Source organism: Macrobrachium rosenbergii, chromosome 58 (assembly GCF_040412425.1).
Source record: "Macrobrachium rosenbergii isolate ZJJX-2024 chromosome 58, ASM4041242v1, whole genome shotgun sequence".
NCBI lineage: Eukaryota > Metazoa > Arthropoda > Malacostraca > Decapoda > Palaemonidae > Macrobrachium > Macrobrachium rosenbergii.
In genome coordinates this window covers 19,717,199-19,788,556 of record NC_089798.1, presented here as the reverse complement: position 1 = coordinate 19,788,556, position 71,358 = coordinate 19,717,199, and the positions used below count along the sequence as shown (strand labels likewise).

Below are 71,358 nucleotides of genomic sequence, written 5' to 3'. Positions count from 1 at the left end.
TTTCTGTATGACAGGGGCCTCACTGACCTCAAGGACACGGCCAAGAAGACATGAGTCCTGGCAGAAAAGGCCAAGTCCCTCAACCCACCTTTGACTGCAGTTCAGCTCAACACGTGGTTGAAGTCCATGAGAACTAGGTTTGGGCGGTTGACCAGGACCTAGAGCGTCCAAACAGCAGTTAAGGACCTGACAGAGAGGGAAAGGTGGATTCTGACGACGTTCAGCTTCTTCGGGTACCACATTGTCTGTCAGAAGAAGCCGAAGATCCTTGGACTGAAACTGGTAATTGTTCTGCTTTGTATTGGTTTCATATGCTGTGTTTTTTCCTGATTATTTAATATCACAATGTAAAAATTTTCATTTCGTCGTGAAAGAGTTCAGTGCACAGGATTTTTTCGCTTCAAACTCCCACCGAATCTATGGGGTCTCACAGTATGGGGAACTTACTGGTTAAGGCACGTCATAAACACGACTGTTATTGCATATTTTGTTGAAATGCACGTACCATAGCAGTATGCAACATCATGTTTCGTCTTATTGTTTGTTCGAGTGATTTGTTGTGAGTTTGGGGTCTTTAAGCCCGGCTAGCTAAAAGTAAATTATCCCAATTAGCAACCGCCTGAACAGGGAGGTGAGACTCTCGTGCGATTATTTCGCCTTTGTCATCCAGAGATCCCATTAGGAATAGACATGAGTTTTTGAGTATTAACTAATATTTCTTTCTATTTTTTTAGGTGACTGAAAGCACCAAAACAGCCAAGAAGGCACTGATGGATCATATCCAGCTAAATGCCAGAGAGGCCTACTGGAATCTCCACCTGAAGAAGTTAGCGAAGGATTGTGCGGAGATTGACCCGTTCTTCTACATGTACACCCAAGCGGAGATCGGGTTTTTCGCGTAGAGACCACAGAAGGCAACGAAGGAAGGGAAGCAGAAAGTGACTATTGACCTTTTCCCACGCACCTAGCGTTCGTTTTGGGAAATGCAGCAAGATATGACGCCAGCCACATCTTTCATGCCTGCACCTTCAACATACTTTGCACCTCCTCCTCCTCCTCCTGCAACTTCAGCATCCTTTGTGCCTCTGCCTCCTGCAACTTCAACATCCTTCGTGCCTCTGCCTCCTGCAACTTCAACATCCTTCGTGCCTCAGCTTCCTGCAACTTCAACATCCCTCGTACCTCAGCCTGCTGTACCTTCAACATCCTTCATGCCTCAGCAGCCTCCTTCACAACCAGAACAACTTTACTGCCTGACGACAGCTCCAAGTACTTAAAATGTATTTTTGGTAATTCTAAGTAATAGTTCCGCACCTGTTTTTACCTTGGAAATTGGTTTTTCCTACACTTTTAGGGCTTCTGATGCTGGTGGTGCATTTGTTTGTTGTCGGCCAAATGGAATGTCCCTTCGCTGTGTTTAGTACTGGCCTGGGGGGGAGATGGTACCCATACATTAACAAGTTATTGTACTTGCCGGACAGGGCATGAAGCGTTCCAAACAGATGTACCCGTGCTCTGTCTTGTGAAGATCACGTATGGAAATCCTTGTTGGATGGCCTTCAGAGTTAATTACATTCGTACGACAAAAATTGAAGGTAAATCCATAATTAGCAACAAAAAAACTGTAGAAAAGTCAAGCTAGAAAGAAATCGCCGCTGCGGAGCTACTACTTAGATCTACGGTATTTTTGTTCCCATTTTTGTTTTTGTTATTGTTCACATAATAATAAAAAGAAAAGTTCTTGTAACTGTTCTCTAATAATGCTACTGTAAAATATTTTTGTGCCTTTTCTATATGATACTGTAAATTCCTCAACTTTAAAGTGTATTTTGGTTCCTTTTTTTTTTTTTTTGTCGTTGTTCACACAATAATAAAAAGGAAAATGATACTGCTTGTAACTATTCTCTAATAATGCTACTGTAATTTTTTTTGTACCTTTTATATATGATACTGTAAATTCTTCTGCTACTATAATTGTATATAATTTATGTATATTTTTATGATATAATAAATTGTGTAAAATGTTTATATTGTGTATATTCTGTATTTTCCTACAAGCAATCAGTTATTTCTGTAACAATACTTTTTCTTGAAATGTTGAACACAGTAATTTTTGGGTAACAATTAACTACAAACCATCTCCAATATTTACAAGGTTATTAAACTTGAGGTGAATGAAGGCTGATATTTTCCTAAGTTCAGATAAAGAAAAAATGAAACTGCCTAAGAGAAATGCAGTGCTAGTTAGGCTAGTAAAGTTAGGTCACCAATGTTTTCAACCTAGGCTAACCAATCTCAACAGTGATTTGACATTCTAATTTGTGTGTGTGCCTAACCTACAGTAGTAGCCTTGTGAGAGGGTGCAAAAGAAAGAGCAGGTAGACATTTACCGCTGGTTTATTGAGGAAGCAGCCTGCTTATAAAGCGGCATGCGGACATCAGTACAATGACATACAAAGACATACAAGTGACCCGAGGTCAATTATTCTCTATGCAAAACAGGACAGGTACATACAGATAACGAGACAAAAATAAAATGAATAGATTAGACACAAAAATGCTCTGACACATACACAACACATAAGGGCACAAATGAGTAGGTAATAAATGCATAATTACATAATAAAATATAGCTAGGTACTGTGACCTAGGGTCAGAAGAAAAAGGCACTGTAGAAAACGGGAGGTTCTTCAAAGAAAACCCGTTGAGCAGGGACTTTACAATAATCCTCCCCAAGACGTAGGTAACGTCTGATCAAAGCAGGTATCTGCTGGGCTGGTGGAGAGGGCCGCGGCTCCTCAATGTCAGCTGGGGGGTGCGTTGCGTGAGGGAGCAGTTGACTGCATTCCTGACTGGGTCCGGGGCCTTACAGGGGCGACCACGCGACTTTCTTGTGGGCGGGGTGGGCTGGGGGGGCGACGTCTCCTGCGGGGGGCTTTGAGGAGTGCCACCAACGTTCTCCTCCAAGAGTGCGGGCTTGAGGCGGTCTATCGACACCCAGTCGTCCTTCCCGTGGACGGCCAGCCAGAGCGCCTTTTTGTTTCTCTCCAGCACGAGGTAGGGGCCCCTATAGGGCCTGGTTAAGGGTGGGTGGACAGCGTCATTCCTGACAAAGACGTGGGTGGTGGAGGACAGACCGGGAGGCATGAACGGGGACGTCCCGTTGGTATACATCCGCTGGCAGGGGGCGAACTTTCCGACCCTGTCGCGGAGCCTCTGGGTTGTCAGGTTGTTCCGGTTCTCCGTGATGAGTTCGTCCGGGACTACGAGAGACTCCCCGTAGACTTTTTCTGCTGCGGACGGGTCGCCGCTGGCTCTGGGGCCGGTCCTCAGCCCAAGGAGGACCCAGGGCAGCTAGTACTTCCAATTCTCGGTGGTGCAGCGTGTCATGAGGGACGCCTTCAGGGACCTGTGGAACCTTTCCACCAATACGTTGGCTGTGGGGTTGTAAGCTGTGGTGCTGTGGTGAGTGGTCCCCAGCAGGCATGCCAGGGCTGTCCACAGCTCGGACGGGAAGGCTGGGCCCCTGTCCATTGTTATATGGTCCGGGACACCGAACCGGCTGATCCAGCTGGAGAGGAGGGCCTCGGCTCACGCACTGGCGGTGGCTTCTTCCATGGGCGTCGCTTCGGGCCACCTGGTGGAGCAGTCGACAACTGTCAAAAGGTACCTGGCCCCTCCTGATGGGGGAAGAGAACCCACTACGTCGATGTGGATGTGCCCGAAACGCCTTCCTGGCTGGGGGAAGTCACCCACCCCCAACTCAGTGTGGCTACCTACTTTGCTGGTCTGGCACTGGATGCACTGCCTCGCCCAGGTTGTCATGTCCTTCTGTATGCTGTGCCAGACGAACTTCTCTGCCAGCAGCTTGGCCGTCGTCCTGCCGGAGGGGTGGGACAGCCTGTGGAAGATGTCGAAGACTAGATGACGACGGGAGGCGGGCACCAGAGGGCAGGGGTGACCGGTGCTTACATTGCTCAGCAGTGTTGGCCCCCCAGGGGCGAGGGGCACATCCTTCCACTTGAGCGACGTGATGGCGGTGCGGTAAGCTGGAACCTCTGGGTCGGTGGCCTGTTCCCGGGCGAGGTCCTCATAGTTGATCCCAAGTTGCACCGCATTGAGTAGCCGTTTGTTGGCCGACTCGGTTGAGCTTCCGACTGTCGCTCGATGGGCCCGAATTCAATTCCCGCGGCCGGCTGATGAAGAGTTAGAGGAATTTATTTCTGGTGATAGAAATTCATTCCTCGCTATAATGTGGTTCGGATTCCACAATAAGCTGTAGGTCCCGTTACTAAGTAACCAATTGGTTCTTAGCCACGTAAAATAAGTCTAATCCTTCGGGCCAGCCCTAGGAGAGCTGTTAATCAGCTCAGTGGTCTGGTAAAACTAAGATATACTTAACTTTTTAACCGCATTGAGTTCGATTCTTGAGAGGGCTTCCGCTACAGGATTCTTCCTGCCGGGGAGGTACTTGATGGTGCAGGTGAACTCAGCGATGGCCGTGAGATGCCGTTGCTGCCTGGAGGACCATGCATCCCCCAGCTTTGTGAAGGCGTGGACCAGCGGCTGGTGGTCCGTCCAAATTGAGAAGGGTGTGCCCTCCAGGAGGAATTTGAAGTGGCGTACTGCCCGGTACACTGTGCAGAGTTCCCTGTCGAAGGTGCTATAGTGGGACTCGGTGGGGCTGAGCTTCCTGCTGAAGAAGGCAATGGGTTGAGGGGCGCTGTTGACGAACTGCTCCAGGACGGCCCCACAGGCGACATTGCTGGTGTCTGTTGTTAGCTGGAGGGGGCCGTTGGGGTCCTGGTGGGCCAAGGCGGTTGCCTTGGTGAGGACGGCCTTCGTCAGGAAGAAGGCCTGCTGCTGGTCGGGGCCCCACACTAAGGTCTTCGTATGGCCCTTCAGGATCTCTGTCAGGGGGACCATGGTGTGTGACCCCGGGGATGAACCTCCTGTAGTAGTTGATCATCCCGAGGAATTCTTGTACGCCCTTGACGGAGGTAGGGGTGGGGAACCTGGCGACGGCTTCGACCTTCGATGCGATTGGGTGGACGCCTCCCGGGGATACCTCGTGGCCCAGGAAGTCGACTCTGTCGACGCCGAAGGTACATTTGTCGAACCTGATGATGAGGCCGTTCCCCTGCAGGCACTGCAGGACCTTCCGGATGTGCTGTGGGTGTTCTTTGTGGGACGTGGAAAAAATTAGAATGTCATCGACGTAGCAGACGCAGAAGTTCAGGTCCCCCAGGATGCTGTCCATCAGTCTCTGGAAAGTTGCTCCTGCGTTCCTCAGGCCGAAGGTCGAGAAAGTGAAGATGTAGGACCCGAAGGGCATGATGATGGCAGTTTTGGGAATGTCTTCTGGAGCTACTGGTACCTGGAAGTAGGATTTTAAATGATCCAATTTTGAAAATATTTTGGCCCCGTGGAAAGAGGCCGCGAGATCTTGCATGTTTGGGAGAGGGTAGTGGTCTGGTTCTGTGGCGAGGTTGAGTCACCTATAGTCGCTGCAGGGTCTCCAGGAGCCATCCAATTTCTACACCATGTGAAGGGGAGAGGCCCACGGGCTGTAGGCCTTCCTACATATGCCCATACGCTCCATCTCGGCGAAAGCGTTCTTGGCCTCCTGAAGGTGCCGAGGGGGAAGCTTCCGGAGCTTTGCGTGCATCGGGGGCCCTTCGTCTTGATGTGGTGGTATATCCCGTGTTTGGCAGGGGCCCTGGGCACCTGACGCAGTTCGGGCTTGAATACCTCCGGGAATTCCTTCAGGAGGGAGGCGTATTGGTGTGGAGCGATGGAACAGACTGTAGGCGTGCTGGGGGCCCGGCGCCAGGGGAAGGGGCTGGCAGGACTTGGTGTCCAGCAGGCATTTGCGGCTGATGTCGACTGCCAGTCCGAAGTGGCCCAGGAAGTCTGCACCCAGGAGTGGGGTCCTCACGTCCGTGATGATAAAGTTCCACTTGTACCTCCGGCCCAGGATGGAGACCGACAGGAGCTTGGTGCCATAGGAGAGGATGGGGGACCCATTGGCGGCCGTCAGGGAGACAGCCGAGTCCAGCGGGCATTTGCGGTCCTCTCTGGAAGGCGGGAACACTGACTGCACGGCCTCAGTGTTGATCAGCATCATCCTACTGGAGACGGTGTTGCGGACGAGAAACCTACTGGTGCAGGGCTCCTGGGTGCTTCTGCTGCATGGCTGCCTGTGCTGGTGGCCGCCGCTTCGCCTGTTTTTTGGATGGGCGAAAAGGCAGGGAGGCCTCACAGTTCTGGGTGTCCTTGCTGAACCGCCGGTGGTAGTAGCAAGGCCCCGGCATTTCTTTCTTCTGGTGATGGGGTGGCCACCTCCTGGCGACGACGTTGACCTCCCCTGCCGTGGTTTCCTCCGGCTAGAGGCAGTTGATGGGGTCTGCGGGCGCGGATGTCCGCTCTGCTGCCCTTGTGGAGTCAGTCAGCTGCTGTGCCGTTTTAATCAGCTCCTTGACTCGTCCCAGGTAGGAGAAGGTCCTGGATGGCGTGCCACGTCTCCAGGAGGTTCGTGTCATGCCGGGGGTTGTTGACGAGGTCGAGGGCGCGGGCGGCTCTCTCGGAGGCCAACAGGGGGCAGGTCTCGACAAGAGAGGCCTTCAGTTTCTGGTAGGCGGCAGGGCTTGTGGCAGACATCACCCATGGGGCGACCTTCCTGTAAATCTCCTCCGGTAGGGTGTTGATCACAACGTCTGCCTGCAGCACTTCGTCGGTCAGGCCTGCCACCCTAAATTGCCCCTCAACCCTGTAGAGCCATGATGACGGGTTGGGGTGTGTGAACGGCGGCAGCTTTATAGCGAGGGCGGACTTCGGTTGGTCCATCAGGGGGGACATCGCGCGAGGAGCGGGTACCGGCGTGGAGGAAAGCGCAGGCTTTGGCGTGGGGGAGGGCACGATTGGGTTTTGTGCGAGGGAGTTACCATACTCCGCAAAGTTCACGGTTATTTGAATGTGGGAGGGAATGTCTGCATCCATGTTCGCTTCTGCACTCTCACTTGGAGTGTAAGTTAACACTCGTGTCAATACACGCTTGGGAGCGTGCCGTGTGGGTCCGCTAATGACGCTGGTGATCTGCTGACGAGGGTTGGTACGCCCGAACGCTCTGTTATAGCGCTGTAGTTAGTCCGTTAGGGGCATTGGGTAGTTCATCGGGCCAAAATTAAGTTGCAGTTTGGGTCCATTAATGGCTCCTGGAACCACTCCGGGGTCACCACTGTGAGAGGGTGCAAAAGAAAGAGCAGGTAGACATTTACTGCTGGTTTATTGAGGAAGCACCCCACTTATAAAGTGGCGTGCGGACATCAGTACAAAGACATACAGGTGACCCGAGGTCAATTATTCTCTATGCAAAACAGGACAGGTACATACAGATAACATGACAAAAATAAAATCAATAGATTAGACACAAAAATGCACTGACACATACACAACACATAAGGGCACAAATGAGTAGGTAATAAATGCATAATTACATAATAAAATGCAGCTAGGTACTGCGACCTAGGGTCAGAAGAAAAAGGCACCGTAGAAAATGGGAGGTTCTTCAAAGAAAACCCGTTGAGCGAGGACTTTACAACCTGACCATGTCTACTGAAGGTATTTGAACTTCCCCAACTAACAATATTGTGTATGCCTGTGACTTACAGGGCATTAAAGCACCTAATTTCAATTGGGAGGCCTGAGAGTTAGCACAGCAATTCAAGTTTACAAGTTGAATGTGGTGAACTACCACTGTCTCTCCATAGAGAGTTAAAATATGACAGAATACAACACAAAAGTTAATATATTTGGTAATGTAATATATAATATAAATATTTTTGAATTTTAACTTTTATTCAAGAAGTTGACATAGCTTTTCAACATGATTTTCTTTTGTAAAAATAAGTCAGTGAGTTTGTTGCAATCAAATACAGTTTATTAGAACGTTCTGAAGTTTAATAAGTGAAAAGGCGTATTCTGTTTTGAGTAAAATATATATCCCATTCCAGATTTTCAGTATTCTTGATATACTTTGAGAATTTCACATACAGATAAATAAATTGACACAGAATACAACTTAGAAGAAAATATATTTGGTAATAATATAAATAGTTTTGAATTTCAACTTTTATTCTGGAAATTTACAAAATTTTTCAACATGGTTATCTGAAGTATGAAAAGGCATTTTCTACAGTTTTCTTAAATCATTGATTCCTGCCAAAGAACAGAGCCTGCAGGGGAGTTTACATAATCACTAAGGTAGCCACGTTGAGACTTGCCAGTTATGATTGCTGTCTGCCCGTTTGGGGGAGTCAGGCGTGGTAAACTTTGTTCAGACCTCCAGTTACCAGGTAGGACCTCATGTGTCACCGAGTCCTCTTTATCGCCCTCACTCCCTACCACGTCCCCTACCACATCCCCTGAGTGTCAAAAATCGATATCTGGATCTCTGGAATGGCGGAACGGATTCCGATGAAATTTGGCATAATTAGAGACCTTAGTGGGAAACCTCTAAAGTAAAAGTTTCATCCCGATCGGTAGAATATTTCCATAGTTATAAAGGGCCAAAGTCGGAGTTTTTGTGTACTCCAGGTGGCTGGGTTTTATTAACCGCTAGTTACTGTGGCAGTTGATATTTCATCTATCCATTAATTTCCAAAATGGCATATTACATAGCTTGTGTGTATTCCAGTTTTCTTTTTATCGAAGAAACAAAAATAACACCAGAAGTCACGCTGCTTGTTCCACTGAACAATGCTCGCTCAGCTCCAAGCTGAGAGGAATATCATAGTTTAATCGGAACCTGTGGGTCTCCGATATACTGGTCGGAAATGTGAAGAGGAAAACGTGCCTCAGACGAGGAAGGTAGGTCTCCTTCTACGAGGTTTTCACTGAGGATTTCAAACTGCTGGCCGAGACGCTTGAAACGCGTTTTCTGACACTGTGAAGTTACTTTTATTAGTCTAGGGCAGTGCCAATTGTCATGTTTGTCTTAGTTTTCTGCATGTTACTTTTATGCAAATATTTTCTTTATTTGTCTGGTACAGTCAAAATTTTACTTTTCTTCTCCTTCCGGTCACAACTTTGTCTGCTGCTTCCTTTCATATACTCGTAATCTGGATTTTGATTCTCTCTCAGCGTTTACTGTTTGAAAATAATGATTCATTTTTTCCGTATTGTCTTGAATGTGCATATATTCTTTTTATTGTTCGTTTCTTCTCAGAAGTTTTAGATTTTTGTTATTGGCCATAATGATAAGTGGGCATGAGGCTCCGAGACGGTATTTTTGTTTTAAAAACCAAGTAAATGGTTTCTTAAATGCTTCCTTTTTTCAGTTCATCTGAAAGCTTGCTAATGATCTTCCTGCATCTGATGAGCAAATATTCAGCAGAAAAGAATCAGGAGAAATATTTATGGCGGAGAAGAAGATAATCCCAAAATAACATTTCTCCATGAAGGAGCAGTTCTTATTTATAACATGAAAATAGTGAATAATTTATTCAACTGCTGTTGGAACCCCTCAGCATCGTAAGAAAAGTAATAAAAAGGGGAAAACGAAATAACACACAAGAAGGAACTGAGATGTTTCATGCACGATATTATCAGTAATACTACTTGGAATCCTCAGCAGAATTGCACCTGGAATCATTTTAAATTCTCAGGAAATCACTGAGAACAGTGCAAGAGGTTATCAATTGCAGCATCAAAAATAAGAAGTGATTGCGTTTCGAATCGTCTTAGATGATGCTGAAAGCAATCATCTTTGGTTCGGTGAAAAATATTCAGTGAATCATTCGGAAAGAACCAGAAATGATCTTTCTCTTAAAAACAATTCGAGGAAGTCTTCAAAGGTGACAGTTGGCCTTATTTAAAGAAGTCTGAGAAATGACCTGTGAGCCCATCCTGAATATTTGAAAATGGCCAGGGGTGGAGAAGATTCTTCAATATCAAAGTTAAAGTAAGGCATTGCTAGAGATACAGTGAGGAATTGTCAAATATGGTGCGGAATCATCTGTGATATTATAAGAAATTTTTTGAAGAATGGTATATGAAAATTCGTCTGGAAAAGTATGTTGACATTTCTGAGATACATATACAGTAAATTTTCCGGGTAGTGATTTTAGAATTATACAGCATATGCCGCCACCACAAAGGATTTCTATGGAATCTCCAGAGATATCATTCGAAATCATGTGGAAAGTTTGTAGAATCTTCTAATGTTGTTAGGAAAATGGTTAAGGATAGTATTGGCACCCCGCCCCCCACCCCCAACGAAAAGTACAAATAAACTCTATTAATCTTTCAGAAGCCAAAAAAGACATTAACAACGAGTACCTAACATTTGGGATGCTCAAAGTATTCGGGTCACTGAAAGGAAGTTACTCCTAATTTCTCTAAATCACCATTTCTCTCCTATTTTATTTTTACTTGCTAATTTAGAATAAGTTATGTCCCTGTGGGTTCAGTCAATGTGATTTCTATATACATTAATCAAGATCCAGTTTCATCATTTGAACTATCGGTCACAAGTTACTAACTATAATTTTCTTAAACAACAGTCATTTTTTTTTTTTACATTTAGTTTGCTATAAGCGAACCACTGCTTTTTTTAACCTGACCCTTTCGAATTTCGAAGATGATGACGCTGTACCTGGAACATAACGATCAAAATGACCATCCATTGATTAATAAAACAGGAAAAACGGCTCCTGGACAACTGAAGAGTTGATTGTGTTTGAGAGGGGAAACGTGTTCTAGACTTTGCAGAAAGTAAGCCAGATGAAAACCTGCCCCGAATTGGAAGGATACGATTGTACACGAGGCTCTTCAGAATGGCTCAGCATAAACAGTACTCTATAGTAGTTCAAAGCAAGCTGGAAGAATCTCTCAAGGTTGCCTCAGAAGGTGTTTATTAAACACAGAAGATGCCATACAAAATATACATGTATGTATCCTAACTCAAACTTATCAGAAGACAATTTGAAACAGAACTACGCAAGTTTTTTGTTTGCCATATCAGCCACTGTCCTTTACGCAACTATGAGCTCGGTTCCCGGGGTAACGAAAAACACAATGCTGCTTATTTGCACCAGGTTTTTATTATATTACTGTTATATGAAAGTGATACTTCATAAATGATAGGTATGTAAATCATGTAAAATGATTCGTGTCTATTAGTGTGATAACACAGCAGATTTTCTAAAGGCCGTTTGGAGAAAGGAATAGATTTTTTCTTATCATTAAATCCTGGAAGTTGAAGTCTTGACGTCAGCAACAAAAAACTAAAGTGTCACTGAAAGAGCAAGAAGCTGTTCAATTTAGTGAGCAATCTCATTTCTATTGACTGTACACTCGTGTACATTAAGAAAACAACTGGACTGAGGTGGTTTGATGTCCTCTCCATTCAGTAACGGACTCCCGGAACAGTGACAGATCCAAATCATTCCACAAGCTGTGATGGCACAGAGAGCGTTAAATCTCTTTTGCCTAGTAACACACTGATAATCTAGCTTGAAATATATGCTGTTATAACCTGATGGAAGTTCCAGGTAACTCCGGACAGGTATGTAAGAAAATATTCAATATCACTTCCTTAGGCTATGTCATCTTCAGAACAGTTCGAACCACAAAATTCTGTGAAATATATCATAGAGAGAGAGTCATGATGCACCTGAGTTAGTGGACAAGCATCAAAGAAGCCTCCTCATTGCAAGAGCTCCCTCAGCAACAATAACAGTGACCTTGCCAGTTCACAATGGTGCTGATGGGTATGCTCTTACAACCTATGGAATGGAGATGACAGTCATCCAGGGGAATCAGATATCCTTTCTATTCTGATAATGAAATAATGAAACCAACACCAAGAAGACAAAGCTAACCAGTATTTGGTCATTCCAGGAGGAAACAGATACCAAAATTATTTTCTACGTCAAGTATCTTGAAAGCAAAGGTTTCAAATACTTTAGTCAAGAATCCTGGATAATGACATTTCTCATCCTGATGGAGTACACAAAATCTTGCTAGAATGTCACACTTCATATGAAACAGGTGATGGTGTACACTCACTCAAGCTCGTGCACAACACTGCTGTTGATACATGCACCACTGCATGCAATAATGCAAAAGAATTATTATGAACATGAAAACATTATAGGTGAGCGTTTAACCTTATCAGAAGAGCTTGACCTAATATTGGAAGCTTTCACCTGGCCCATTTATGAACAGACTCATATGCGGTAATCAAGACAACAGACTGTACTGAAGAATTTTGGGTGCTACTTTGGCTTGTATTAATATAATTAATATAATTTGTCGACCACACAACATAGAAATGGGCGTATATAATACTTTGATCCCCGAGGGGGTAGTACTGAACACTGCGTCCCAAGGAGCCTCCGCCATGTTTAGTTTTAGCACCTCGGAGCAGGTGACGCATAGATAACAAGCCAAAGTAGCAGCGAATTTTGAGAGTGCATCAATTCCTCGAAGTAAAAGAACTCTCCATTAGAGCAAATGAAGACGGTAGATTGTTAAGTGGCCATATGGAAACAATAACAATCGCATGTTCGAGATCCTGGCATCCAGAACCCAGAGTAATACTGAATTAAATCAGCCGATGTAGAAAAGAAACGGTCAGTGTGGTACAAGGAATCATTCGAAACAACATTTAGAAATATCTTGAGATATCTCGAGAAATCATCCCCGATAGTCAAGAAATTGTCAAGGAAGAGGCGTGGAATGGTTTAAAATGGTGTTTGGAATCATCTAACCAGTCTGAGTAACCATCTAAATGAGTATTTAGAAATAGCCTACTCTTTATAGTTATGAAATTACCAAGGAAGATGGGTAGAATGATCCTCGATACCACTGAGATACCATTAAGGCTGTAGTGTGGAATTATTCAATCTTTTTTTAACACGACGTGTTTTATATAATCCGAGGTAATCCGAAAAAAAAAAAAACACTGAGACAGAAATAAATGACGAAGGGTGAAGTGTGAAACGATCAGAGGTAAGATTAGTCACCAAAGACGGTTCACGGAATTATCTGATTTCCTGTTAGATCTCGTTAAGAATGGAATGTGAAATACTTTTGAGATTACATAAACAACAATGAAGGGAGATAGACAGGTAGAATTTCTTGATATTTTATAAGAAATCGACAGGTTATTTGCGATAACTGAAAGACTACGTAAAAGCGTTATTTTTTTATACGAAAATCACGAGTGATGTGATACTGAATCGTTAGTTAGAGATAAATTGGAAATCTGCAGGGATGAAGTGGAAGCATCACGCAGTATTGATTGTACACATTTCGTAACCGAAGGTCGGAGCGCTACAGCTGCTCTACTGACAAATACTTCATTGGAAGTGACATCCCTTTGGGTTATGTGAGACTATATGGATTACAAGGTATGTGTGGAAAAGTTGATTCATATGTATGCATTATTAGTTATTGTTACCATTCTGTGTGGAATTTGTACGGCGACGACGGTAAATGGCTCTGCAAGTAATTGAAAATAAATTTACCTAAAAAATGATTAATAAGTGAAAATCTACATTTATGTATATGAGCAAAAACTGTATTTTGAAACAGTACAAGTAAAAAAAAAATTTATTTTTTTCAAAATACAGGTTTTGCTCATATACATAATCGTAGATTTTCACTTATGATTTCTGGTCTCATTACAGTGATGTACCATAGATAAAAAACGATTACATACATGTGTCAAATGGCAGCCCTGCACAACTGGAAATGACAGTAATGCCATAAATTTATGAACACAGTATATTTGTCACAATCTGGTGCAGGATCCGAACTGACTTTTGTAAGGGAAACATAGATCGTATTTAACACTTTTACCTCTTTTGACGCTCTTCTGTCGGTTCTCGCGCGGCCCAGCACATAAAAAAACAACACATCTGCTCAGTAATTGTCCCAATTTGCAAGCCGTAAGGTCATACCACAAAAGGAACAAGAAAGAAAGATGATATTTCCCAGCAAAGGCCGGAGATTACGGACAACATGAGTATCATAGGTGAGACTTCCCAAGGGAGCTGCAGGAATAATTGTGAGGCTGAGAATAACCAGGTATTTTTGTAAGACGCTCTGGAGTCGTCGTTTAAAATGTTTCCGAGAACAAATTAGATTTTCTTGATGCGTAGGCTTGATAAAGGGAAAATGTCTTCACGTCAGTGTAAAATCCAAGATAAGGTTAGTGTGGGTGTTGCCATTTACGCCTTAACCACTGAACTCTTGGAAATTAACGTGGAAATGCAATAGAAAGCGAACCATACCTGTTCCGGAAGATGACTCTTCAATCTTGACACGGCCTTTCAAATCTTTCCCCGCAAGGGATTCTGCAAGAGACTAGATTTGCCCGTTTCCTGTTCGTTTGCGAATATTCAACCTAAGAGCTTAGAGTTGAATTGCTGATAAGAATCGATATGATCAGCTGATTTATCTGCGTTTGTCATGTATATATTTTTATCTTTTTTCAGTTCATTGATAGCAACCATAAATCTTTTGGGGACGTTTGCGTCCCCAAAAGATTTATGGTTGCTATCAATGAACTGAAAAAGATAAAAATATACATATGACAAAAGCAGATAAATCAGGTGCTCTTGTCGTTTTAAACAAAAATGAATATATAGAAAAAATGGATAATCTCATGGGTGATGATAGCACATATAAAGATTTAAATAAGAACCCGTTAGACAATGTGAACAGTGGTTTCAATAGGAAAGTGAAAAACCTGTTAAAAGGTAACGAAAATCTTATAAAGAAGTTGTGTGTGACCCCTCCATCGCTACCGTACATGTACGGCACAATTAAAACCCATAAAACAAACTTTCCTGCCAGGCCAATTATCAGTTCAGTTGGTTCCGCATCTCCCAATCTAGCGAAGTACCTTGTGGATATTCTCAACCCACTGGTAGGTACTATCTCAAATGCTAATAGCACGAATAATGTGGACCTGATAAATAAACTAAATAGTGTACAGATTAATAGTGAATCCAGGCTTGTGAGTTTCGATGTAGTACCACTTTTCACAAAGGTGCCAATTGATGATCTGATGGAGTTTTTATCGGAATTATTAGAGAACACACAGCTGGATGTCCTATTTTCTAAAAGCACTTTAATTGAACTGATTAAATTATGTGTGAAAGAATGTAAATTTGAATTTAATGGTAAATTTTACTCACAAAATTTTGGTATGGCAACGGGAAACCCTCTATCCCCAGTGTTAAGTAACTTATATATGGAATTTTTTGAAAAGAAAATATTAAACAACATAATTCCATACAATGTAACATGGTTTAGTTATGTTGACGACATAATTTGTGTATGGCCAGGGAACGAAGATGTAAATAACTTTTTTGCCAAGTTAAATCAATTAATACCATCAATTAAATTCACTATGGAGATGGAAAATGATGGGTGCTTACCTTTTTTGGGTGTCCTCATACGAAGAAATAGTAATGGGTTTAAATATAGTGTGTATAGAAAACCCACTAATATTTCTTCCTATGTGCATTTCTATTCTGGACAAAGCAATAAGGTTAAAAAATCAGTGTTCTCATCTATGTTTTTAAGAGCATTACGGGTACTGTATGTAGCCCTGAATGTATTGATGAGGAAATAGATAAAATTAGGGATGCAGGCAAGAAATTGAAATATCCTGACAGTGTATTAAACAGTGCATTTCAAGCGGCAATAAAGACTATGTATCAAAACTAAAAAGAACCTTACAACACAAAAAATTTGCTTGTACTGCCTTATAATAATAATATGAAAAATATCCCCCCATCTTCTTAATAATTTTGGTGTTAATGTCGCATTTAAGAACAATAAAACAATGAAACATGTACTTATCAAGAACTCCCCTGACAGTACTGAAGGGTGTGTCTATAAAATTCCTTGTAAGTCTTATGACAACTTTTATATTGGCCAAACGGGTAAAGCACTGGAAAAGAGAATAGAACAGCATAAGCAATGTGTGAGATATGCACAAGGGAACAGTGGTATTTTTTGTACATGTTAGTGAGAACAATCATGCTATCAACTGGGAAGGGGCAAAAAGGATTGTACATTCTAATAACACACTGGAAAGAAATATCATTGAATCTAGATTTATAAAAGAAAGTTACAGCCATAATATGAATATCAGTCAAGGGATGTATAAACTTGATCCTTTAATATCAAAAGAAATTTGTAAATTGTTTAAATTTTAAGGTAGGCCGTAGAGATGTGTGAAAATAAGATTATCATATTTGTCAACACAGTACGGGGCAGCAGTGCTTATGACTTTTCCAAACTCTGCCTCCCTGACACCTGTCAGGTATGGATCTGTTGTCGCCTATGGTCGATATGTTTATCAGTATTGTCCCTTGAGAGTATGTTGTGATTTTTAGCCAAATGAGTTTTGAAGGCCACTCCTACCTTGACACCGGCCTCTGGGTGGATATGTAGTCTCTAACCGTTGTGTATGTTCGTCAGTACTGCTCCTGTAGTATATATATTTGTGACTTCTAATACTCTGTATCAGTCCTTCGTCAATGACTTGGAAATAAAGTCGAAACTGGTCAGGACCTACACCCGGCCTCTTATTTTTCACCTGTGGTAATGTGTGATATATATATATATATATATATATATATATATATATATATATATATATATATATATATATATATATATATATATATATATATATATATATATATATATATATATATATATATATATATATTGCTTGAAGTATTGATAAATACTTCTCTCCTCGCCCTGTTTCCTTTTGGAAGACAGTCTGAGACCAAGGGGACAAACCCTCTGCCCCTCCTTGTTGTTCCAGTTTAAAAAGGACAACAGATTAATCAGGGTCCAAAGCACTTTTCCATTACCCTCCTCCTGCACCTCGCTAAAGCGTCATTCTAAATTTACTTTTATGATCTCTGGCCGAAGATCTTCTATTCCAGATTAACACCTTGTCCCTGGGAGACAGAAGCAGAGGTCTAACGGCCTCCGCATACCAGTGAGCTCCCTCACCTGACATGCCCAAGGCACTGGAAGGCGGCAAGTTGAGGAGGGCATAAAAGGCCGAGACAGAGGTCAAGTAAGAGCAGGACCACTTAGTAGGTCCTGAGCGAGAGAGGCTCACGCAGGACACGTTAGAGGAAGTACATCATTTGTGGCTTCCCCCAAAAGCTCCTTTGTTCTGACCAGGAGCCTCCTTATCCAAGCCTCTCTGAGTGTAAATACGAATTCCTATTGGACAGAGGCTTTATTGAAGCTGATGTACAATTCCGCCACTCAGCATTGAAGGTAAAGTCTGGGTAGAAGGTTCTTCGGTCCATTCTTTGTTCTTTTTCTCATTTCCGTTCCGTTCCTTTCAATGTGCTAAGACCTGTTGATTCATTGTCGATATAAATCATCAGAATTTATCACTAAATTGCCTGATCATAATTTAACGCCACCCTCCTTGAGTCTTCGGCAATTTAATTTTGTACAGTTAGATTTTGTTCTACTTTATCGAAGAGCCTTCTACCCTTTCTCCACGTTTACAGAAGTCCGTCAATACCGCTGTATCTTCCGTCTGCTCCACTATGTCCACAGCCAACAATCAAGTCCTCAAGCATGTTATGGTTTTGCACCCCCAGTTATTGAACTCTTGTGTCAGTTAACAGTCCTAAGTATTGATTGCATCATTGTTTGGCACTCCAGTTAGCTAATTCTTGTGTCAGTTAATACCTTAAGTGCCAAGAGCCAGTGTGAGTGGCTTTGTGTAATTTACCCCTCTGATTAAATGTAAATACATGTAATTAATTGAGATCTAGAATTTCTCTACTGAGTCTTTTCTCAAATTGAAATTTCTTTTAAATTATCATTTTCTTGTTTTGTGAGTGTTGATCCCCAGTCAGAATCAGACGACGCCAAGGTAAGAGTAGTAGATCAATCAACATTATATATATATATATATATATATATATATATATATATATATATATATATATATATATATATATATATTCTTAAGATGCTTCACTATGGGGGTTGGATGAAGAAAAGGCAGTGCGGGAGTTGCTGCCACATCCGTGCTTTACCTGATGAATCGTGGAAGAACGTCTTTCCAAAAACCTTCCATAACATTAGCTGCTTCACGCGCCTTAACAGAAAGCCCATCAGCAGCCTATCGAGTCATCCTACTGTACTCTATCTCGAATTTCCTGAACATTAAGGCCCTTCCCTTCCAATACCTCTCTCATCCTTCTATCCAGCACTTTCTAGGTCCTTTTTTTTTCCTCCTTCTCCCTTCCAAATTACACATTCTTTCCACCAACACATCGTCCTTCATTTTTTCTGCATGACTAAATCACCGCAAGACACTCTGATTCATCCTTTCACCTACAATAACCTTTTATACCATTCTATGTATCATCACATTTCGCACATTTTCCGTTCTTCTTACGCCACACGTACCACAACAAACAGTTCACCTCGACAACAGCTTCAACAGTTTTTCTGTCATTCACATTAGGCATCTTCGCTCTTCGCCTCACTTCCATAAAGGCTTTCCGAGATACTGCAAGTCTCTGTCTCTCTTCTCCCATTCCCACATCATCCCTCATATTTATTTCCAAATCTGAACGTTAATCTCACTAAGTGGAATCTTAGCTTAGACTAAAAATTTCTGAATGTATGGCACTAAAAAACTTCAAGAGACAGCGAGAGTAGGAGACAAATTCACAAGAATGATCTGCTTCATGAGTAAAATATTATTTACACAAGGTCACAGTCAGAGCAAAGTAATATAATGACTACGGATGGTGGAGAGATACTAAGATGCACCCTCTCTCCACTGAAAGCACACCGAGATATAACCTTAATATTTCCCCAAACAGCTTGCTACATTTTTATGAGACAGTTTGAGCACATCTTAGGGTTTGTAAGAATGCCAATAAACGTCAATTTTACATATGCAGTATGTTTTATATAAAACATAAAACGACAAATTGCATTAAGTTTTAAGTCATATGAGGGCGTTCTTGATCCGTAGCTGGTCAAACCATCATGAATTATGTTACTCCAGCAATCAGTGGGCTGGACGTATGGTGAGTGACAGTGATGACATGGTGTCCAGTGCCCATAGTCTGAAATTGTTAAAAGGCTGGGGGTGGGGGGGTGATCTCCCATTTAGTGGCCCATCTTACAGTTAACCTGATGGAGGGCTGAAGTCTTCAGGCACCTTAAGCAGTCACTACCCGCTCCATACCCATGTCTTACCTAACGCCTCCTAATGACTTTTGAAGTCCTCTCTCGGTGTAGGCTAATCTCTCTCATTGCAATGAAAGTGTGATCCGGTAGGTGGGTAGTGCCGTCAGTACACCTCACGCAGTGCACTATGGGAATTATTAAATGGTGTTTGCAGAGTCAATAGGACCTCTAACTACATTCACATTTCAGCCTATTACTTTAACTCCATTCCCGCCTCCTTTCTTCATTCTTGCTGTCCAACACCTTTAGCCTAACTGTTGCTTCATAGCGCATCTGTGGGGTTTTCTATCAGTTCCATTTTTAGAACCTTTTACTTCATTTCCTTTATTTTATGGATCTCTTTATCTTGCTGCCCAACCACTCAACGATGAATGACCGAAAGCTCCCCAGTACTTGGTTTGACAGCCTAGATTTCATAAATCATCAGTCACAGTGAAAATGTCCAAGTGTTCCAGCAAAGGACCTTGACAGCGAAAGTTGATATAGAAAGGAGAAGAGAAAAAATGGGAAATTTCGATTTTTTCCAAAGTTCTTAATTTATAGTGACATTGTATGGTAGGAAAGTGTTTACAAGTGTATATTTTATTCTACTGTGTTCAGTGTTCACTCGTATAGTGAATAATTGTGAATTAGTATGCCTCATAGTTATAAACAAAGAAGAACAGGGATCACCTATGAGACGGTCATAGATATGGCAGGAACTGATGCGAACGCTGATTAAACTAATCCGAAAGAAGTACACAAAAGCAGTGCAAGTAATGGAGCCGCAAGGGGGAAAGCCTTGCGTACGCAGAGATGTGGACAGATTCCATATGAGGTCAGTAATCACGACTTCAGAGACCAAATCACTTTGAAGAGCGATCTTCGTTTATTTCCTGTTGGAAACTGGATTTGGAAATCTCTCCTTAATTGTTTTTTTTTATGAAATAATTGTTGACTGCAATGTCTTAATGGACTCTTTTAATTAGTATTTGGCTTTTTAATGTTTTTCGTTTTGAGTTTAAGAGTGACTGGAATGATTAGATGTGTTTTTGAAGCAGGCTTTCGATGAAATTATTTTTCTACTGTAAATTCTAGAGCTTGTCGAAGCTGAGGGGATTAAAAAGTGAATGAAAGGTAAAACGTCCTTGGTTTGGTAACGAAGAATAATTTATTATGTGCATTGTGTTTACTATAAGGGCCGTAGCCAGAGGGGTCAGGGGACTTGGCCAACTTCCCCCCACCCCTCACCTCCAGCACAAGGTCCACTTTTTGACCGAGAAATTATCTGGATTTATTTTCGCGCTTTTTAGACAAATATGAAAAAGTTTTATTCTTTTACTTTTTCATAATATTGAAGTTCAACTGCTAAGAGAGATTTTGCTGTGTCTTATCTCTTTTCATTTTTGTTCCGTTTTCTGTTTGACTTTATTATTGGAAGTTGATCAAACATCTTGGGCATTATGATGTCATGCTTGTCATAGTTTGATGTCTTTTTCTCATCAGGGAATTCAAAAAGTTATCAGTCAGTTACCCCTGTATGTATGAAAATTAATGTCCACGAAAATACACTGAACTTTAGTTAAAGTAAAGATCCAAATTAAATGGAAAACGACCTCCTCTAACAAGCCTGACTACGGGCCTGCCAGGAACAATTTTCTCTAGCGTTTTTATGTACTTGGAACCACTCCATAAGTCTTCTTCTTACCTATTCTTAAAGTAAAGAGAATATGGCCAGTAGTATAAGCAAAATGAAAAAATGGATGCACTTTTTGATTTTGCAATACGCGACTATTGGATTCTTCCCGTGTGGGTCTCATGGAAAACTTTGTGAGTGTATTTTACCCTGTACTTTGACGTGTGTGTGTGTGTGTGTTTGTGTGTGTGTGTGTGTGTGTGAGAGCAGGTTGGCAGAAGTATCTTACACAATATACATTGAAGACTTTCTGTGTATTGATTTATACCATCACCAGCCACTTCCTGACTCTCGCCTCATCTGGAAAGGTTCCCACAACAATATCGGGAAACGCAGTCGCTGAAGGTCATTTCCAGGAAAGTACAGTACACTACAGTACCCGGAAAAGGAAAATAAAATCCTGTTCAGACACTTCCTTTGAAAAATGTTGGCGGCTCTCTCTCTCTCTCTCCACAGGCAATATATATAGGTACCGGGAAAGGCCGCCGCAACAGCCATGTTGGGCTGGAATGACACAGCATTCACGGCCCTCACACACACTCAGCCTCTTTTGGAATGGAGGGAAATAAATATATATATATATATATATATATATATATATATATATATATATATATATATATATATAAATATACACACACACACACACACACACATATATATATATATATATATATATATATATATATATATATATATATATATATATATATATATATATATATAGTGTGGAAATAATAAACACATGAACATCATTTCACAGAAAAATAAATTTCTGACAGTATATATACACACACATGTATATATATATATATATATATATATATATATATATATATATATATATATATATATATATATATATATTATTTGTCACAAACATGCATGCGATTGTTTTATATTCTTCAGTATTAAGCCGTATACATATATATATATATATATATATATATATATATATGTATATATATAGTGTTATATTTACATATATATATAATATTATATATACATATATATATATGTATATATATACATATATATATATATATATATATATATATATATATATATATATATATATATATATATATATATATATATATATATATATATATATATATATATATATATTTATATATATATATAATACTGAAGAATAATATATATACAATCACATGCATGTTTGTATTTAAATACTGAATATATATATATATATATATATATATATATATATATATATATATATATATATATATATATATATATATATATATATATAAATACGTATATATATATGTGTGTGTGTGTGTATACTGTCAGAAATTTATTTTTCTGTGAAATGATGTTTATGTGTTTATTATTTCCACATTATATATATATTATTATTATATATATATATATATATATATATATATATATATATATATATATATATATATATATATATATATATATATATATATATTTCTATTGAAGTCAGTGGCATTGTTCACAGATACTATTTTCATATTAAGACTATGAATCAATTTATACTGCTTTTTCTCTTTTGGCAAGCTTCACCGAAATAAGCAAAATTTATTTGGGTTTCTTTCCATTTACTTTTTATTTTTCTAGTCGAATGACTGTTTCTTCGCCTCTCTTGGTGGCTTCATCAGGACTGGATTATAAATAGACATACACAGTTTTTATTGCTGCATGCGGACGTTTGAATTTCTAACATTACATCATTGGGGTGCTGAATTTCTATTGATTGGCAGGTCTTGTTCTCTCGCCTGCTGTCTGGTTGGCAGCATGGGTATTCCTGGTGCTCTGAAGGATGTGTCTTATGCCAAGGCTTGTATCCAACGGTGTGGGCAAGGGTGTGATTCCCTTCTCTGGCAAACAGTCTTGATTGTTGATCTGCTATTTGCAGTCTGTGGAACCGGGCTTTTCTATGTGCAATATCTGTGCTTTCTAATAATTCTTCTAATGTTGGCTTACGGTTGTGGTCGTCTACGTAGCGTTGAAATATTGCTCCTCGGTTGTAGTGAGCTTGCAATCTCTTACGTAGAATGGTAGTGGTGCGGACTGTGTAGTAACTGCTGAGGGGTCGACACGCCCCTTTGTTACATATAAGTTTATATACTACGTTAGTCAATTCCCACATCTCTCTACGGGTGTCCGTGCTACCTCGCATTACGAGGGTGCTGACTAGTTTTGGGTGGCAGTAGACATGTTTGGAAATACTCTTGTCAGGATTGGTAGGTGTTGTACCGATGTCAATTATTCTCTTCGTGGCCTTGACCTCATCCTTGAACTGGCTGTGATATGCTGCTTTATAATACAGTATGATGTTTCTCGGTGAGGTAGGCATCGTTACAGGTGTGCTGGCACACAAATCCAACTGTTTTCATATGCAACCTTCTATTAGATTGCTGTCATATTCATTATTAGTTAGGAGCTGCCTAACACGTTCGAGCTCTCGTGAATAGCTTTCCATGTGGAACAGTGCGTAATTGCAATTCTCACGTATGCGGTTTGCACATAGAGTATGTCAGTGTCAGGGCACACCCCACGGGTGTCAAGGCACCGACCCACATTAGGTGCCTTCTGGTACATTTACATCCAAGAAGGGAAGTCGGCCTTCGACATCATATTAAATAGTGGAGTTTAGGCTAGAGTTCCTCTCCAGGGCATATGGTAGGCACATGGCTCCGTCATTACCTATGGCAATGAAGATATCTATCTATGAGGCATATATCTTCGGTTTCAGCTGGGAATTGAAGGTTCTTTCCTCGACATCTGCCATGTATATATTGGCAAATAGGCTGTCAAAGGGGATCCTGTGACGACACCATCTACCTGTCGAAAGAGGTCACCCCCATGCGAGAGGAAGGGGGCCTCCTTGGTGCAGATTTGGAGAAGACGTCGAAGAGCATCTTCTGATATGTCAAGAGGCTTGGCATCCGAGTGATAGGCTCTCCTTTAAATAATATCGATGGTTTCGTCCACCAGTACATTCGTGAATTGAATTTCTATGCCCAGCCTTGCAATGGTAGAGTTCGTAGACATAGTATTCAAAATATCGATTAACTCTGCCGGGGAAACTACTGAGTGATGATGAGAGTTAACTTGGGCAATTACTGGGCGCAACAGGTTGCTGGCCTTTTAGGTCTTGACAGTGTCATAACAATACCCTGGCCCGTAGTCTCCAATAATCGTAGGCAGCTTCATTGTCTTGTTATCAGAATTTATCTTCTTGATTATCGTCTTCAGGTTTCTCTTCAGGCCTTTGGTAGGGACCTTACTTAGGAGTTGGAATTTCATAGGATCACTCAGGATGTTGTGCACTTAATATTTCAGTTGCTATATTAGATCCTGATCCCAAGAAGAAGTTAAATGGAGTGCTGATGGCTATTTTAATAAGATATGTCCCTAGAAAGGTCATCAAATTTAGGACAAATGACCAGCCATGGTTTGATGATACATGTAGACGAGCCTACCATGAAAAACAGGCCAAATTCAACGCATGAAGACAAAATCATTCAAATGAAAATGACACCATTTTTGTAGAGTCTCGCAGTGCTGTGAATAGAACTTACCATACAGCCGAGAGAAATTACAATAATTCCTTGAAGTGAAACTTGAAGGAATTACTCAGTCTCATCTGTGGTGGACCAAATTGGCATCATCTATCTTTGGGTCAGGCTCGTCTTCCATTCCACCACCACTAACAGATGGTGGTAGATTGGTTGCTGGCCCTAGGGAAAAGGATGAATTGCTTCATCGAGCTTTTGAAGCCAAGCAATCAGCTGAGGATGTCCCTCTCCCTGATACTTGTCATCCTGCACCTATTCTTACAAAATTTGCATTTCGCTCCAGGGATGTTACGAAAATTCTGGATAATCTTGATAGCTGGGGTGGAGAAGATTCTTCCCTTTGTTTTTTAAAAAGTTTCTAGTGTGTTGTCTCCCAAAATAAGTAGATTCTATAGATTTTTATGTCAACATAGTATCTTTGTGGATGAGCGCAGGCTTAGTAATACAGCACCTGTTCCAAATTTCAAGCCACTATATAAGTATGTGGAATGTAAAGGATTGTTCGCTGATTGTCAATATGCATACAGGAAGCAGTTACTGTAGATACCTGCGATGCTCTTTTAGACTTGACACGCCGTTTGCAAGGGAACCTTGATAAGGGTTTTGAGTGCAGAGTAATTCAAATAGATTTTAGTGTTACTTTCGATTTAGTAACTCACAAGGCACTTATTTATAAACTTCAGAATCTTGGAGTGGGTGGATATGTTTTAGGATTACTTCAAGATTTCCTTACAGGTAAGCAGCAGCGAGTTGCTGTGGATGGGATCTTTAGTGAAAAAAAGACCTGTTGTGTCTTGAGTTCCACAGGGCAGTGTTCTTGGTACACTGTTATTTTTAGTGTATGCAAGTGATATGGTTGTTGGCTTGGAAAACAAGGTTGTTCAGTATGCTGATGATTTTGCACTTGTGGGTGTAGTAAAGTCTCTACTTATGAGAAATGAGGCTGCCCTCAGCCCCACTCGGGACATGAACAGGATCAGGGAATGGTGTAGTCGGTGGGGTATGAGGCTGAACCCCAGTAAAACGAAAACACTATTGACTAGTAGATCTCGTGCAGATTTCCTACCCCATCCTCCCTTTCAGGTGGATGGAACTTTGCTGAATGAGTCTGAAGCTTTAACTATTCTAGGTGTAACTTTTGACTCACATCTAGCTTTTGAGAAACATCTAATGACAGTTTCAGCAAATGCTGCAGGGAAGTTGGGTATTGATCGTAAGGCCTCACATATTTATAAGTGATAAAATTAATGCAACCTGTTTTACGTCATTTACTGAAATACTGTTCTCCGGTGTGGAAGTCTGCTTCTGCCAGAGATTTTTATCTTTTAGACAGAGTGGTTCGTGGTGGCAGGTTTCTGTTTCCTAATAGTAGCAGTTATGACTTGGACCATCGACCATCTCTTGTTTGTCACTTTTTCATAAATTGTATTTCGACAAATCTTCCATATTCACAATTGATCCCTAATGCCCTTTATCTGCCGAGAGAGGGCAACCAGATTCGCTGAACAGCAGCACCAATATGCAGTAAATGTGACTCGTTGTCGAACTTCTCAGTTCCAGAGGTCTTTATTCCTCACACCTCTGGACTGTGGAACAGCCTCCCAGAGGATGTCGTGCAGTTGGAACTTCAGGAGTTCAAGCGAAAATGCAGTGTGACACTATCCTAATACTATTCTTCTTGCATTTTTATACACTTTTATCTATTTATCTATTTATTAATTAATTATTTTAATAAGTGGCATCTCTTCTTTCTGGATTTCCCTTTACCTCCTCTTACTTCTTCCTAATGAACATCATATTCTTTGGAAGCTTGAATTTCAAGTCAGTGGCCCCTATGGGCTTGTTCCATATGAATAGGTTTCATATACTGAATAATAATAATAATAATAATAATAATAATAATAATAATAATAATAATAAACCTCAGCATAAGACATGTCCTAATAGAGCACCAGGAATGCCCATGCTGGTGGCCAGGCAGACAGAGAGAGAGAGAGAGAGAATAAGACCTGCCGACCAAGAGAAATTCTGCACACCCCAATGACGTCATGTTAGTAATTCAAACGTCTGCATGCAGTCATGAAAACCGTGTATGACGATTTATAATACTGTCCTGATGAAGCCGCTGAGAGAGATGGAGAAATGGTACGTCGACTATGAAAGGAAAAAGCAAATTGAAAGAATCTAGAATGATTTTTCTATATTTTGTGAAGCTCGCCAGAAGAGGAAAAAATACAGACTGATAAGAAGACAGTATCTGCGAACAATGCTGTTGACTTCAATAGAAATTGCATAAGAGAGAACATATGCAGAAACAGCACATTTTATATATATATATATATATATATATATATATATATATTTATATTGTTTGTATGTATGCATATATAGAAACACACATACACACATACATACATATATATATATATATATATATATATATATATATATATATATATATATATATATATATACATAGATATATATATATATATATATATATATATATATATATATACTGTATATATATATATATATATATATATATATATATATATATATACTGTATATATATATATATATATATATATATATATATATATATATATATATATATATATATATATATATATATATATATATATATATATATATATATATATATATATATATATATATATACATATATATATTCCTGTTGTCTTTTCTGTACTATATATATATATATATATAAATAAATTTCTGACTCACGTCGGGATCGAACCCAGGTCTCTCAGGTAGGGCGTTACCCACTGGGCCATACAAGTCTAAAAAGTTGGAACCTGAGAGCAACTGCACCCAAGGATTACCTGGGCAAGCTAACTGCTTGCATAGTTTTCCCCAACTTCCCGACTCAGCAATGACCCAATAGACAACATTTCATTGCTGAGTCAGGAAGTTGGGAAAACTCGCTGGTATGCAAGCAGTTAGCTTGCCCAGGTAATTCCTTGGGTGCAGTTCTAGGTTCCAATTCTTTTAGACTTGTATGGCCCAGTGGGTAACGCCCTTTGCTTTCCACCTGAGAGACCTGGGTTCGATCCCGACGTGATCAGAAATTTATTTCTGTTCCACACGTGATTGTGTGTTGATGATTTCTATCTTATTCACTCAGAAGGGATAATTCAGAATGAAATGTTGTCTATTGGGTCATTGCTGAGTCGGGAAGTTGGGGAAAACTCGCTGGTATGCAAGCAGTTAGCTTGCCCAGGTAATTCCTTGGGTGCAGTTGCTCTCAGGTTCCAACTTCTTTTAGACTTGTATGGCCCAGTGGGTAACGCCCTTCCTTTCCACCTGAGAGACCTGGGTTCGATCCCGACGTGAGTCAGAAATTTATTTCTGTTCCACACGTGATTGTGTGTTGATGATTTCTATCTTATTCACTCAGAAGGGATAATTCGAATGAAATGTTGTCTATTGGGTCATTGCTGAGTCAGGAAGTTGGGAAAACTCGCTGGTATGCAAGCAGTTAGCTTGCCCAGGTAATTCCTTGGGTGCAGTTGCTCTCAGGTTCCAACTTCTTTTAGACTTGTATGGCCCATGGGTAACGCCCTTGCTTTCCACCTGAGAGACCTGGGTTCGATCCCGACGTGAGTCAGAAATTTATTTCTGTTCCACACGTGATTGTGTGTTGATGATTTCTATATATATATATATATATATATATATATATATATATATATATATATACAGTATATATGTTGTATTTTGTGTAATATATATATATATATATATATATATATATATATATATATATATATATATATATGTATGTATACATATATATATATATATATATATATATATATATATATATATATATATATATATATATACAGTATATTTATATGTATATGCATATGATATATATATATACTGTGTATATATATACATATATATGTGTATATGTGTGGTGAGTGCATGTTTCCTCTCTTTGGATGCGCCATTGCTACAAGCCTTTCAATCCAGAAGAGAAATAAAAGAAGAAACCTCTTTTTTCCGTGATGGAATTGAACCCACACGCATCAGTAGAACCGAGTCACCTCTGAGTCCACTATGTGACCTATCTATCTCAGCTCATACATATGAATTGAATTGAATATAGGATTTAGGCCGAAGGCCAAGCACTGGGACCAATGAGGTCATTCAGCGCTGAAACGGAAATTGACAGTAAAAGTTTGATAGGTGTAGCAGGAGGAAAACCTCGCGGTAGAACTATGAGAAAATTGTAAGGAGAGGGTGGAAAGTAAGATGTAAAAAAGGGAATATGAAAGGAGGTTCAGTAAAAGGAGCGAAAGGGGTTGCAGCTATGGGCCGAAGGCACGCTGCAAAGAACCTTAAGTAATGACTACAGTTCATCGCATGAGATGCACTGACGGCACTACCTCCTACGGGGAGCTCATGCATATATCTTTTCAAGTGAGGCACATTTTACTTGAGCTGGGCCAACCCCTCCCACCACCATAGCAGATGTCTTACTGGTTGTTAGTGGTGGTGTAATTCAAATAAATATTCAGATCAAAATATCATAAAGTTAGGAAGGTATCCCAATAAGAAGTTATCAGAATCTCTCTCTCTCTCTCTCTCTCTCTCTCTCTCTCTCTCTCTCTCTCTCTCTCTCTCATGATAAGTTTCTTTCAGAGTTACTAATTAAATAAAAGTGGCAAAGATGGAACTTGAACAGTATTTTATAAGCATTCAGTAATCATTTTAGATTACGTTGGAACTTAGCCAAAGAAATGGTTTTGGTTTCAGAATATGCACGGAAGAGTTGGTTTGTATGTATTTGTGTATGAAAATTTGTCAGTTACGTTACAAATTCCATTTATTTCGTGCTTTAAAATGATACAGCGACACAATAACTCATGAATATCAAATTCGCTATACATTGCAAATAATTTACACCAAGAGGGAATTAAATATATATGCACCTACTTGACCGGGATCCGAACCTATGCCTGCCTTGGTTAGAGCACGATGAATTCGAAATTACTGTGGTATCTACCTATCTATCTATCTATCTATCTATCTATCTATCTATCTATCTATCTATCTATCTATCTATATATATATATATATATATATATATATATAGAGAGAGAGAGAGAGAGAGAGAGAGAGAGAGCCATGGAAAGACATCATCATTGTAAGTCTAACGATGTCAATAAGCTTCAGCTCCAGTCAAGTTTTTCACTTTCCCTCCGTGGCTATATACACTCTGTATATTGGTCATATATACATACATACATACATATATATATATATAGTATATATATATATATATATATATATATATATATATATATATATATATATATATATATATATATATATATATATATATATATATATATATATATAAATCTCTTCGGATGTAAATTTTTCCAATGGCAAAGTGAATTCGGTGCTCATGGGTCATTTAAGGATTAATATTTGATTGTATATAATAGTTGCATATAAAATAATCGACAGTTCACATATTTATATCAATATGTTACAAACCTGGTCTTAGCTACCATGGGCTGATTTTCAGTCTAAGTACAGAGCCTGAATGTGACAGGGATGTAACCAACTCAGTTTCTTTTTGGTAGTACTAGCTGTTGTTTTTCCTAAGGGCTTATCGACTCAGGGCAATTGGTTACACAATTTCTTGTAAATTGAAGTGTAACTGAATTTTTGAAATTCCCAAATAAAGATTCTTTTAGGAAAAGTAATATTATATTTTGCTCAGACTTCAGTCTTAAAACAATACAAATAAGAAAGTCATTGGACTTTTTCTTTTCGTTTTTCTTGGTATTATTTTGATGGCTACATAAAGTGGAACGCTTACCAAACGCTTGAAAAATCTCGTCTCTAGAAGAAAACGTAGCTGTTAGCACTCTTCAAACTTTTGCACGTGAAAGGCTGTCATCATTTTCCTTTTTCCACGAGAAAACATTCCAATCTTACTGTCATCAGATATCTTCATATATATATATTTCTAGCTTTAAAGGAGAATGTTTTCTGTTATATCTATCTATTGATTTCAAATGTGCAAAGACGCTGGAGAGAGAGAGAGAGAGAGAGAGAGAGAGAGAGAGAGCCTACTTGTCCAAGTTATTCCATGGAGGAAGGACCGATATATTTAAGAGTAAATTAAGGAATGATATTATTGTGAACAGCAGTCTACATAACCTCTACGAAAATCCACTAAATAAGTATTAGCAATATGTTGGTAGCAAGTTGCTCTCTATTGCTGTCATGGCAATTGATGGCAGGAGTAAATCGTGGCCGTAAACGCTGGAAATGAACTCGTGAATGGGGCGGAATGGAACTTGCAAAGTTAAGGGGGTTAGGTGGGAATGGAGGTATGCGTAGGAGCGCGCGAGTGGGAGGCGCGCCATGTGTATATAGGTGTGTGAAACTCCAGCCCCGCGACACCAGACACAGTGAGTCACAGCCGTAGCGAGTCCTCGCGGCTAATACTGCTCGGTGGAAACACGAGCGACCACGTGGTTTTTCTCTCTTACGTTGCGGACGGACGGACGGACGGACGGACACGAACTCTTCTTCTTCCTTGCTTGTGCACTGCTTCAGCTTGAAGTTTTTCGTCAGCCTTTCGGTGAAGATTGCGTGAATGCTTCTGTTGCCGCGACTTTCATCTGCAAAACGACGCCGATGCAGTTCTTTCTAACTTCATGGCGTTTTCCTTGACTGTGGAGACTTTGTCAAAGTTATGTGTGACGTTGGTTCTCTCATCGTCTGTGTTTCTTCGAGGAAGATTCCATGAAAAGTGGATCTGATTCCAATCTGTGACTTCATAGTTCGCTTCAGTGATTAAAAAGAACCAGTGGAATGACGTTCCTTTCCATGATGGCCTTCACGAAAAACCCCATGAAGACCATCTTGATTACCAGCAGTGTTTCTTTCGTTGTTTTGAGCGTCATGGCGGAAGTCAGCGCCAGCAAATCAGTCCAGCAACAAAGATCATTTAGGTCATCGCCAATGCTTCATATCGTCAACGGCACGGAATCCCTCATACGAGAAAACAAAGACGGGTTCGTTTATTGTTACAGCAATTTGAGAATTCCCGGGAGGCCGTCACCCCTGGCAGTCTTATGGACAGATCCCCAGGGCAAGCCCCTCCTGCCCTTTTCCAAACTAGACGTGAAAAGGGAGAGGATGTTTTCCGTCCAGCAAGATTTCTTTAGGCCCAATGCTTACCTGGTCTTCAGGAACTTCGACGAGACCTTGGAAGGCGTGTACACCTGCAACCTGCTCTACCTGGGCAAACTCGTGGCGTTGCGGTCAATTCATCTCAAGCTGTTTCGACCGACATTCCGTGTGGTTGCGTTACCGAGGTGCTTGACGGTAAGGGCAGGAGGCACGGTACTGATCCCTTCTCCTGTCACAGGTCACCCGGAAAGACCTCCCTACTGGAGAAGAATAGGCGGGGACGATGACCCGTCCACGGTGCTTCAGCTGCCAACAGGGCTCCTCGTACAGGGCATTCAAGGTGGGTCACGGCCGTTGGCCAAGCCGCTGACGTTCACATCACTTTTCTAATCATTAGCTGGGCCGGGAATGAAGGCGCGTTGTGTTGGGGTGAGGCTCAGAACTCTCTCTCTCTCTCTCTCTCTCTCTCTCTCTCTCTCTCTCTCTCTCTCTCTCTCTCTCTCTCTGCGAAACATTCACTCGCTTTCAAGAGGAAACCAGCTCAAGAAATCTGTCAAATAAAATAAGTCTCGAGATTTTTTATAGCCGATTAAAACTGTGCAAGAAATAAGTATAGGCTAATAACACGAGTCAAATAAAAAGTTGCACCAACACCCGAAATCACGAACAGTTCGACATTCCAGAATACGAAGAATAACTGCCAAAGTTTGATACCTGGCTATGTTCCATACACAACTGTGATTTCGAATAAAAAAGAAAATTTTCAAGCCAGATGTGCAAAGTCCAGATTTCATTTTGCCTAACAATTTTTCCTACCAGAATAGGGTAATATGGAAATACACACACGCACACACACACACATATATATACATACACACACACACACACACACACACACACACACATATATATATATATATATATATATATATATATATATATATATATATATATATATATATATATATATATATATATTATATCGCGTGAGTAGGGGAAGGAAGAGAGAAATGATTTATTGCAGCTGCATCTCTGCAATTTCAGAGAGATTTGATCATTCACACTGATTAGGAGGTTTTTATAGAGACTAACGATATTAACTGATATGCAGTATTTGTTGTTTTAATGACGTACACCGCAGAATTCCTCTGACGTAGCTCGAAAGGGGTTTTCATGAATGTAACAATTATGTATCACAAGCATTCGCTTTTTTACGCTTATCTTAGCCTACTTATTCGCTTCACGTACTCGTGTATCGGCGAAACAACGAAGCCATTCACACATAAAAAGAACGACCGAGCGAGAAAGATCATCCGCGCTTTCTCACACAAAGGAGAAGAGGAACATGGAAGTCTCAATCGGCTTTTGGAGGTTCAAAGTGGCAACACCACTCTTTTCCTCTTTTCCCGGTCGGGAACAGTTGTTATCAGTTTCCATCCCTGAATATATATATATATATATATATATATATATATATATATATATATATATATATATATATATATATATATATATATATATATATATGTGTGTGTGTGTGTGTGTGTGTGTGTGTGTGTTCTGTTAGTTCTGTTGTGTTGTTATGACCTAGATGTACACGCATAAGTAATTATATGCTTATAGTGAGTATCCGGTAGTCAGTAAAAAAAAATTGTATAAAACAAGATATAAAACACTTAAGAAATGCTCCGAAGTTTCTTCGGTGCAATCGAGTTTTCTGTACAGCCGCTGGCGTATAATCAAGGCAACCGAATATAGATCTATCTTTCGGTGGTCTCAGTATAATGCTGTAAGAGCCGCGGCCCATGAAACTTTAACCATGGGCTGGTGGTGGCCTATCCTATATCGTTGCCAGAACCACGATTATGGATAACTTTAACCTTAAATAAAATTTAAAAAATTCTGAGGCTAGATAACTGCAATTTGGTAAGTTTGATGATTGGAGGGTGGATGATCACCATACCAATTTGCAGCCCTCTAGCCTCAGTAGTTTTTAAGATCTGAGGGCAGACAGAAAAAGTGCGAACGGACAGACAAAGCCGACACAATAGTTTTCTTTTACAGAAAACTAAAAAGAGACTTTTTGTCACGATGACAGAAGAGTTTGGGAAAAGAAGGTAAAATATATCGAAGCAGAACTGGCGAAATGTGTTGTGTTATTTGAAGGTTGTTTAAATAAGGAACAATTGATTATCAAGATATCTGAAGTCACATTTATTATAATGGTTTACAACAGGTTTCCAGCCTCTCTTGATCTGGGTCTCTTACCCTCAGTTCAAAATTGCCATATTTATAAGCAAAAATGTATGTCGCAACGTCTTTGTAGAATATAATTCTTAATTTTCATGATTTGTTTCTTAAGATACCGACACACACACAAAATATCATACTGAACAGTTCAACTTATCGATGTTCCCCTCCTCCTTGGGAAGGACGAAAATACTGATGTCCCCATTTTGCACAACGTTTATCAGAGAGAGAGAGAGAGAGAGAGAGAGAGAGAGAGAGAGAGAGAGAGGTGGGGGAAGGTGAATACAGTATATCAGTGTGGTCATTTATGGAGGCGATGAGATGCTTCATTCTTCCTTGTCAGCAGGCTTTTAAATGGATGCATCACAAGTACCCATGACGTTTCTTGTAACATCGGACTACAGTACTTACATAATGTTTATTCTGGTCGACAGTTTAAGTATATCTTAGTTTAACCAGACCACTGAGCTGATTAACAGCTCTCCTAGGGCTGGCCCGAAGGATTAGATTTATTTTACATGGCTAAGAACCAACTGGTTACCTAGCAACGGGACCTACAGCTTATTGTGGAATCCACACCAAATTATGACAGTAAAATCGAAGTCCTCGACAAGTAGAGAAACCTGTCGTTTTCTTCAAAATATCATCCACGAAATTCTTATCATTCAAAGAGACTAACGCTCGGCGTCAGTAATGGAATCAAATTGGACTTAGGTGGAAGGTTTGGTCCTAATTCTCGGTGTGAACTGCTTTCTTTCTATTAAGAAATCTTTATAGTTCAGCCCAGAGGTGGCTGTTATTCCAAGTGTTATATGTATGGTGTGTGTATGTCTGTTCTTAGACCTCAAAGATGGATTTCACCTGGAAACTGCAGTATGCAGACGACACGAATTTCATCTCTATAGTGAACCATACATTTCGAATTTTGGTGAAAACATCCAATATGGAGATCTTCAGCTTTGCGCTACATCTCCCTTCTCTAACCTCCCTTTCTATAACTTCCTTCATTATTCGATCAAAGATATTAAACAGCTGTGGAGACATAATACACCCTTACTTTAAATACAATTTTTTCTACATCAAATCATCATCGACTCTCATATGCATATTTGAACACAAGTTGCACTTTCTTCTTAAAAGTTTCCCATTCCTCTCAGTTCATTATTATTTATATCATACATATTCATCTCCAACATTGCATTTCTCTTTTCATCATTTATATATATATATATATATATATATATATATATATATATATATATATATATATATATATATATATATATATATATATACTGTGACAGAGTGAGCAGAAAGACGATGAAATATGCATATGTTCAAAGAAAGCAGTCCAGGTGGTGTTCACCTTAATTCAGACAGGAAAAAGGGCAGCGCTTTTGCCTAGAGGTTGACTATACAGTATATTTCCAACGGTGACGGAGTTCAAGAAGCGGGAGGAAGCTACTCTCCTGAGCAATAATAATTAGAGGAACAGTGAACTATAGCTATCAACAGATACAATGGGAATCTTTTGCAGCCAGTGTTCTGACCTAAAAGAAATATTGCCCTCGAAACAACCTTTTAATAATTCACAAAACATCTTACACTTACGCACAGTGCATCAATTCCTTTCTTTGTGTCTTACTTCCTCCTTTTCCATTTTCCCTTCAGGATACTTCTTTATTCACAGACTCGGTTTGGCCTAATAGAATATTTCACATCATTCAGTTACCTTATACAGGTAAAATGTAAGTTAGCTTCCGAGTTGAGACTTTTATTATTTAATATTTTTCTTCTAACTGCATTGACATGCCTAATTTACTTCAAGAATCGTCACTGAAATATATTCGTGCCATTTTCGGTCTAGTCCTAGTCAGGTGTTCACGAAGGAAACGATTTTCCTCTCACAAAGGCAGCGAGGTCCAAAGAATGTCCAGAGGGACGAATCAGGGTAGCACTGAAATGCACTCTATTTTTAAATAACCTACAATAAGGACAGGGGATGTCTAGCATGGATAAAAACAAGATTGCAAAATTTAAGCCTAAAACCTTTGTTTTTGGCTTAAATGAAATGATATGAAAATTACTATTAAAAATTAATGAGACACAATCAAATTAAACTACTGAATAAAGGCTCTAAAACAAATGCAAAAAGCTTGAAGGGAATCTGCTGTTTCATATAGCCACACTGGAGGCTCATGAACAGCACATTAGCATTAAATACCCTCAATGAGACTCTGGCAATTTGTACTTAACAGGCACTGACAAAAGTAATATGATCACAATTAATCTGAAGTTGTAGCGTATCCAGAACATCAATGATTTGCAAAAAAGTCTTGAAGCATATTGGCAGCTGTTCACCGTGCAAAGAGTAACTATTATCGAACGAAGCAGTTTCATAGTAAACATGCCCCAGTGCTCTAGATGGCTAACAGGCTACTGGGTTCCCATAGACTTATTTGGCCATAAGGGTAGGTCGTGTGTCTTTTGAAAGGGCCAATGGGCAGTTATAAGATGGCGCTTACAAAGTGAACATGGATGACAGTACTTCAGCGTAATGGCACCAAGTGGTTGCTGGCCATCGCTAGTTATTACTGGCTGGTGAGCACTGATGGGCTTAGCCATGACCAGCAGTATGACAAGCTTTCGAAGATGAAGGTTCATCTGAACAAGAACTAAATTCATGGGGTTTATGCAGGGCCCATTGGTTAGTCGGACTGCCACTAAGAGGTCGCTGGCTAGTCAGGGTTAAATAAACACTGGATATACCTAAGCGGGAAGTGCTTAACAGAAGGCTGGCTGCTCCCACATAGCTGCAAAGCATATTGGCAGTCATCATGCTGGCCCTCAGGATTTACTGAATAGAAGGTCTGATCCATCGTTTACCAGACTTTCCCTCCCTATAATGCCAAATAAGCCATTCTGGGGAGAGATGGATCAAAATGTTCTTCCGGTTTAGGGGGAACAGGAGGCAGGCCTCACAAATTGTTTTGAGACCCAGCATTCCCTTGAAAACAAATTAAGGAGTATGAATGCAATGAAGTGAATATAGATATTATGTTCATTAATTTCCTGATGTGATGCAAAGAAAAGGATTTCAAGCCAAAGTAATGGCAAAATGATTTATAATGTTTAGAGCTATGACTTATCTATCTATCTATCTATTATATAAATTTATATATATATATATATATATATATATATATATATATATATATATATATATATATATATATATATATATATATATATATATATATATTGTACAATTGTATGCATATATGTTATAAATATACATATATATATATATATATATATATATATATATATATATATATAATATATATATATACAGTATATAATACAGTATATAATGCTATAATTTTTTTCTTTATTAGCTTTGTAAGAGAAATAATAATCTGGTGAAATGTAAAAGTAGTTTTCATATTCCTCTTTCAAATGCCGAATCATGGATGAAATCCAAGTGCAGGAAAATTCCAAAGTAGAGGCTGCTTCCTATAACTACACTGACTGCTCATAGGGAGCACACATTCTCCCTCTCGCCCGTTCTCTCGCGGCATCCTCACGCGACCTGAATTTCCACGCCTTCCTGACCCAGCGCTTCTTCCACTCTCAGCAACATTTCCTTGCTATCTCCATTTTTCTCTTTGCTAAAACTGAAAAAGTATACTCAGAGTAACGCTGTTTGATTATTACGTATCATCATTCGTCTCTCCATCCATACTCCTATACAATTAATATCAACGATTTCCCGGGAAATGACTTGGGGCACAGGTCATTCTTAGATTTTAAAGTTTTTTGCTTGTTTCATTACTGGTTGCCATTCCAAATAAGAAGATCCTTCACGTTGCTTGGCTTAGGCCTTTGCTTATGAAACCTGAACTCACGGCGTCATTCATGTATTCATTCATGAAGGGGGTTATGTTTTCAGCAGGGTCAGAGTAAGAGTGTGAGTGCATTTTTCTGCGTTTGCTTTAACCTACCCCAGAAACGAGTGCAAAAAGTCATTGGCAAACAACGTCCAGAGCGGACGTCTATGAGGCTCGATGATTTGTCGGCGCTGGAACCCTCTTCCATAATTGTCTCAACATGCGAAAAAAAATCTGATTTTGTCACACGCAGATATGCTAATCAAATTTAGTAGATTGATGGAAGTTATTTTCTTCTCTCAAAATCAGATCTGTGGGATCTGCGTACTGCTCGGAGCTGCCAGTGGTCGAGGTATGCTCTTTTATGAAAATAAAACATTATTAAATTTTGCAGACAACAGTTTAACAACTAATGACTGATTCTTAAATTCTCAGTAGAAGTTTTCGTGACAAAGAAACGGCGGGGGGGAGGGGGGCGCAGAAGACTGCCCGAATCAATGTCAGTCGGAGGATGTTAGTGAACATCTCTCAAGTGATGACAAGACAAGCCTGCCCCGACAGAGGATTCAAGGGAGGGAGGGAGGGAGGGAGAGGCACAAAACTGAGCTTCCAGTTGGCAGCTTCGGAGACTGAGATGAAATTATTTGTCAGTTCAAGCACAGTGATGAGAGGAAAAAAAAGAAAGCCTTTCTGTATGGCTTCCACGTTACAAACAATAATTTATTAGACAAGCGAATCCCAAAAAAGAATGAAAAAAAATGTGACCAGTCTTCATGCAGTTTGATGTAAAGTTACACTGAGTTTGACTGAAAGACGTGCTAAGATATTTAGAAATAGGTGCCTTTATATCTGAATTAAAAGTACAGAGATCAAATGAAAAAAAAAGCCATGCAAGCAAAGATATTATGCCACTAGCGGATCCAGAAAATTTCGTGAGGGGGCCACCAATTTTCATATTATACACATATATATACATATATACATATTATATATATATATGCATATATATATATATATATATATATATATATATATATATATATATATATATATATATATATATATATATATATATATATACATATATATATATACAGTATATTTCTTCAGCATATCATTCAGTATTTAAGTAGAAATTATGAAATGGACAGCAATCGCCTGTTCTATCAGGAAATACCGATATTATTATCATTAAGATTATTGTTAATAATATCATTTTTTTCTCATTTTTATATTTCTGATTTATGTTATTATTATTATTTAAATCCTCATTATTTTACATTGGGGAGGGGGCGGCGGGCCAAGGTGCAACCCCCCCATCTGGATCTACTAGTGAATTATGCTCCTTAAGAATATCGTCCTTCCACTACAGTAGAAGAAACTCGAGTTCCAGGGCTGCTTTCAGGTCATCTTTCTGCAAAACCACGAAGGTTTTGTTGGATTATACAATTATTATTTACTTGGACATGCAATGTTGTATTCACTAGCTTTATTGATGTATTATAGAGTCGCTTTTATGCAGTTAGATAGTGTTACAGGTACTATATAGATTTGCCGTGAGAATACCTAAATACAGGAACATCGTTAAAGGTGCGCGTTGCGATTCCCTTCAAGCGTCCAGAGTATTGTAGGACAGGGTAATATTGTTGTTAGCAATATTATTGCAGCACAGCACCAAAATTTCCTGTGAATGACACATTGATTGTTGTTGCCTCTTATCTGGAAGTGATGTTGACCTTTTCAGCCGCACACTAATAAACTTTCTGAATTTGTCAGGAAACAATCGGTTAAAGAAAACGAAAACACCATTAGTCTTTTTTTTTTATTCTATTTTATTTGTACTGTAAATGTGCGAAACATCTTATTTCCACTGTAAATAAATAACTGAGATATGACTTGTGACAGGTAATGTGAAAAGTAATCCAAGTAGTTTTTTATTTTTGTTTATTTTTTTATCAGAGTAAATCCACTTAAACAAATGAGTTTGAGTAACCGTGACTGTATATGATTAAAGCACTTTTGGTGTTATTCATGAAACTGAATTTACCGGTGTTTTGTTGACACTTGCTCATTGATTGCAACATCGTTTCGTAGCTGCGAGACTTGAAACGTCATTTGATTCGACTGCGATCGGCGACCCATTGCCAGATGCTTTGCCTGTTGACAGGCAATGTCTGAACTCGGCCTGCGTGATTCCATGTATTGACTGATGTCCGGGACGAGCGATGACGCTATGGTCAGCACCGAGTTTCTGCAAGCGCCCATTAGCTAGTCTGGCGCCAAAAAATTGCAGAGGCGAGGTCAACTTGAGAGAAAGGAACCCAGAGAAGACTTTCGTGCGATGGAAGATTAATCCTTCCTTTTCATGATTGCTATACGAAAAAACGCAGCCACTGAGTTACTTGGAAACCATCGATAAGCGGAAGGCGCCATCTTTTAAAAATCTGGTTTTCCTCAAAAAAAAAATCGGTTTGGTATTTTTGGTTTTCCTAAAATCATTAAAAATTTCTTTGACTGTGATGATGATAACCCGTGAGCATTTTCGAAAGAACATGATGGTTGTTATGAAACATCACGCAGTTTTGTTACCAGATCACCTTCCGTATAAAAAAAATAACTTTTTTTATTATCAAAGCTTCTGACTGTATTTCGACACCGATATTTAAGCTCCATTCAGCTAATTCATTGAATGCATTTATCGCGTTATAAAATATTTCAGTTAAATTAAAGCAGACACGCGCCTCCATCTACACATTCTCTGTTTCCTTCGACTGTTATCAATAGCTTCAGTCCTCGTCAGCTCCGTGGCGGGGTAGTGCCCTCAGTGCACAGCATGCGGTGCATTGTAGGCATTACTTAATGTTCTTTGCAGCGTCCCTTTGCCCCTGGCTGCAACCCCTTTTATTCTTTTTACTCTACCTCCGTCCATATTCTCTTTCTTCCGTCTTGTTTTCCACCCTCTCCTAACAATTGATTTATGGTGCAACTGCAAGGCTTTCATCCTGTTACACTTTTCAAATCTTTCTACTGTCAAATTCTGTCTCAGGGCTGAATGACCTCTAGGTCCCAGCGCTTGGCCTTTGGCTTAAATTCTATATGCTCCATTCTGTTCTCATCAAGATTACCACATTAAAAGTATAGCGTGCTCCTTACGGGTTGATTAAATTCCTGATCATATTTTAACAACTCACACGATCTGATTGTTATCATGTCTAGATTTTAGATTTTGTGAATTCGATTGAAATTCGCCCCTGAAACACTGATCATCTTTCTTTCCAGAATCTGCTGTTTACCGCGCAGTGGCTCGCCTGGGCGGAGGCCTGACCCACCAACAGGATGTGACTTTGTCGGTTGTCCTGCATGACGGAAGGGTGAAGGAATTGAGGACTAAGCCTCGGGTAGCAACTTCAGCCCCATCAAAGTGTCTGCGGGGACCCGTGCCCGGGGCACCTCTCTACTCCTCCAGCGTTGTCATCGCCAATGACCTCATCGCCGACATGCAGATGGCAGCTTGCTGCAGCAGCCCAGAAGACGGGAGACAGAAATAGATACGGAGAGACGCAGGGAACTGGGAAGCCTCCACTACCAGCGGTGTTGCGCGAGTCCAGCAATCAACAGTGAAGGTTCTTGGATGACTGGGGAAAGAAAGAACTCATGATGTTAAACCTAGGAAACAAAACAAGATCTGGACGATTCTGACCGTCAATATGTCATTCCTCCGAGCATGACACCTACGGTTACCAAGAGCTCATAGAAAGGATGACAACTTGCGATGCAGAAATATTCTGAACCTGTGTTTTATCTAACGGTAAAACTAAAATAAATAAATCAATAAAAAATAAGTAGACAATTAAATAGAAGAAAATACGGGTTTGAAAGATTAAGATTTGATTGAGGTCCCTGACTCGACAACATAAAGATTAAAAACCATAGGGAATTAACGTTGGCACTTTCTTTATCCAGCTCAAGTTCTTAGTGATGAAGATGTTCCGACTGAAATCTTTTAAGCCTTCACTTCGTAAATCCATCCTGTCTGGGAGGCTTGCACTTCGCTATATTAGTCCAGACTTCAGTTTTATGGTGCCATGACCAGTTTAGTAAAGCTTTGGATAGAATAAAAAATCTTCTTAGGTCAGAGACACCTGGTAACGCAGGGAAGACAGTTGTCCGAACATTTGGAGTTTGGATTAAAAGACTTCAGAGTAAAAAAGTAAAGAGACACGCTCTAGTCTCATACTGAAGATAACTTAAAATAAAGAGCTTAAAAGGTATAGCCAATCTTTAAGAAAACATTATTTACAAGAAGGATTAACTGATAGACTTAATGTTGTAATCTGGTCTCACAACGATCCAGTTATTTTGACTTTTATGTCTGTACGAATACTAACAAAAAGCTTTCACTAGCTGTATATATGAATATACGGAGCTCAAGCGGATATCCCAAATGTTTAGCCACTTTGTATAATTTCTATTTTGGTATGCCTTTGTTTGCTGGGCAAAATTAAAGCCTACCTATTCAAGCTATGTTGTTGATCATTTGCTTCAAAAAGGAAAACACTTGTGTATTTTAAAATCAAAGGTTATTGTAGATAATGACTTGGCGCTCATAAATATATATAATTCATTATTGTGTACGGAAAATTTCACACGTGTAGTTACAGATACTAACAAATATGCTTACAGTTCTCAAATATTTATATACTTGTAAGCATTCACTGAATGTTAATAAATTATGTATTTACTACTGACCACTTAATGAATCCCAAAAGAACAGCTCTGGACAAAAAGAGTTGATCTCCATTGTGTTAATAAGCGTTAGATAAAAGTGACCTCCTTTCCCACTAAGCTTGAGCTCGAAGTTTAATGGCTCAGTCCTGCTGTCACAGCAGACGCGGAACGGGGACTGGTTCAGGAGGCCTCTTCGCTCGCTCGCATTGGAGATGAACCCAAACCCCTTTCAATAATTGAGCTCATTTTAAGCGCAGAACTGTCAAAAATCACTCATTCAAGCGAAAAGTGAGACCATTTGAAGTGCTTGGCATAATGAAAATGAGAAGAGATTCTACGATAATATCTCTTCTTGCAATAAAACGCAATACTTTTCTCTCTCTCTCTCTCTCTCTCTCTCTCTCTCTCTCTCTCTCTCTATATATATATATATATATATATATATATATATATATATATCTCTCTCTATATATATATATATATATATATATATATATATATATATATATATATATATATGTGTGTGTATGTATATATATATATGTATATATATACACATACACATACACACATACTATACTGTATATATATATATATATATATATATATATATATATATATATATATATATATATATATATATACACATATATATATATATACACACACACATATATATATATATATATATATATATATATATATATATATATATATATATATAATTGTAATAGCCACAATGCCCTCTTAACTTTCTCTAATTCTTCGTGCTTTTTTGGATACGCTTGTCACTGCAAAGCCTTAAGATCCAAGTGCAAGAAGTATGAAGAAATTCTGACGTCCGGTAGCGGGAAACGAACCTGGGTCCCCTAATCAGAACTAGGTACCATTGTCGACCTGACCACATAGTCAGGTCGACAATGGTACCTGGTCATGTTGTTCTGATTATGGGACCTGGTTGGTACCTGGATATGCTTGTCACTACAAAGCCAAGGCTTTGTAGTGACAAGCATATCAAAAAGCGCAGAGAATTCGAGAAAGTTAAGAGGGATTGTGGCTATTACAATTACATATGTGTCTGGTAAAAGGTGACCAGTAGATTCTACACACACACACACACACACACACACACACACACACACACACACATATATATATATATATATATATATATATATATATATATATATATATATATATAAAATAGTCTGATAACCAATCTGATAACCAATTTCGTAACTATTGACATTTCTTTATATAGTTGTTTTTCTAATATTATGATTGTTATATTATAATATATATATATATATATATATATATATATATATATATATATATATATATATATATATATATATATGATAATATTATGAATATTAATAAAAATAAGTATATAAAGAAATGTCAACAGTTATGAAACTGGTTATCAGATTGTTTTCATATTCTTAATCCTCGCCGATTTTCACCACATACATTCAGCTCTGGTATTTTGAAAGGTCCCCACAGGCTAACATGCAGCCTTAATCCTTGACCTTAATGAGGGCATTGTTGCTTCTGTAGCTAAAGTCCTGATCTAGTTCCCTGCGTTGTCGACGAGATTTTACTCTTAAGCATTAAGCATGAATCTGTTTTGCTCTAACTTCTCTCCTAATCCTTAATTTCACTGCTCTTGATCATCAGAATAATTTGAGTGTGTGTGTGCATAAATCTCTGTTCCTTAAAAAAACTTATTCTTTTCATATATAAGCCAAGCTTAAAGATGCTCTGCACAGACATCAATTAAGCTTTGAACTTCAATGGACGCTCCCTTGTTAAGTAGGTTTAGTTTTATTTACCTTCCTGGCCTTAAGGGACTTGTAGTTCTTGTCTTATGGAAGTCTTTCTGGTAAATCGGCCCAAAAGACAAATTCATAAAAAAATGAGTAACAAGGCATTCCAATAATGTACTGCCTAGTGCTGGTATATTCACTTTTCTTTGAAATATACTAAACCTCTTTGATAAGATATATATATATATATATATATATATATATATATATATATATATATATATATATATATATATATATATATATATAAATGCAAAGAACTATAACAAAACTAAACAAAAACAAAGGGCCTGACTCAGTTCACCTCTTGCTCTTTAAACACTACGCAGGGATATATTGGTTTTTCAAGGAGCAGAACTTTATGAAAATATCATGTGCAGAAAGATCTGTTGAAGTTTCGGTTTTAGATGGACTACAGTATTAAGCTCAGCAGCACTGGGCACTTAAGGAGAGGACTGTCTAAGAAATGAAAGCATGGAACCTTTTATCTTTGACAGGAGAGCAGGCTGTAAATCTAGAAATAAAAGAAGAGGAAACATTTACATGACAGAGGACATTGAAGACTTTATGCATGAGGTAACAATTTGTGATAAGGAGAAATGCTAAGAACATTAATTCTTTCTAAGTAAAAGTCAGGAAGGATTAGTGTTTGGTGTACTCGTTACTGAGTTGAATACCCTAAAAGCCGAAGTGCTTCCAATGAAGTTAGCGCCAAACAAAGCTCCAAGAGATTTTGGTTAGTCGACTTCATAGCCCAGTACCTAAACCTGTAATTATCAGGAACATGGCTGCAGCAAAATCAAGATCTGGAAGATGATACAAAATTTCCCCTCAAGGAGCTCTCTAAGATGATCCGGGAGAAACATGATTAGGAGAGTTGACACGAAATGCCACAGAATGATTAAGAGAACCAGATTAGTTAGGGAGAACTCGGACATGATTAGGAAATTTTGGATGGATCATCGTGATATTATAGCAAGAGTATTTGGTAAAATCACCGTATTGCTATGGTAAAAGACACTGCAGTTGCATATAATAATCAAAGAAAGTAGCAAAGCAAGCTGAGTGTTAACAACGACGACCAACGGTGTAGAACTTGGGAGTTAGAAGAAAAAAGCTCAGCTAAATAACATCCAAGGGTCGTAGTTGACTGGTGTGGCGATATCGGCACACAGACTTTCCTTGTGAGCGTAAGGAGATATCGGCACACAGACTTTCCCCTGTGAACGATAAAGAGATATCTGCACACAGACTTTCCTCTGTGAACGATAAAGAGATATCGGCACACAGACTTTCCCCTGTGAACGATAAAGAGATATCGGCACACAGACTTTCCCCTGTGAACGATAAAGAGATATCGGCACACAGACTTTCCCCAGTAAACGATAAAGAGATATCGGCACACAGACTTTCCCTGTGAGCAATAAGGAGATATCGCCACACAGACTTTCCCTGTGAGCGATAAGATGTCGCCACACAGACTTTCCCTGTGAGTGATAAGGAGATATTGCCACACAGACTCCCTGTGAGCAATAAGGAGATATCAGCACACAGACTTTCCCTGTGAGCAATAAGGAGTTATCGCCACACAGACTTTCCCTGTGAGCGATATGGAGATATCGGCACACAGACTTTCCCTGTGAGCGATAAGGAGATATAGCCACACAGACTTTCCCTGTGAGCGAGAAGGAGATATCGGCACACAGACTTTCCCTGTGAGCAATAAGGACTTATCGCCACACAGACTTTCCCTGTGAGCAATAAGTAGATATCAGCACACAGACTTTCCCTGTGAGCGACAAGGAGATATCAGCCACACAGACTTTCCCCTGAGCGACAAGGAGATATAGCCACAGGAGACTTTCGGCGATAAGGACTTTCCCTTGTGAGCGATAAGGAGATATCGGCACACAGACTTTCCCTATGAGCAATAAGGAGTTATCGCCACACAGACTTTCCCTGTGAGCGATAAGGAGATATCAGGACACAGACTTTCCCTGTGAGCAATAAGGAGTTATCGCCACACAGACTTTCCCTGTGAGCGATAAGGAGATATCGCCACACAGACTTTCCTTGGGAGCGATAAGGAGATATAGCCACACAGACTTCCCTGTGAGCGATAAGGAGATATCGGCACACAGACTTTCCTGTGAGCAATAAGGACTTATCGCCACACAGACTTTCCCTGTGAGCGATAAGGAGATGTCGCCACACAGACTTTCCCTGTGAGCGATAAGGAGATATCGCCACACAGGCTTTCCCTGTGAGCAATTAGGAGATATAGCCATACAGACTTTCCCTGTGAGTGATAAGGAGATATCGCCACACAGACTTTCCCTGTGAGCAATTAGGAGATATAGCCACACAGACTTTCCCTGTGAGTGATAAGGAGTTATCGCCACACAGACTTTCCCTCGGAGCGATAAGGAGATATCGCCACACAGACTTTCCCTGGGAGCGATAAGGAGATATCAGCACACAGACTTTCCCTGGGAGCGATAAGGAGATATCGCCACACAGGCTTTCCCTGTGAGCAATAAGGAGATATAGCCACACAGACTTTCCCTCGGAGCGATAAGGAGATATCACCACACAGACTTTCCCTTGTGAGCGATAAGGAGATATCGGCACACAGACTTTCCCTGGGAGCGATAAGATGTCGCCACACAGACTTTCCCTGTGAGCGATAAGGAGATATCGCCACACAGACTTTCCCTGTGGGCGATAAAGAGATGTCAACACACAGACTTTCCCTGGGAGCGATAAGGAGATTATCGCCACACAGACTTTCCTGTGAGCAATAAGGAGATATCGCCACACAGACTTTCCCTATGAGCAATAAGGAGATATCGGCACACAGACTTTCCCTGTGAGCAATAAGGAGATATCACCACACAGACTTTCCCTGTGAGCGATAAGGAGATATCACCACACAGACTTTCCCTGTGAGCAATAAGGAGATATCACCACACAGACTTTCCCTGTGAGCGATAAGGAGATATCACCACACAGACTTTCCCTGTGAGCAATAAGGAGATATCACCACACAGACTTTCCCTGGGAGCGATAAGGAGTTATCGCCACACAGACTTTCCTGTGAGCAATAAGGAGATATCGCCACACAGACTTTCCCTATGAGCAATAAGGAGATATCGCCACACAGACTTTCCCTGTGAGCGATAAGGAGATATCACCACATAGACTTTCCCTGTGAGCGATAAGGAGATATCACCACACAGACTTTCCCTGGGAGCAATAAGGAGATATTGGCACACAGACTTTCCTTGGGAGCGATAAGGAGATATCAGCACACAGACTTTCCCTAGGAGCAATAAGGAGATATCGCCACACAGACTTTCCCTATGAGCAATAAGGAGATATCGGCACACAGACTTTCCCTAGGAGCAATAAGGAGATATCGCCACACAGACTTTCCCTGGGAGCGATAAGGTGATATCGGCACACATACTTTCCCTGGGAGCGAGAAGGAGATATCGCCACACAGACTTTCCCTGGGAGCAATAAGGAGATATTGGCACACAGACTTTCCCTGTGAGCAATAAGGAGATATCGGCACACATACTTTCCCTGGGAGCGATAAGGAGATATCGGCACACAGACTTTTCCTGGGAGCAATAAGGAGATATCGCCACACAGACTTTCCCTATGAGCAATAAGGAGTTATCGGCACACAGACTTTCCCTGTGAGCAATAAGGAGATATCGCCACACAAACTTTCCCTGTGAGTGATAAGGAGATATTGGCACACAGACTTTCCCTGTGAGCGATAAGGAGATATCACCACACAGACTTTCCCTGGGAGCAATAAGGAGATATTGGCACACAGACTTTCCCTGTAAGCAATAAGCAGTTATCGCCACACAGACTTTCCCTATGAGCGATAAGGAGATATTAGCACACAGACTTTCCCTGTGAGCGATAAGGAGATATCACCAAACAGACTTTCCCTGGGAGCAATAAGGAGATATCACCACACAGACTTTCCCTGTGAGCAATAAGGAGATGTCACCACACAGACTTTCCCTGTGAGCGATAAGGAGATATCACCACACAGACTTTCCCTGGGAGCAATAAGGAGTTATTGTCACACAGACTTTCCCTGTGAGCAATAAGGAGATGTCACCACACAGACTTTCCCTGTGAGCGATAAGGAGATAACAGCACACAGACTTTCCCTGGGAGCAATAAGGAGTTATTGTCACACAGACTTTCCCCGTGAGCGATAAGGAGATATCGGCACACAGACTTTCCTTGTGAGCGATAAGGAGATATCACCACACAGGCTTTCCCTGTGAGCAATAAGGAGATATTGGCACACAGACTTTCCCTGTGAGCAATAAGGAGATGTCACCACACAGACTTTCCCTGGGAGCGATAAGGAGATATTGGCACACAGACTTTCCCTGTGAGCAATAAGGAGATGTCGCCACACAGACTTTCCCTGGGAGCAATAAGGAGATATTGCCACACAGACTTTCCCTGTGAGCAATAAGGAGATGTCGCCACACAGACTTTCCTTGGGAGCAATAAGGAGATATCGGCACACAGACTTTCCCTGGGAGCAATAAGGAGATATCGCCACACAGACTTTCCCTATGAGCAATAAGGAAATATTGCCACACAGATTTTCCCTGTGAGCAATAAGGAGATATCGCCACACAGACTTTCCCTGGGAGCAATAAGGAGATATCACCACACAGACTTTCCCTGTGAGCAATAAGGAGATGTCGCCACACAGACTTTCCCTGGGAGCGATAAGGAGATATCGGCACACAGACTTACCCTGTGAGCAATAAGGAGATATCGCCACACAGACTTTCCCTGGGAGCAATAAGGAGATATCGCCACACAGACTTTCCCTGGGAGCAATAAGGAGATATCGCCACACAGACTTTCCCTGGGAGCGATAAGGAGATATCGGCACACAGACTTTCCCTGTGAGCAATAAGGAGATATCGCCACACAGACTTTCCCTGTGAGCAATAAGGAGATATCGCCACACAGACTTTCCCTGTGAGCGATAAGGAGATATCGCCGCACAGACTTTCCCTGTGAGCGATAAGGAGAGCAGAAATCGTCGTGAGATATCGAGGAACTTGAATTATGGGACAGCAAAACTATTGCTCTTTGTCACAGCAGTATGTTCGTTAAATTGCTCATTCCGATTTTTTAGTCTTCTGTAAAGGACAACTATTGAGATGGCTATTTGTCTGTCCGTCCGCACTTTTTCTGTCCGCCCTCAGATCTTAAAAATTACTGAGGCTATAGGGCTGTAAATTGGTATGTTGCTCATCCATCCTCCAATCATCAAACATACCAAATTGCAGCCCTCTGGCCTCAGTAGTTTTTATTTTTATTTAAGGTTAAAGTTATACATGATCGTGGGTCTGCCACCGCTATAGGTACCAACACAGGTCACCAACTGGCCGTGACTGAAAGTTTTATGGGCCGCGGCTGAGAGTTTCATGAGCCGTGGCTGAGAGTTTCATACAGCATTATACGTTGTACAGAAAACTCGATTGCGCCGAAGAAACTTCGGCACATTTTTTACTTTCCTTTTGCAGCTGATTCTCACTGCGTGATCAATAACGATCTTCCTGGTCCGTTTACTTTTGTATACTGAAGATAATTTCGTACAAGCTCAGGGTTCATATGTGAAGAAAGTGGGTGGGTTTTCTTTCTCACTCACTCTATTCAACTACAAGAAAGTAGAAGAAATCTCTGGAGGGAAAATTTCTTAGAAGCGCTGAAATGGATATCTGGGGGTGTAACTTCCCTCCGTCCTTCAAAACATCTTGGTTCAAGGCTGTTTGAAATAACGAGGAATCGTTGTTAGAAAAACCCCTCAGGGCAGCGATGGAAAATAAGAAAATAATGGAATTATTTGCGAAAAGAAAACCATCAGACTCGGTATCAAAATCTAGGAGACAAAAGTGAATAAGGTAATGTCGAGAATGGTGCAAGATGCGTTGTCACAGGAAACATGGCAATTTTCAAAATTTCCTTAAAGGAAAAGCAAACAGAGTGAGGCTCTGTGAGAGGACCAGAGAGTCCTTCATGTCAGCCAGAATCCATAACAGAGCCTGAGACTTACATCATCAGTAAATGGCAGCCTAGACAACAGCCTACCCACTTTTCAGGTCTAATCGTCAACAGTGAAGAGGACAATAAAAAGAATTTCTATTGCTACAAAAATCATTGACACAAAACATGTTTAACAAGGATGGATGTAGCTGTAGGTAAAGGAGACATGAGAGAATAAATCAAATGCCAAGATTATCCTTTCTACGTTTCCTAAATCGAAGTTCGAAGGCCATTTCGTTTTTTGGATATAGGGGAAGATGTAAAGTGATACATGATATAGGCACTGACAACCCACAGATATGGTATAAGATATGGAAAACATAAAAATGCGTAAAAAAGATGAAAGAATAAAAGAGTATCCAAAAGAGATTTTAGGTCAACCAGTTTCCCCTTTCCTGCAAAGTGACTCGGCCTAATACTTAGAACAATACTGGGAACATTCGTTCGAGAAATAGGTCGAGAAAAAACTCTATCAATTTCCGTTGGTGATTTGTGTCGTCTGGAAAATACAGCAACATTTTCTTGGGTATCCTTTGTTGTTCAGCATCTTCCCAGAAAAACTGTCTCTGCCAATATGGATTCTTTCAAAGTCAGCGAAAGCAGGCACGGCACTGACAGCGGTCTTTATGTTCAATTCCTCGAATAAGGAATGCGAGCGCCCCTGATGCTTGGTGTCTTCGCCCAGATGTGTCACGCCACACGATACTTAGCTCGCTCAACAAAAAGAACAGGAATTGGGACATATCGAAGTCAATGAATTCTTGGAAGAGCTTCAAGCGCTATTTTAATACTAGGCCATTTTCATTCTTTTTATTTATTATTTTATACTATTACTAGAACTTATATGATCAAGGTAATTTGTGGCTCAGTTTACAAACACATGCATGCACACAGACACAAACGCACACACACAGACACACACACACACACACACACATATATATATATATATATATATATATATATATATATATATATATATATATGTATATATATATATATATATATATATATATATATATATATACATATAGAGTCACAAGTATATATATTAATATTAAATTGAGTACATATTCACTGTAGCCTGGGAATAAATTTTCATCCAAAGAAATGACATATGATATGAGCGCACCTCCCCTAACCAGGGATCGAACCTTTGAGTCAACTTGGATAAAAGTGCCTTGGGCCACTCAGTCATGAAGAATGCGAAGGATAAATGTCACCTTATTCAATCTGAAAAGATATAAAATCTTGTTCAGGACCAATGCACTTGTCATATATAGTTGTTTTTATGTAATTTGATAGGTATAGTGTACTCATGAGTCATGTCAAAGCATAATTTATGAGATTAATATTTTTTTCTGTTGCAGTTTCAAGACATAAATAAGTCCTTAATTTTCTCCAGTGTTACAGAATTATTTTTATTGTATACGTTAATTTTTTTTACATAATATTAGTGCGAAGTTTTTTTTTTTTAGTTTGTTAAGAAGTTAGTGAAATTTTGTAAGTTTTCATCTGTGTTTGAATCACGTTAATTACGGTTTCCTTTGAGATTTTACATAATCTAGTTTCTTCGGGATATTTCCAGATTGTCCACGTTGACCAGTGTCCTGTAACGCCCACGTGTGCTAATACAGGTGTAGACCAGGAATGTCTGTAGCTTAGCTGAGAACGACTATATATCATGGCCAAGAGAGAGAGAGAGAGAGAGAGAGAGAGAGAGAGAGAGAGAGAGAGAGAGAGAGAGAGAGAGAGAGAGAGAGAGAGAGATTAACTCTGACATCCTCCAAGTCCTCTTAAGCAGAAAGAGGAATTCAGTGTTCCAGTTCGGAAAAATTTATTTTAGCGTTAGCTGGAAGCGAGGAGCCGTTCTAGGAAACGGCCTGTCACCTAGTATCAGCCACATCTACGAATGATGACCGGCCAAAGTGAAAATCATCATGTGTCTCTCTTACTGTTTTAATTGCACCAATATCAGCCTGCTACCATCATGGAGCTTCCTTTCACACATTTTGCAACATGAAATTGGTGCAAGTGACCAAGCTGGAAGTGGTGGCAATGTTTTCTTTATTTTATTTATTTTTTTATTTTTTTGCATGAAAGTTAAGTAGCCTATATTTCATTATGGCGACCGAGTTAGCAAAAATCGTTAAATTGGCCAGGGAGATGAATTCGGAAGGCCAGAAATTAAATGATTTTGAGCGTGAAAAAAACTAAATCTGTCCCACGCAGTGCAACAGAGCGAGAAAGACCTCAGAAAGAGCAAGAAGCTGAAAGACAAAGGTTTCTTGAAGAGAAACTAAAACAGATGAGACTAAAAGCTTACAGAGACAGGAAATTGAAAGGCATAGAGCTTATGAAGAGAAAGTAAGAGAAGAGGAAAGTAAGAAGTTGTAAGAGAGCAGGAACGCAAACTCCAGACAATGCTGCTCAGAACCGTCGGAGCATAATTCATGACATCATCATCTTCTGTTATGTACTGTAGTTCCCTCATCACGTTCTGTGTTGCAGTGTCAAAAAAAAAGGAAAAAAATCTCCAGTATTCCCGAAGTACTGACCCAGAGCAGATTAATTTCACTCAAGTTTAATTTGCAGAAATGATGATTAACAAAGGTTAGTGCAGTTTGATTAAATTGTAATTACGCTTAAAAGCACCTACTACGACTTCTTAGAAGTTTTACGTGAGCTGTTTATTCCAGATGTTTTAAGACTGCCCAAGGTGACCAGGATCACGTAATGTCTGTTAACGTCTAAAAGGAAGGAGATAGAGGAGCAGTAAACCGCAGACCAGACAGACAGACAAAAGACAGCCCATCTCACAACCCCAGTCGCCTCACGTACAGTAGAAAGGAGGACCCAGAGCTTTGTTTAGAGAACTTATAAATTTAAACAGAACCTTCTCTAGACCATTTCCATGAGTTACATGCGATCGAAAGTGAACTCTCCGTGCTCAAGTTTGGAAAGCATTTCATATACTGTACTCTTTTCTATCTTTTATTTAGTGTTTTAATCACACCGTATTATAGGGGCAAAAGGTCACTTCCGCCACCAGCTTTCTTATCACATATTGTGACATCGATCTGAAGGACACGTAAGCAGCGCTAGCACCCGTATAGTTACTGCAAAGTCAAAATGACCAAGATTTGATGAAAAGCATGATAACTAAAAATCAACAAGTGAAAGCAGTTGGCAACCGGTAAATAATCAGCTTATGTATAATTGCGTCTAAAAATCAAAATCGATATTATGGTAATCAGCCCATCAAAAGAAGAATGTACAAAAGAAACTAAAGGTTATTTAGTCGATCGATTTGCTTCTGCCTGGTTTCAGCTGGGAAAGATTCACTGGGGAAAACAGTACAAGATTGCTAAATAAAAATGGACTTGCACCTCGTTTGAGCTACAAAGCTAGGAAGATCATCCTAAAATTTGATCACAGATGGAAAAAAACTTCAAGAAAACTGTTTGGGTATAAAACCTCACAAAGACAAGGCAAAACTGACAGAGTTAACAGCGTGTGTAGCACTACATTATGGATCACATATTTTGCAAGATCTGAATGCAAAGGACGATCTGAGTCGTGAAAAAGGTTATCAAGCCTACACAGTGAGGTAGTCAGACAATGGTGTAGATTAATACTAAGATCTAGAATAACAAATCTAGCGTAAGTCAAATTTTTATCCAGCAATTTTAGATGCGAGTAAACTGCTGAAGACCAAAGAGGAACAATATGCAGAAATCGGAATAACAGCAAACTAAAACATTTCCCTAGGATAGACAGATCTTCAAAATACTTGATCAGCTATCTCAGTGTGGCAATTTTTGTAAAGCTGGAGATTAAATAGACCGGAAATATTCTTTAAAAGTGAATTTTAGCCAGACTTTCAATTCAGTTGTACACTGTTCAGAAAAACATTGTTGGTGAAAAGACCTGGGCGGGTACTTGGTGTCCGAAACATACCAACAATCATATGTTGACTTTTAGCTTTGCTAGTTAACTTTGTCCCTCATAATGACCACCATGCACTAATTTCAGTTAAACTTTGTAAATAATATATAGTATCAACTGCTTAAGCAAACAAATTGTTTTTTTAGGTTAAAGCAAATATGTGCATAAAAGTGATAGTTGACCAAAATCACTACCCCGAGGAACACCGGAGGTTACATTCTCATAGTCACAATAATACCCAACAACAAATGCTCTCTGCAATCTGTTGGTTTAAAATTCAATGACAGTTATGGGAAACGGTCCTACGACTTCCTTCTGAGTTTGAAAAATCGAGCATGAGGCTTAGCATGGTCAAAAACAGTACTAAAGTCATGACCCACAAACTCCATGACAAAAATCTAGGGATTTCTGTATAATGCTGGAAATTGAAAGAAGTGTTTCACAAACAGCTGATCTTTGTGAAATTCAAACTGTAAACTAGGGAACATATGATAAGTATTTCAACACAAATTTTAAAATACTGAGAGATATTAAACAAATTTTGATAATATTCAGTTATAGAATTTAGACAGGAATTGGCATGTCATGAGCTTCCTGCCTCTCATTTAGTTAAAGGAGTAACATTACTCATGCCCCAGCATTTGTAAAAAGAATCTCTTCTAGATATATTACAAAAAAATAACAAAATATGTCATCAGCAGTCTTCACTAAAACAGAGGAAAAACATGTCATGAGCTTCCTGCCTCACATTGAGTTAAAGGAGTGACATTACTCTTCTTCTTCTTCTTTGTCTTCAGCCTTGACCCATCTCTATATGGGGTCGCTGTTCTGTGTAAGCCTTTTCCATCTTCTATCTTGCGTATTCTGTTCTCTTAACGCTTTTTCCGCATGTCATTTGCTACATTATCTTTCCATCTGAATCTCGGCCTTGCCCTCCTTCTCCCCCCAACCACCTCCATGTCCATGACCCTTCTACACGCATGATCCTCCTCTCTCCGCATGACATAACCAAACCACTGCAATCTTCTTTACTGAATCTTCTTTGACACTTCTACCACTTTGGCTGTCCCTCTAATATAATTGTTTCTGATCCTATCCTTTCTCATGACTCCACACATCCATCTCAACATCCTCATCTCTGCCACTTCCAACTTCCTTTCTTGAGCCTCCTTTATTGACCACGTCTCAGCCCCATACTCCATCGCTGGTCTAACTACACTTTTATAAAACCTTCCCTTTTCACTTGCACTAATCCTCTTGTCACACAATATTCCCAATGATCTCCTCCAATTCATCCAAGCACACTGTATCCTGTGGTTTGTTTCTGAGCCCAAGCCACCATCATCCATCACACAGGACCCAAAGTACTTGAAAGTGGTAACCCTCTTGATGTCGTCTAAACCTAATTTAACTGCACCCTGTTTTTCTTCCACTCCCATCCACATGTATTCTGTCTTAGCTCTGCTTATCCTTAAACCTCGATCTTCAAGTGCTTGTTTCCATAACTCTAGTTTTATCTCCACCCCTTCTCTAGTCATGTCCACCAAAACAACATCATCAGCGAACATCATACTCCACAGGACTTCTTCTCTGGGATCTGATGTAATAACATCCATCACAGGGTCAAAGGTGTAGGGACTGAGAGTTGAACCTTGATGTAAACCAACTCTTACACTAAACTTTTCTGTTGTTCCCACAGTGCTCCTTACTTGAGTGGTAACCTCTGCATGCATATCCCGGACTACTTTAACATACTTATCTGAATCACCCTTCTCTCTCATACATCTCCACACTTCTTGCCTGGGTACCTGATCATATGCCTTCTCCAGATCAATAAATACTAGATGTAGCCCTCTCTGTCTTTCTGCATGTTTTTCCATTGCTTAACTTAGTGCAAAAATTGCACCTATTGTACCCGTTCCCAGCATAAACCTGAGTTGTTCTTCACTTAGTGTTGTTTCATTCTCTATTTTTTCCCTATAATTCGTTCGTATATCTCCATGATATGAGATATCAATTTTATCCCTCTGTAATTTGTGCAGTCTTGTATATACCCCTTTCCCTTTTATATTGGGACCATAGTACTATTTCTCCAGCTGTCTGGCATTTTTTCTTAGCAGTAGACCTTTGAAAAGAGGTCCCAGAGTATATCAACCTCTTCTCCTCCCAAGCATTTCCACACCTCAACTGGTATACCATCAGGTCCAACAGCCTTTCCATTTTTCATTTTGTCAAGTGCTCTCTTCACTTCTTCTCTGGTGATATCTGGAACTGCTCTTACTCGTGGGTTTCCCTCTTCTTTTATTCTTCTGGGGTTCTCTTCATTCAATAGCTTCTCAAAATGTTCCTTCCATCTTGCTCTTACACATTCTTCCCTTGACAAAACTCTTCCATTTCGGTCCTTGATCTGCTTGATGTGTGTCAGATCTTTAGTTGCTCTATCTCTTCTTTTTGCTACATTGTAGATCATCTTCTGCCTTTGCCCTTGCCACAGCCCTTTTTGCTTTTTTATTGCAATTTTCAAAGCCATTTCATTTTCCACAGATTCATCCCTTTCATATATTATCCTTGCTTCTCATTTCCTTTTTACCTTATCTTGAGTATCTTGGTTCCACCACCAGCTCTCCTTATCATTAGGTGGTCCTCTGCCTGATGTTTTCCCTAATAGCTCCTCTGCTGTTCTCAGTATCATTGTGCTATTTTCTATCCACCAGATGTTCACATCACCTGGTAATCTAATGCTGTGCAGGACCTTTTCTTTAAAACTCTGTCTCATCTCTTGGTCTTTTAGCCTCCACCACTTTATCTTGGGCTGCACCATAGTTCTCCCCTGTGCAACCTGCCATATCAAAAAATCAGACACAACTAACCTATGTTGTGAGCTAACAGTTTCTCACTTTATGATCTTACAGTTCTTTACTTCCCCAAGATGGTTTCTTCTACACAACAGAAAATCTATTTACGTCTGTCTCCCTCCACTGCTGTATGTTGCATAATTTTGCTTGTAAAAAAAGGCGTTGTTTATTGCCAAATCAAAAGACAATGCAAAATCTACTATAAGTTCTCCTTCTTCATTCATTTCTCCCATTCCATGTCCTCCATGAATCCTACTGATGTTTTCCCGACTGCGTCCAATGTGTCCATTCAGTTACCTCCAATCACCAGTTTTTCTTCCATTTCTATTGATGTAATCATCTCATTCATCTCCCTCCAGAGTCTACTTTTAACTTCCTCATCACAGCCCACTTGTGGTGCATAAGCACTGACTACATTTAGAATGTGTACCCCACAGCACACTTTCACTTTCATTATTCTACAGCTTTTTCTTTCAACCTCAACTACATTTCCCTTCATTTCCTTACTAAGAAAAACCCCAACTCCACATCTTCCCCTTTCATCAGTTCCACTATACAGCATCTTAAATCTCTTGCCTTGTTTCCCTTCCATCTTGTCTCTTGCACACGCAAGGTATCAATTTCCCTTCTCCCCATAACACCTGCCACCTCCCTACTTCGTCTGGTCATGGTGCCAACATTCAGAGTTCCAATTCTAAGCTGTTGGACTTTCTTCTTTAACCACGCCCATCCTTGACATGGTAGCCCTTGGCCATTTATCGGGTGGGTCAGGCGAAGCTCACCAACGTCGCATGAACAGGGTATGCCCTGGCCTTCTCTTGGCTGTTCCTGGCTACTATCCATGGTTTTGGCAGAGGTTTCATGGCTGGATGCCTTTCCTGCCACCAACCCTCAACATTTACCAGGGCTTGGGACTGGCATAAAGTTGTGCTGTCTTGCACCCCTTATGGCTGGTTTAAGGAGTGACATTACTCATGCCTCAGTATTTGTAAAAAGAACCTCTTCTAGTTATCTTACAAAAAATAACAAACTATGTCATCAGCAGTCTTCACTAAAACAGAGGGAAAACACTTCCTCATACAGAAATATGAAGGAAGACTTGACATAATTGGAAATGAGAAGCTAAATCAGTCACTTTAGCCTAAAGAAAACAAGAATGAAGCATAGTGAGTTTCACATTACACTGGTTATTGTAAAAACTGTAAGCCAATTGTATTGACTTTTCCTTTGGGCAGTGAATGACATAGCATCTAGGTTACGCAAGAGAAGCACTGTTGAGTCGCTGTTGAGTGGCCTATCATTTATCTGTTCTGAGTTTTATCTGAAAGGGCTTTTTCAGTGTAAGCTTCCCAGCTTTACTAGTGAACCAAGGCCTATCCACTAGGGCTCAGCAACCTCCCACAAAGCACACTCACAGACACATGCCCACATGTCACTGGCATAGTCACCATGTGGCCATCAAACACGTGAGCGACAGATCACCTGTAACTGCTAATCAGCCCACAGGCCATTTTGAAAAAGGTCAGTTGTTCATCTGGTTCTCATGCGTAAGTTTCCTTATATTGGCGACCTTGGAACATGATTCTCACTCCTAACCCCTGGAGTAAATACAGCTCTGCCTAACTATTGATAAGCCAGTAATGGACTAAATATGGTATCTCAGCTCTATCTTTGTTCTATCAAACAAGAGCACCAGGTCATGTTATATGGCAAGACTTTCATGTTAAGCTACATGATTAATGAACTAAATACTGCCATGCCAATCAATTAAAAAAGCAGCTAACAGACTAAATACAATATCTCAGTTCTATCTTTGCTCTCTTGAGAGCTTATGAATGTATTACTTATGCAGAGGATACAGTGAAATTCTTGCTCCTAATCATTGGTGGCTAACAGACCAACTATGGCTGTGCCTGACACTATAAGACAATTGGTAAGGAAACATAAAAATGTCTGACAATGAACAGACGAACAGGAAAGCCATAAACTTCTACCTACCACCCTCCCCAGCAACTAAACCTCCAATCTGGTTCTGAAGGACAAACATTTATTCCTGTCACCAAAACATCATAACTTTGACAAAGCAGGCAGACTATGTCCTTGAAGTGATCCCAGACTCTCTTTTCCCCAAAATTGCATGCTGACCTAGTTTGGAAGATGAGATGATTTAATAAAACAATCTATTGAAGTTCCTGACCTTGAATCCCTCCTGATGCTGCCAGACCATGACTTCAAAGGGAAGCCCTAGAAGGATGACTTGGCAATGTATGGCTCCATCGATACTGATCAACTTATAGGCCAACCTCCCAATGCTGAAGGAATACCGATGAGAGGCCTATGGAGGAAGGTGGGCAAGTTGCTCGAGGCCTCAAAAACCTCTCAACATGTCACCCACAACATCTACAAAGCCAGAGAGGGCCAGAACAAGAATCAAGGTAATGCCTGAGAGGTACAAGCCAATGCTGTGCCAAAGTGCTGCTTTGTGCAAAGACAAGATGCCCCCACCTACCCATCCTCTGCATATACCACCTCAAGTTGACAGAATGGTTAGGAACTGCATCTGAGATGCAGCTGAGAAAATATGAGCAGGACAGGTACCCGTGGTAATCAAGGTGGCTACCACAACAGATGCCTGATCCACCAGATTCTACATCACCAACCAAGCCTCCAGCAAAAAGTTCCTGGTGGACAAGAGCACATTTAAATCCAACCTCCTGGCAACATTGCTGGATCACTGAAGGCCCTCAGACATCAGCCTATGGGCAACAATGGCACTCTTTTACCATCATACAGCCACCAGACCCTCCCTCTCCACCTCAAGAAGTAGAAATACTGGTGAGATTCCATCATTGCCAGTGTCAATATGCTCTTGTTTAGTGCCAACCTCCTTGGACAATTCTAGATACTGGTGATGTTGCTCATTGTCACTTCCAGAACCTTGCCTCTTTCCAGACAGCATCGCTCACCACTGGACCTACGCAGTCATCTGTCTCATTGGTAGGTTCCATAGACCTAAACACCCTCATATAAGAATTCCTGAGCTTAGACAAACTCATGGCCACTCCAAATTCTGCCTCCTACCACCACAAAAAAAAAAGCCAAAGAACTGGAACAAATGGGCTCCTGCCCAAAAAGTCTCCAGTGCATGGACCTCCCCACTCTACATGGACAGTAAACCCAGCGGCTCTTGGCCCCTTGCAAAGACTAGAGGCTCTGTAAGGTTCCCAGCTTCTCTGTCAAACCCAAGTTTACCTGTCAGGGTTTGGCAGCCTCTCACAAAGTGCTCTCACAACCACATTCTTACACTTCACTTGCATTGCCACTTTGTCTCTTCATACCATATACACTGCAGATCTCCTGTAACTACTTTCCACCCCTGGCTGTATTAAAAAGTTAGTTGCTTATCTGCTTCCTGTGCATGAGTTCCTTACAATAGTAGCACTGTATTAAATTTAGCTGAAGCATAAGCTTGGTTTTTTGGTTTGTTACCATGGAGACAGTAGTCTGTTCCAACATGTCTCACTGTCACCCACGCACCCAGACCAGGATTAACCATTATAGAAAGTAGAATCCTGCTCAGGACATCGAGGGAAGAGTTAATCACAGCATTTTATTTCATTACTGGATTTATTATGATTCAAGTGCTGCAGCAAAACCAAGGTTCCACAAAAAAGGCACCCAAAATAACGGGAAAAAATATATGCACATATACCAGAGTATTTTCACACTTATTTTCATTTTATGAAGGACCACCAAGTACTAGAAATAATATCACTGTGTTTACACTTAGAATATATATTCAGAAAAAAATTACAAAACTCATCAAAGCACTTTTCACTCAACTTAATAGACAGAATGGAATCAATTACTTCATGATCGCTGAACAACCTTAATTGGTAACCAGATGGTAAAATTCCACTAAAGATGGTATGAATAATTATGAAATAAAGATAACCCAAATTCAAAGAAGCACACACACACACACACACACAAGAGAAAGTGATATTAATAACAAAAAACACACCTACACACACTGTAATCACTTCGAAGAGAAAATTAACATTATGAATAAAATCAGAAAAACGCCAAGATATTACCAGTTACATTCTAAAATAAAGGAAATAATACCACTACAGAATTACCCTGAAAGGAAAGACACTGAACACTGGTTTACAAACAATATAGGGACATTACAACGCTGATAAGAGCACTAAGAAATGCACAACTCTACCAGGTATCCGTGATAATGACGTCATTTTGCACGGCAAGACTGGGAATAGTTACGTTATACAATGGCTGAATGGCAATTCAAACAAGAATGTTTCAGTACTCCATGTGCTCAAGAAAGCGATACACTTTGGAGATAATTTGCTTCCCTACTGATTGATCAGAAAAGAAGCAAAGGTGATCTGGTTATGAGTCTTATGTTAACTCACACAGGAATGAGAATATGTTAAAATGCAATCTGGGCATTGCAAAACTAAACAAAAGGAAACAATCAGTTAAGTAAGTTGATTTTGCAACGCAGAATTATCATTCCCAGCCTGTGCCAAATAGTTTATTCAGATGGGTTGATCAAGCATATAACATGCACACACTCATACAGATGATATAAAAATAATATCAATAATAATGATAATAATACCTAGAGTGACAATAGTCACGACGAGGAAATAATAATTTGAACCTAGGCACTAAAGTTCGCAGTTGATTTCAACACAAATCTTAAATGACAAGAGTGGAAGATGTTACACCCAACTTATATTCCATAGGTCATACTGAAAATTATGATATTGATAAAAGTATCAATTTCCCTCTTCACACACCTCACTCGAGAGTTTTACTTGGTCACTCGGAGAGTTTGACATCACTAATTTGTGGTCCTATACAAAGGGACCGTCTGAATGTTACCACAGAAATTACAAAACATGTGTAACAAACACACTGACTGTTTTGATGATCCATGAAATGTTCAGTGACTGCACCAACAGGGGAAGAAATATTAAAGCTGTCACACTTAATGATCTCTATAAGATCTATAAGAAAATATCATAATAAAATGTGAGGGGAGGTAGCGTAAAATAGTTCCGGGGCTCTTTTCTACAATTCATCAGAGAGAGTATAACTCAATTAAGTGACTATCCTCACAACTGTAATAAATACAGCGGAATGCTTAACTCACAAATTTTACACAGAAGATGCCTTAATTACAGCCAAGCATGAAGATGCTTGTGGCAAAAATATGAAAGAGGGGGTTGATTCTTCCCTAGAAAAATCAATACAAAAGTAACATAAAAATTCTGAGATTGATATACCATTAAGCTTTCCTTCCAACCATGATATAAGACAAGCTTGAACTCCAATAAAAATAAAAATCCCTGGACACATACCCACTTACTTCTCTGGTACTTAACTTGTGGGCTTCCTTCATCTGGTCCTTTCTCACCACACGAACGTCCAGTCTCAGTTGGAAGGAGCGCTAGCTAGCCCTCACAGGATCATCATTTAGCTCATCATTCAGGACTACAGCAATCTGAGGGGGAGCCTTTCTTGGCAGGACCAACTCTTGACAGCAAGGGTCGGTTTCAACAGCTGCTTCTTCTGGGGAGGCTTTAGCGTTCTTTGAGGATAGACTTAGCAAGTCATCGGTCTCTCAGTATAGGTTTAGATGTGACTTTAGCCCCGTGCACACTATGCATCATGATGCGCGCGTTGTTGAACGGATGTGTTGAAAAACCAGTTTTTTAACTTGCAGCCGCATCACCAATCCGTTGACGGGCTAGACCGATTTCATGTGTCTGCGCAGTGTTGCAGCAGCAGTCAGAGGGGGAGGATGTCCACTCAGCTCCAGTGCCGATGGCCCACTCGCCACCAACCGCCAAAGCTCTTGAATGGTCAAAGACCAACCCTCTACACTGTTGTATTTTCCAGCTTTAAATTGAGTGTTTGGTGGCTGGGATGTTGGGATATATATATTGGGAATATATATATATATATATATATATATATATATATATATATATATATATATATATATATATATATATATATATATATAATATTATAGGTCATATATATATATATAATATATATATATATATATATATATATATAGTATATATTTGAACTTTAGGTCACAAGTATCTTATGAATTACAATACACAGTAGATGTTTGAATAATTAGTGTGGCTAAAGTCATTTTGAAGAACCTTGACAAGGAAGGGTAAAAGGAATATTTGCCTCTCTTTTACTGTCAAATCTGGCCGGAGAACAAGTGAGCAGTTTTGCGGTACCGTTTGGCCGCTAGTAATTTTTTTCAACACCACTACTGCATCACATGGCTGATACATGCTGCATAGTGTGTACGGGGCTTTAGGTGTTCATTGGCTGTCAAACTTAGGTCAGCCTACCAGGGGAGGAGCTTGGCCCCGGGGCATCATGCCCAGTGGTGACAATGGAGGGTCAAATGTGGTGGCCATCCTTAGGTGTGTCCTATGCCCTATGAACTTGAACAAATTCCAGCCAGCAGGACTTGGGTTTTCCACTGTCTCGCATCTGCATGGTGGACTGGGTCATCATCACAAAAGGGTGCCGTATGTCATTCACCAGCCAGTCTGAGGATTATCTGGAGAGGAGACATAAGTGAAAGCAGCAGTATTCCTTGGAGGGGATTTCTGATAGGGCAGTAACTGGGAAAGGGGGAAGCTGTATTGGTTGGTGTACCACAGCAACCTACCTGGAGAAACATTCTTCAATGGATATCCTAGCATCACCTGTTCTTAACAGATTATGATGCATCTTACTCATTCTTTCCCTAGCGCTACATGGGCCATCCACACTGACATGTGATGCGTGTATTTTTAGTGAAGGAAAATATGAGACTACGGTGAAAGAAAATGGAATAATATGTGAACTTGAATGAGCCTATGGCTCATAAATATATATATATATATATATATATATATATATATATATATATATATATATATATTTATATATATATATATATATATATATATATATATATATATATATATATATATATATATATATATATATATGCATACATCACTGCACACACACACATACACATATATATATATATATATATATATATATATATATATATATATATATATATATATATATATATATATATATATATATATATATATATATATATATATATATATATATATATAGATAAATAGATAGATAGATAGATAGATAGATAGATAGATAGATAGATAGATAGAAAGATATAATTATCATCATAATTATTGCCACCAACGCTACCTGGCACGAAGGGCCTCCGTGAAATTTCACCGCTTTGTTTATTTCCCACAAATCTCCATTTGTCTACAGCCTCCCTTCTCATAGTTCTCATCCAAGTAGGTCTGAATCTTTCAACTCTTCCGATGCCCACACAAGCCCAGCTGACATTATTGTATGCTGTTGTTCTAAGCCATTTTCATCTCTTTTATCATTTTCTTATATACATATGGAACTCCCATAATTTCAGTTACAGTCTGGAGCACAATTGTTACTCATACACTATCAAGAAGAAACTCCGAACAGTTTACTAAATGTCATCTTCTTTACTTTGTATATATATATATATATATATATATATATATATATATATATATATATATATATATATATATATATATATATATATATATATATATATATATATATATATATATATATATATATATGTATGTATGTATGTTATGTATGTATGTATATATATACACACAAAAGTTATGGAAAAAACTTCAATAAATAATAATTGGAATGTGCCGTTAACCGCCAAAGTAAAGATGATGACATTTAGTAAACTGTCCAGAGTTTCTTCTTGATAGTGTATGAGTGACAATTGTGCTCCAAACTGTAACTGAAATTTTTGTGATTCTAAGAAATTCGATTTAGAAGTGTCAATCTCCTTCTATGTTGAAATTGTTTGATTATTCAAGAGCTTTATGCTTTCAAGAAGTATCATACACCTTTTCTCAGTAGAAGTCGTGACTTTGTGATGGCAAGCATATCCAGAAAGTGACAGTAGAGTCTAAAAAAAAATATATATATTATAAATATTACCCTGTTCGACCTCTCTTCCTTCATTTAGTAGAAATATGAAAAAAGAAAGAACTAGAGTTTTCTCTTTGCAAAGCAGTCTAGGGAGGGATGCCAGAGAGCTGGGTTGTTTTTTTCCAAAACACCAACTGTCAGGGGGTTATGAAGTTTAGTTTAGGGGCATATTCAACAGGGTGGGTTTTGCTAGGACCACCTTTAGTTAGATTGTACCTTAAGCTCACTTTTTCTGTGACCTTTGTACTAACGAGTTTTTGTCATTTTTTCAGACGCTACATGCAACCCAGCCAAAGGGGCCTAGAGGGAGGAGTCGTTCAAGCAAGCACCCAGCTCGGCAGTCTAAAGGCCTCCTTCATTGAGAGCACAAGCACCAGGTGTCTCTCACAGCCTCACCCTTTTGTTCTTCTCCCTTTTGTTGAACTGCGGGGGAAATTGCCATTTCAACAGAACCAGGGCTTCTGATGCAATTGATCACTGCATTGTCTATTCCAACGGTAAGTCTGAAGATGACAATTACTCCCAGTTCTTTCCTTTAGTCCTCCCACGATTTCATGTTTCAAGTTTCTCTCTCTCTTAAACAGTCACTGAGCAAGGAAAATTCTAGTGAAACCATATCCAAATTATGAAGTCAAATATATGAGGTACAATTATTGTTGCCTAGTGAGACTGCATAAATTACCCTCCATGGAGTTAATGTAATATTCTTCATCTAAGATTCATCCCTTGCAGTCAGTTAATGATAAGTGAGAGGTCCTTGATATCGAATTGTTATCTGGATACGTCTCTTCCAGAATCGGGCACTCCTTGGAACCTGGCCCGAACCTTGTTTGGAGAAGGATTAGCATACCAATGTCTCAACTCATGTGTTTGAAATTGCTTATAGACGCTTAATGAGAGGCCCCCAGCCGTTGTGTAATCCACTAATTTATGTTGAAATATGTTGTGTCTGAAGTGGGACGAAGTTGGAGCTATTATTAGCTCCCATAAAATCCCACTTCACCTTTTTATTTCTTTTTTCTTTTTCGTTGGAACTAGTTGTTTCAGTAATGTTTATTTATTTCACATGTTCAGATTAAATTGATACATTCAGTAGCCTAGTTTCAACTGGCGACCAATCTAATTAAGTTAATTATCTGTCTTTTTTGGTAAGTTTTAGCCTTAATTGATAGGATTACATGGGTCTTAGGTAAAGCAAGGCTATATAAATCACAGTAATTAATAATTAAACTCATCAGCCAAATGACCCATGTAACAATATATATATATATATATATATATATATATATATATATATATATATATATATATATATATATATATATATATATATATATATATATATATATATATGTATGTATATATAAATATAATATTTAACTAATATGTAACTCTACTGGTCATTTTTGGATATGCTTGCCATTACAAAGTCACTCTACTTAAAAATGTATATGATATACTTCTGAAAGCATAAAACTCTTGAATAATTAAATAATTTCAACACAGCAGGAGATTGACACTTCTAAATCAAATTTCTTAGAATCACAAATTTTCAGTTACAGTTTGGAACACAATTGTCACTCATACACTATCAAGAAGAAACTCCGGACAATTTACTTTATCATCTTTACTTTGGCAGTTAACGGCACATTCCAATTACTGTTTGCTGAATTTTTCCCATAACTGTTGTAGATTCATCTTAGTATTGCTGGTATGATTTCAACAACAAAAACAGTGATGGTTCAGTTCTGTCGCAGAAGGGGTGTCCATCCAAACTTAGACCTATATGGAAAGGAGGGAAGAATTCCTTATGTAATTGAAACTAAATATATGAGGCTAGTATTTCATTACAGACTCACTTGGTTAAAAACTAGTACGTATTTGAAGACTTTGGATATTCTAAAGCTATTATCACATATCGCAATGGGTTCGCTGCAAAACAATTCAGACAACAGAGATGAGAGATTTTACTGAAATTGATGTAGAAAAACAATGTCACACTTAGTCCTTCATCAATGACTTAACTCCTGATAGCAATTCGAACAGCCACAGGAGCTCTCTTGCCATTCCTTTTTGAGGGCATGTTTATGGATGCTGATGCGATCCACTGGAGTTATATTTCCTGTCATTGGTGGCCCTAGGCTGGATCACGTCCCTGGTATTCCCAAACTCTCCAGCTGGTGGGGAAAATGAATATATGATTAACAAGTATGATGCCTTATAAGCATACAACAATTCCTCCTTGGAAATCATTATCATCACTGTCAATGCTGTGTGACGTAAAGGACCTTCGTGAAATTCCATCACTCAAGTTTTTCCTGCGCCGAACTTCCAGTTTTCATCTAAACAGGTCTGGGTTTTACAGCTCTCCTGGTACCCTCAGGAGGCCAGCCGGCGCTTTCAAGCACTCTTCTCCCACGGATGAGGTAAAGGACCTGTCCAAGCTGTCCCAATCTTACCTTCACTATTTTCTCATTGACATATGGAACGTCCATAATTTCCCCTATGTTATCATTTCTCACTCCCTGCCGTCTAATATTCTTCTTAGAGCTTTATTCTAAAAAACTGCAAACATTGTAGATGTAGTTCCAGTGTCATACATTGATTCATGTCCGTGTAGCAAAAACAGATCATATAGAATTGAGGGAATAATCATACTTTCATGAGCGATTTCACTCTAAATCTTATTCAGCGCGCCCAGTGTTAAATTTATCTCTTTTAGGCGACCAATTAATTCCAGCTTTGGAGAACCTGTACTGGGTATAACTGTTCCTAAATATTTGAGAGATTCGACCTCATTAATTCTTCCTCATGGTTGTAAGGTCTCTAAATTGTGAAATCCCTGTCTTCTGATCTTCTGAGATTTTGCATGGCTGGAAATTCAGCTGAAAAAAATTGAAGCATTGCTGGATAGTTTTGCTACATGGGATTCATCGTTATGCTCATCCGCAATGCAAATCCCATCACGGGTCTTTGATCCATCGGAGTACAATTTAAGAGAGTTTTTATGAGTTTTGTCGTGGCCCAAGAACGGGGATTTTATTACTGCCTCCAATAAGTAGTCATTTCTGAATATTGTCTTTTCATGACCCTCTTCCACATCTTCATTGATGCATATTTGGAAGGGATTGACATGAATACTGGAGTACTGATCTTATCTGTATCCATTTATCGGAATGGAGAATGTGATTATTTAGATTTCTTGGTGCTCTTCACAGAGAAATAACTCAATCAAAGCTTTCCTTTTCACTAGGGAGGAATCCTCTTCAAGGATAATGTAAGTATTGCATGTTATTATACTATTATTGCTTTTGGGAGACACTGGATGTTCTCTTTTGTTCCCTCATGTCAGCAAAAAGCTTCTTCGTCAAGTGATAAATGTTGATGTGGCTTCTGAGGTGATTTTGAGTTTGGGCCCGATCTATATGAAGGATCTTGAGATGACTCATTTGGCTCGACCATAAATGATATATTCATTGTACGCTATTTGTTCTGTCTCTCCCAAATCTCCCGAGGACAGGGATGAGCTTAGGCGAGTGGCCCCTTCACTGTGGAAACAATAATATCTACCCGAACAGTCGTGACTTTTGTCATCCATTTCCGTGAAGCATTTGAAGAGTTTCTCCTTGTTCTTACATCTACCTGCAAAATGGTCATGTTCTGGGCAACTGGAACTTTTCTTAGGTCTTAACTTGCATTTCTTACTTTAAAATCCAGATGTCTAATATTGGTAAATCCTGGAAAGTATGTGTGGCCTCGAAGAGGTAACAATATCATCTTGAGAGGGTTTCAGAGTGAACATTATACCCTGTAATTCATCTTTAGCATTAATCAGGACATATTTCCATAATTTTTATATATATATTTCGTTCGGTATTTTATCAAGGTATAGTAGGCCTTTTAAACTGTTACGATATTCAGGTTTGTAGTTTGCTACATTATCTCTTTCTGTATAAGCTATTGACAGTTTTTCATTAAATGACACAGGAATATAATCTGATCCTTCATCACCTACGTTCAGAGATTTAAGCTGAAGACGAAATGGTATTCATATTCTTTCTATTTGTCACTGCTTCTCTGGCTTCCTTAGCAGATAGGATGCTGAAAAAGGTCAGAGAGGCAATTGGATTATTTTCTCTACTTACTTGGGACGCATGGCTGGACCATAGAAAAAAGTTCCCTATTTTCACATATTGAAAAATACGCATTTCAGTCAGTGAAACTTATATTCATGTTCAACACACACACACACACACATATATATAAATATATATAATTATAATCACATTAACAAGTGATTCGTTTATCCCACATCACCTCAGGTGAAAAAATAAGAGACTGGGTGTATGTCCTGACCGGTTTCGACTTTATTTCCAAGTCATTGACAAAGAACTGATAATATAACTGTGGGTGAGCATAATTCTTTAAGTTATGTATTCTCTCTCTCTTAGTGTTATGAAAGTTCACTATTCACAAATAGTATAGCATACATGTTAGAAATTTTTCTTAGGAATTTCTGCGTGTAAGCGAATCCTTTATCCACTTGCTCGATCAGAGAGCTAAAGTTTTATCTTTCTCCTACGATATCTTTGAGAGCGAGAGATGAATGTGCGCAAATGTATGTGAAGTAATCGACACCCACTGCATATCGACTTTGGGAGTCGTATGTATATTCGGCACCGCCAGCGCCAGCGCCAGTGGAGCGCTTTTCGGGAATGCCGCACAGGGCGGAAGGACTCCTCCTGTGTCACCTGTGATCTGTGAGAAGGGTGGGAAAAAATGTGAAAATTTCTCTCTAAAAAGAGAGAGTCAATTCATTGTCTTGGAACTTCAATATCCCATTAGATCTTCTAAGGTCTCCCCTCTTTTTCTTCCAGCCTGTTTGTGACCATCGCCATCTTCTGCGAATTCGCCTTCGCTAAGACAATGAACTCATCGATCCCCCAACCCCAACCCCCACCCCCACCGCCACCCCCACCTTCACCCCCCACTCCCACACCCTCTCTTGGTCCCGTCCCCAATCTCTGCCTGTTTTTCTTCTTGGCATACTTACATATGACAGAGAGAGAGAGAGAGAGAGAGAGAGAGAGAGAGAGAGAGAGAGAGAGAGAGAGAGAGAGAGAGAGAAATGAAATGAGACCGAGTCTTGTGAACTGATAAGACGTTAGACGAACGGAAACAAAAGGAAAGTGTTGGAACACTGCATTGGGAGGTTCTGGTGTGAGGAAAAAAGGAAATCAACATTCTCGGCTCCTCGACTAAGGTGTTTTATTCATGGAGACAAAAATAACATACGAAAATATTTCAAGTTGACGAAAAAAGTATTCCAATAAGTTCTTGCAGCTAAAAAGGGAGTAAAAGAAAAGAACCTTGTTTTTGAAGGTGGCCTGATTTACTTTAGCCAGGCATATCTCAACATTAAAAAAGGGAAAGACATAAGAAATAGCGTTAAGGATGCTAGGGACTCATTAATTAGATCTAGTAGGTTAGACGGGACTGCCCGAGAGACTCGCAAACGCACTACGAGTGTGTGTTTGTGTGTGTGAGAGCGCGCGAGAGAGTGGGTTTAGACTAGCCTTCTTAGGCGTTCCCGGAAGGCCTCATCAATTATTCCAAGAAACTAAGCCGGGATCGAGGATTTCTTTGGAAGAATAACATGGCGTTTTCATAAAAGTGTCTCTGCTGCTTCTTCTCCATCCATTTTTCTCTCCCCTCCTTTCCTGACCCCACGGTTCCATCGTGTACCCCTGCCGCTCTTTTATATCTTCTCCTGAGCCTCTGAATCCAAGTAATGATAAAAAAAAGACCTTTTGTCACGGCTAAGGTGGGTAGGTAAAGGATGGTGCTCATTAAGTCCTTTTCTTGTGTTTGTGTGCGTGTTTGCACATGTATGTGTTGTGCTTGTGTAGACTCGTTCACAGAACCGTTTCCCAAGTTTCT

The 71,358-nt window shown here is 39.6% G+C and overlaps 3 protein-coding genes across 3 annotated transcripts; 1 reads left to right on the top strand and 2 right to left on the bottom strand.

Moving 5' to 3' along the window:
* Window positions 1-30,979: 30,979 nt before the first annotated feature.
* On the top strand, window positions 30,980-42,601 carry LOC136837160 (uncharacterized). The gene is made up of 2 exons (XM_067101829.1): window positions 30,980-32,059; window positions 41,139-42,601. Exons 1-2 carry the CDS (start codon window positions 31,399-31,401, stop codon window positions 41,405-41,407), a joined length of 930 nt encoding a protein of 309 aa, XP_066957930.1. The 5' UTR covers window positions 30,980-31,398; the 3' UTR covers window positions 41,408-42,601.
* Window positions 42,602-51,711: 9,110 nt separating this feature from the next.
* On the bottom strand, window positions 51,712-56,202 carry LOC136837281 (uncharacterized). The gene is made up of 2 exons (XM_067102019.1): window positions 55,667-56,202; window positions 51,712-51,754 (listed from the first exon to the last, which is right to left on the bottom strand). The coding sequence occupies exons 1-2, from the start codon at window positions 56,200-56,202 to the stop codon at window positions 51,712-51,714; spliced, it is 579 nt and encodes a 192-aa protein (XP_066958120.1).
* Window positions 56,203-56,582: 380 nt separating this feature from the next.
* On the bottom strand, window positions 56,583-56,939 carry LOC136837280 (uncharacterized). The gene has a single exon (XM_067102018.1). The coding sequence runs from the start codon at window positions 56,937-56,939 to the stop codon at window positions 56,583-56,585; it is 357 nt and encodes a 118-aa protein (XP_066958119.1).
* Window positions 56,940-71,358: the final 14,419 nt, after the last annotated feature.

What these genes read in the sequence shown, in the direction of transcription:
- LOC136837160 (XM_067101829.1), top strand. Translation starts at nt 31,399, where the DNA reads ATGACGTTCCTTTCCATGATGGCCTTCACGAAAAACCCCATGAAGACC. An exon ending in CCTCGTACAGGGCATTCAAG is followed by an intron (nt 32,060 to 41,138) that starts GTGGGTCACGGC and finishes CTTTCTTTCCAG; the next exon opens with AATCTGCTGTTTACCGCGCA.
- LOC136837281 (XM_067102019.1), bottom strand. Translation starts at nt 56,202, where the DNA reads ATGCATGCAGAGGTTACCACTCAAGTAAGGAGCACTGTGGGAACAACA. An exon ending in GTAGTTAGACCAGCGATGGA is followed by an intron (nt 51,755 to 55,666) that starts GTATGGGGCTGA and finishes ATATCTTTTCAG; the next exon opens with ATTGAATAAGGTGACATTTA.
- LOC136837280 (XM_067102018.1), bottom strand. Translation starts at nt 56,939, where the DNA reads ATGATCTACAATGTAGCAAAAAGAAGAGATAGAGCAACTAAAGATCTG.